The sequence below is a fragment of the Amblyomma mixtum genome, chromosome 3 (assembly GCF_055824585.1).
Source record: "Amblyomma mixtum isolate Tamu chromosome 3, ASM5582458v1, whole genome shotgun sequence".
Lineage (NCBI taxonomy): Eukaryota > Metazoa > Arthropoda > Arachnida > Ixodida > Ixodidae > Amblyomma > Amblyomma mixtum.
Window position 1 is genome coordinate 196661384 of NC_143014.1, and position 71903 is coordinate 196733286.

The 71903-nt window shown below is 48.6% G+C and overlaps 1 protein-coding gene and 1 long non-coding RNA gene across 2 annotated transcripts; one reads left to right on the forward strand and one right to left on the reverse strand.

The window, feature by feature from the left end:
- Nucleotides 1-8395: 8395 nt before the first annotated feature.
- Nucleotides 8396-21551, reverse strand: LOC149353200 (uncharacterized). Its single transcript, XM_089575763.1, has 4 exons — nucleotides 21070-21551; nucleotides 14547-14637; nucleotides 10685-10831; nucleotides 8396-8563 (listed from the first exon to the last, which is right to left on the reverse strand). Exons 1-4 carry the CDS (start codon nucleotides 21549-21551, stop codon nucleotides 8396-8398), a joined length of 888 nt encoding a protein of 295 aa, XP_089431889.1.
- A 25708-nt stretch (nucleotides 21552-47259) lies between these two features.
- On the forward strand, nucleotides 47260-50257 carry LOC149353201 (uncharacterized). The gene is made up of 2 exons (XR_016289574.1): nucleotides 47260-48307; nucleotides 49851-50257. It is a non-coding gene; the product is annotated as an uncharacterized LOC149353201 (long non-coding RNA).
- The last annotated feature ends 21646 nt before the right edge of the window (nucleotides 50258-71903 follow it).

Genomic DNA, 71903 nt, shown 5'->3' on the forward strand with positions numbered 1-71903 from the left:
GAGTTTTTATTGTCGAAAGACATGAATACCTGACTTCGTGGTGACTTTCTAATGTGTCACAAGGAGTGCATGAACATGACATCAGAAACTCAACGCCAATTTTTGTGCATCTTGTAGTAAACCAGAAGGAAAAATGAGCACAAGTCAGGCACAATAGCTTGGGGTTGGTGAAAAAGTGCAATTAAGAAATCAAACTAAAGAATGGAACACATACGCGCTGCGTATATTGTATTGAAAACAAAAAAACAGCACTGGCAATTTTGTTAGATTTGCTGCCAATTAGGAAACCCTTTTCATTATATAAAAACATGGGGCATTGAGTAGCAATGTCACCGGGAATGTTAGTATACCTACATGTGCATATTCCGATCATCCATTTCCAGATCAAGGTAGTAATGGATACTACCAGGGTTATAATGAGGTAGTACAAGTGTAGTAACTGCAAAAAAACGTAGTAACAGCAGAAGTTACTACCTTGTTACTACTTAATTTTCTTTCGAGGTAGTAACAAGGTCGTAGCAACATAGTACATAGGTAGTAAGGGTTAAAAAAAGGTTGTAACAGCAGCCGTTACTACGTTTTCACTACCTTTTTTTCTAAGAGTGCGCGTCAGTAAAAAAAAAAAAACGCATGCAAGCAATGGGAGCGAGATGCTTTTGGAAGGTTCGTTTGGAAACGGTGTTTGAAAAACCTGGCGTTGACACAACTTCCGAAGGTCGTATATGCTTTCGTGGAGAAGTACGAAACTCATCCCATGCATGCTGGCTGCGAAAAAAAGGTATCCGCTATGCATTTCCCAGTATTTGCACAACGCCAGGTGAGTTCTTCTATACGTGATTATTTGAACTGTGTCCAGTGTTGGGAAGCGACCAATGCTGAAATTTATTGCCGTTTGTTAAGGTATTCAGTTATTCCGTTAAGACGTTCAGTCTCGATGCTGTGAATATGAACAGTCTAGTTAAATGTACAAAAGACCAGCCACGCATATTTAACACGCAAGTGAAGTCAGCATGAACAAACCTGTAATATGAAAAATTCGCTAAATAAGGTAGCATTTACTCACTATATGATCCACCCAAGCGCAGCCACACAGTTACAAAGTAAGTCTATGGGTATGCAACTTTCCTCTTGGATGTGATCAGGCGCGCTCCTTCTGCACCAGGTGTTTCCCGACCCGCCAATAATTTTTTTAAAAGTGTAAACATATGGTTCCTGTGCCATAGTAATACCAGTGTTACCAGCAGACATCACGGAGAAGAAGTAACCGCGCTTTTTGAAGACGGGACAGAGAACGAGACAGGCACGAATGTAATCCAAAAAGCGCTGTTACTTCTTTTCCGTCAACATGTACTAACCAGCCCGTATTATCCTATGTGAATCGTGTTAACCAGCAAGATGGTTACCCATTTATTATAACTTTTTAACTAACACAGGCGCCTGGTTGCAATTGGAGATTTGTAGCGGGTCATTAGTAATAGCCAATCAGTATTTAGAATTTCGAAAACGAGATTACCTTCGGCGCTCTGTCTCAACCAAGTTTGGCCATCTCGCGCCAAAAGAAGCGCGCTTTCGTAAAGCGCGCCTGTCTGCAAGCTCAACACAATGACCCCAACGTTGCTAATTCACGTCACTCCGTTTCGCATGTGCCTGTGCCGCCCGCGCTTCTGCCGCTGCCCCCTGCTCCGGCACACACGAGAGAGAGGAGGTTACGTCACATGTGCGCACGGAGTGACTTGCACGTGGAGGCGCTGTTGCGCTCGCCCAAGAGGCGCACTTTTCGAAACCGCGCTCTCTTCGCCTGCGATGGCCAAAATTTGTTGAGCCACAGCGCGGAGGGTAAATGCGTTTTCGAAAGTCTAAAAACTGATATGACCGTTTCTTAACGGCCGGTTACAAACCTGCACCTGCAACAAGGCGCCTAACTGTAATAGTCAGAAAGCTAATTATCACACAATTAGCTAACCATCTTGCTGGTTAACATGATCCACTTTTTTCTGATGTCTGCCAACACTGATATTGCTATGCATCAGACGCCATCTTTATACCCCAAAAAGTCTATCTTTATAAATTAGTGGCGGGCCTTTTTGAAACACCTCGTATATTCGCACTCTCTTCTGTCCACATCGTCACCCATTATTAAACTCTTCTTTCCTTCGCCTTCCCCAATGCAGAGTGGAAGGCCAGCTGATGATTCCTCAGGCCAGCCTGTCTGCCTTTCCCTCTGAAGAAACCTCTCTTTCTCATAGTCGAAGAAAAAAATTGCCCTGGTCCTGGGATTGAACCCAGGAGCCTGCCCAATCGTTCTGCCCTCTAAGCTAACCAAGACGGCCAGCAAATGGCAGGGTGAGGCCCAATTGGCTGAACTCGAAGTGGGAACGGGGTTACTCCAATGTGTTAGGGTAATCCTTGCTGCTGTGTACTGTTGTAGAACATATAAATACCTTGAAAACAGAGAACGATGAATATAAAACCCGGGAGGTTAACTATAAGAGGACTCCGGCTGGTTAGGGATGTATCGGCCACACCGATGGCGAAGGAACGTTATTTCGAATAACGGACGACACAGCTACGTTGTCTTACTTTGCAGTAGACCATGTCGAAGAGATAGCAGCGGTAGGTAGGGGCCGGAGTCCAGTGCCCGTATATGGTAGTCTGTGAAGTCGCCCTAAGTCTGTGAGAACAGAATTATTTCACGTACAGGCGTGAGGAGGCACATACCCCTCGCATTAGTTCTGAACAGCAGAACAACCAGGACCTCCGATGCGTCTGGTGCGGTGGTCAGGACTCAGAAGGATGTAGTTGTTACGAAAAACGCTAGCTTGCTCGAGCATCCGACCAGACGGAGAAGCTATAGCTGGAAAATATGAAGGTACACTACCTTCCTCGATGCCTTGCAAGGAACTTGAAGCCTACGAACAAAAGAGGGGGTAGCTTTACCGCTGTACGCCTCATGTGTAGGACATGGCAATGGGTTAAGGACGACTTTTTGTACATTTTGCGCAGTGAAACCTTGGCCACATTCGTGTGGCCGAGTGCCTTGATGCAACTGACTCGCAGTACATCTCCTCTCTGCGGCTCTGTGGCTGCACCTGTCGCTGCGACTGTCGCAGCCAGCCATGTAAAGATGAAGTACAGAGGGCAAAGCGCATGTCTAGAACACGCACTGAGCGTGTTCCGGGCGTAACACGCGATAACTAGCCATAAGATTTGTTTAAAAATGGTCTGAATGTAAACATGGGCTGTTAAACGCATAGAATTTCATCGTCATTTTTTGCTTTCTTGGTCGCAGCGGCTTTGGGAGCTCCGGAACACACAGTTTGGTTGTTCTAGGCATGCGTTTTGTCCTCTACAGCACATCTTCCTTCTGTGCGGGCTCCCCCAGGTCCGTCGTAAAAGAGGCGAAATATTGAGCACAGAGCAAAGAACTTCCGCTGCGGAACCGTATGCTGCATGGAGGCGCAGTCACTGTATTCTTGAAATGCAGGTGGTTATAGCTTTGGACAAATATAATGCCAGTAATACACGCCCACTTTCCTCAAACCCTGTTAGCAATGGCGTCTTATATTGCATCAAAAGCTTAAGGACGCAGTGAGCGATTGCAGTCACGTGAAAAGCGGCTGTAACGTGTGAGATAGTGAAAACTGTAATTATTTTTCTATTTGTTCCTTTGTAACTATTCCTTTCGTTTTGCGCCTCTTTACTGGGCGACTTCTGCACCTCTTGCGGAAATACCAGTACAGAAAACAAACCCCGGCAATTCATTTCCCGGGAGAAAATACGGTCACGGCGCCGAAGCAGCAGAAAAAAAAACAAAAACCTCGCTCAGTTACGTATAGCCGGCGTCCATCACAAAGGTGCGCAGGAAGCCCGAGGAAAAACGGCGGACAGGCGCGGATACACATGTCACGCGTTGCGCGCGTATAAATAGAACACCTGCCGAAGTTCCTGCGGGCCCGCCACGGACGTGCGATACGCGGCTGCCACTGCCCAGTTGCGAGTTGTACGGCGAAGCGTTCTACGTCAGCCCGCCGCGCAGCGCAGGAGCTCTGGGTGCGCGCGGTCGAGAGGCTTCCACTTCCGGTCTCCCACGCGTCCCCCCCCCCCCCCCCCCCCGCCCCCTCTTCTTTTTTATTTTTTCCACGCGTGCAGGCGTTTCCACTGGCCCAGTGGCGCAGCCAAGTCGCTCTCGGAAGGGCCGGGATCCCTGGTGCAAGGGGGGGTCCGCACCGTCCTCTTCGTCGCGGCTTGTGCACCCGCACATCCGGTCCGCAAACAGCCGCGTGTCCTGCGGTCGCGCCGGTCGGTGGCGGCCGTCTGAGACGCAGCTCTGCTCGCGTGACGTGCGCCTCGAGCACCATAGCTCCGCGACTGTGACGCACTTTACGCTCAACGGTTCCAGCATTCGGTCGTGCTACACCACCCTCAGCTTGCCTTCCGTTCGCCACGCATTTTCTTTTTTAATACAAGCATTTCCTTTTTTTTTTGTTTAAAAGCATGCACTAGCTGCAAGAAGGTGTACCGGGAGTGAAGTGGGAGCTCTGGTCGGTAACTACGTCTACAGTCGTAAGCTTTGCTTTCTTTTTAGCGAGGAGCAATGCAAACAGAAGGCGAATGTTTACAGTTCGTGCTGCGACGCGCGCGAAAGAACGAAGCCTAACCGCGTCGCGCGTCCATTTCCGTCGGAAGTATACGACGCTGTTTGCTGGCTTGTGTGGTTTTAACGTCCCAAAGCGACTCAGGCTATGAGGGACGCCGTAGTGGAGGGCTCCGGAAATTTGACCTCCTGGGGTTCCTTAACGTGCACTGACATCGCATAGTACAATGCATCTAGGGTTTCGCCTCCATCGAAATGCGACCGCCGCAGCCGGTATCGAACCCGCGTATTGCGTCCCAGCAGCCGAACACCGTAACCACTGAACCACAGCGGCGGCCGGACGCTATTCGTTTCCGACCGTGTGACGGTTGAGTGTAGGTGAATGTCGCAGAAATTAGTTCACAGGATATTACGCAGGGATTTTTTTTTTCATTTCCAGCACGTCAAAGATCCCCGGGTCTTGATGCGGTCACTCTGGAGCCGAACCGGTTACAACACACCGACGTTTTTTACGCGGCGCCGGGCTCAGAAGCCAAGCCCAGTATGATCCTTTGATGTCATATACATAGGCCACAGATGAGTCTTCCGCAAGGATATCTGCTCTTATTGGGATTTTAGAAAAGTAAAAAAAAAAACGAAAATAAAAATTTGTAGGTCGATTTATTACCATTACCCCTCGACACTGCGATAGCACTGGGTCTTTTAACTGAATTTCAGTGCTTCTAACCTCCTACCGTTTGGTGTGGCTTGCTGTATGCTTCTCTGATGGCGCTTCCACGTGCACGGATGGAAGGCGATGAAGACGACGGCTCCCAAACCACAGCGCGAGAGATTAGCAGTGAGGGGAAAGCCAGAAAGGATAGGGGGAGAGATGTACTGTATACAAGTATACATCTGCGTTGGTTCGGGCTTCCACACATGGCACGCTCAAAGGGCCACGACAGCCTATTTTCGCGCATACTCTGCTTATTGCATTTAATTCCCAACACGTTAAATATAATTCCCCGAAGTTTCAGTTGATTCTGTGCGGTAGATATTTTTGAAACGAATTTTTATCGCTCCTTTTTCGAACTGCTTGCTTTTTCGAACGGCGCTTCCCGCTAATTGTAGCTTTTTCCTTTGTCACCAGTAATTGATTTTAAATCGATTTACCTAAAAATACGTTCGGACACCACTTGCATTAATGAAAACAGCCAGATTTGTTGTCCACAGTCGACGCCGGCGATTGCTGCCGGCTGCATGCCTCAGCTCATGCTCTGCAGACCGGGTCACATCGGCAGTCGTCGCTTTGAGGTCACTGTAGCCAAAACTGCACTCGAGAGCTATTTTCATGCGCTAAAACTTGTGAATCGCTCTTCGCAATCGACGAAATTGCACACTCGAATCTTGCGGACTCGCTAGGCCTCGTCACAATTGGGGTCGGCGGTCCACCGCCGACTGAAATCGAAGATCTGGCAAAAGTTCATCGCTTATTACTAATAAAGTGTTAGCCTATGAAATAAGGTACACACAAGCGCAGTTTTTCAGGTCGTCGCCTCACCGGTCCTGAAGCTTTGGCTCGGCCGCACAAGCCCAGGCGACGGCGGCCAGCGACAAGCGACAGCAGCATCGTGCGGTGTTTTTTGCCTCTGTCGCTTGCCTCGCCTTTCGGTTTTATGCGCAGGCACTAATTGAAAACACATCTTCGCTGGTGCACCCACGTCGCGTACATGCCACCGTGGCTAACATGAGGTCCAATAAGTTTTAACAATTTGAAGTTTATAACATCTGGTACCAACTAGCCCCCCACACACTCTTCTGGTTCTAACTAAGCTCACTGTTACACTACTCCGATGACGGTCGTTGGTCATGCTGGCGTCTTCGTCTGTCTATAGCGTGACAGACCGGTGCATCAGCGATGGCATCTGCATATACCGACCAGCCCACCGACTGTCGATCGGCGTCGCATCGGCCTAGTGTGACTGGACCCTAATTATACCGAAGAAAAACTGCGTTTCTGTTATCGCTTTTTCGGTACCAGTTACTCATATATGAGGGACGACGGCTACTGCGATCGCCCGCGAAAGTACACGGGACAAGAGAACTCGCGATAGCAGACGATGTTCCTCCGTGTATGCCCTAGTGACGCCACGAGAGCATTCAATATGGCGGTCGTTGCCGGTGAGAGGAGTTTCATGGTGTCAATTTCGATCGCATTTTTTTTTTGATATACAGTGCGTCCTGGGCACCCAAATTCGGGAAATTGAATCACAGGCTCTTAAATTAGTTGCTGAAGTACAGAACTGAAATATGAAGAATGACCATGTCATGGCCACTTTGAACAGCCCAGTTGCTCTGCCGAGGCAGTGAGTGGCGAATTTTCGCGCATTAAAAAGAAATGCACACCAGGCACAATCTGAATTTTTCCTATGCTAAGAAATGGTATACTGCGCATAGTGTTTTGCTCCTAAAGGCGTGAGGAAATTTTCGTGGCGTTTACGTACAGAAAATATTCTTTTCTACGAGACAGAATGCGATTATACGCGTCGGCTTCGCCAGTTCGAACCGCACAATCATCGACAAAAGTTCACAGGATTCGGATCCGCGGTAAAATATATATATATATATATATATATATATATATATATATATATATATATATATATATATATATATATATATATATATATATATATATTTTGCGTTGCCTCGACAGCCAGTAAGGTGGTATCTGTTCCTAGGGAAGGAACACGCGTGCGTCCGCATGTGCTTTTCACTGACCTACTTTGCTTGAGCACGCAGGAATAATTTAATTTTCGCGAATCCGCATCCCGCAAACTTTTGTCCATGACTGTACACGCTGTCAGCGAAGGATTGGAAAGAAGTTCTATGCAGATTTTATTTGGATCCTGCATGCAAGGAAGAAAAGAGAAACAATATTCTTTGCATGTTTTCCTAGCGTTTATTCATATCCGGTGCGCCTCACACAAAGCTGCCGAGGTACCACCATGCCGACTTGTCAAGGTGCAATACCTTGCTTTCCACACATCGTTTATTTACACTAAGCGCTGGTTTCTCGGTCTGCGCAAATTTGGTGTGCGCACAGGCACTCCATGCCAGGGACGGCACCGCTGGTGTTCCTATACAGGAACACTAGGCACTGCCACTGCACTGGCAAGACTTCGAGTATCCACGAGAACCATGTGAAATCAGCATTCTTCTAAACACTAGCATCCCCCGCGCGGGAAAAAAATTGCTGCTGGTTTAGCATTGCTACGCACGGAATATTGTGCGAAAGCAGGTTTTTGCAGGTGGACACCACCAACGCCACGTACATGAAAGCGAGATTTAGGGGTCCACTGACCCAGGGAGCCAGTTGTACGCCTTTCCTTTCGTCAATATCAACGGAATGTACAACGCTGTCAAGGCCAACGCCAATGAGCCCAATGAACGCCGGCGGCCCACTTGTTTTGTTTAGTTTGGTTTTTGCTGGACACCCTAACCGCGCCATAAGGGAAGGGATAAAGAGAGGAGTGAAAGAAGAAAGAGGAAATTGAATATTGAAAATTGGTTTTTGAGGAAAGGAAATATCGCAGTATACATATGTCTCACATCTCAGTGGACACCTGAACCGTGCATCAAGGGAAGGGATAAGGGAGGGAATGAGAGAAGATATGTCACATGGCTGCCGCACCTCTATTGCTCCTCCACTTCAAGGACAAATTGCGGCGCCGATGACCTTGGCTTGACTAGACAGTAAAGCTTTCACTTTAAAAACTTGTAATAACGCGATTGCACAGTACAGCCAACGGCTGCTCCCAATCAGTCAAACGCTGCGGCGGCTTCCGAAGCCAGCATGGCGTTCATGGCCGGACCAGTAGCTAGATAGCGCGACTTCTCCATTATGGCAGCGCCCACGAGAAAAAGGTCTTGCAGCACTTCTGGCGCTCCTAAGCTCGGGGCGTGGGAGGACGATAGTTCCTCATCACACTACAGGTATTCATAGCGTTGCATGAGGTGCAAAACGAGCCACACTGGCCGACCCAGAAACAACTACAGTCTCAAACAGATAGTGGTGGCCCTCAACAACATCTATAGATGTAATGTATGGTGCTAAGTGCGACCCTGTGACAGAGGGTGGGGTGGAGAGTGATCTCAAACATTTGACTGGAGGCTTAGCAGCAGGGCTCGATGGCATACCCGCCTCTATACTCAAGACAGCAGGGAAGCGCATACCATGATCGCAGGCAATGTTCCTGCAGGGTGGCGGCGCTCCCGAATCAGGCTAGCCCCGACGAAGGGCAATGTCAGGGCTCTGCTGAACAGCTACAGACCAACTCTATATCGCCTGTTCTGACACATATTGCCGGCTCGCATACAGAGGTGGGGTGAAGAGGCGGTCATCCTTGGAGAACTACAAAATGGGTTTAGGCCCCGTTGAAGGCTGAAGGACAACCTCTTTGTGGTAACGTCCTCCATATAAATAGCAGTAAAAGAGAAAAGGGAGCTGGTCCGGGGCTTCCTGGACATAGCCCAGGCATACGACTCTGTGCAGCATGCCAGACTGTATGTTCTTGAGGCGCTCGATATCTCGGAGGCAAGTATAACTGCTGAAGGCCTTCTATGCCAACGCCCACTGGGGGACCATGACCTGCGGACCAGTTGCTGTCTGCAGGGGCCTGCGCCAAGGCTGCCCGATGTCACCACTCCTTTTTATGCTCTTTCTCTCGGGGCTGGAACGGCGACTGTTGGAAAGTGGTGCTGAGTTCGACCTCAGCTACATGTAGGAGGACACCCTCCGCGTACGACGACTGCCGGCTCTGTTGTACGCACATGACATAGCTTTGCTCGCGGATAACGTAGGGGAGCTCCAAACGCTACTAGATGTTTGCTCCGTGGAGGGAGATGTCGATCCTCTGGCTCCGGTTCAACGCCTTGAGGTCCGCGGCAGTCTGGTTCCGCCCAGAGGCTTCACTGTAGAGCAAAGAAGTGGAGCCCCCCCCCCCCCCCCCCCCTCCTCCTGCGGGACGACTACGTTCTATGGAGGTCTTCCTGCAAAAATCTGGGCAAGAATTGTCCACCGACCGAAATTGCATACAAGTCTTCGAGAAGAGACTCCAGACAAAAGCGAACAGATGCCAGGCGTTCCTGAGCTCAGAGGTGTTGTGGTCATTTAACCACTTTGAAGTGGCCCGAACATTGTGGAAGGCGGTTGCAGTACCGGGTTCTACCTTCGGAAACTCCGTCATCTGTCTGTCGGCGGCGACACGTGTGCCCCTATAGAGACACGTCAGAGGGAGGCAGGATGATCGGCAGTAGGCACCCAGAGTAGTGTCCCGAATGAGGTGGTACAAGGTGGCCTGAGCTGGTCCTTCGAAGCACGGGAGGCCGTGGCCAAACTATTCTATGAACGTCGCCTCAGCCAAATGCAGGAGGGGCGCGTTGGGGGCAGGAAGTCTTCAAGTACGTCCATTTGAGATGTGTCAGTACCAAATGGACGCTACGAACGAAGCGTCTATCGGAGAAATACGACGTCCAAGCTGCCCCCCTCACAACGCCATCTCCACCCAACAAGCGATAGATTATCCGCGAACAAGTACAACTTATAGAGCAGCGGAATTGACAGCGAACGGCCTGCGAGAAGCTAGCCTTGGTAGTTTACCAGCAAAGGAAGACCAGGATAGAAAAGGAACCCCTATATGACAACTCCAGGAGCAGCAGACTGTTGTACGAAGCTAGGAGCTGTGTGCTTAGCACCCGTTGTCTTCGGGCAAGGTATGCACATGGAAGGTATGAGCATTACATGCCAACTTTGCGGAGGGGCTGAGGAAACTGTCAAGCACACTGTGCTGGCATGTGCAGGCCTTTTTCGGATACACAGGTCAATCCCGTACCCGACCCCATACCTGACGTGACCGACGGATCCAGCAGCCTCGGGACACTAGTGATGGCTCTCGGTTTCCGCCGACCCGACGAGCCACCGCAATGGAAGCTGATTGAAAGAACCAAGCGACATCTTGAACACTGGTGGCGCACACGAAACGGACACCCTCCTTGAGGGCTCACGTGCCACGGAAGCATAGTCGGAGTCTTTTTTTAATTTTTAGTTACCTTTTTCGCCTGATCAGGTTTTGTGCCGTTGATCTTCAGATCTAAATGATAGCCGCCAGCAGAATCATCCTCAATCATCACCACCGCCCGGTGCCTGTATTTTCGACAAAAGCCGTGCGCCTTTCGGCGGAACGGCTGCTCCTGCGCCTGGTGGTGAGGGCGAAATGAGGAAAAAGGACGGTCAGAGAAACATCGGGTTTTTGCGCACCATTCGTCGCCACATTTCAATTTAGGGGGCTGATAAAGCGGCCAGTGCTCATCATCACGCGCGTATAACGCGACGATAACGCAGTTATCGCATGGATAACGCATTTATTATGGGCACACGTGCGCGTCCTGTATATGCAGCTAGACTGCTCGCGCGTTTCACTGGTTTTACTCAGATATTAAAACCCGCATTTCGAGTCTATGTAGGTACAGCCTTTGTCAAAAGTTTAGAGCCCAGAGGGCTTGCAACCGAACCACACTCTGCGGCTCGTAATGCATCCCCAGCGTTCCAAATCATCTGAAGGTATAAGGAGATTTCTGGCCTTGCACCTTCCGATGTGTAGAAATCCCATAAATGCTACAGGAGCCCCACTACACGGCTTAGAAGGAAACACCCTGGGTTCTAATCTTCCGACAGAGGCTGTACATAAGGTCGTGCAGCAAGAGAGATATGTTTGATTAATTATGCATAACACGTTGACCAAGACATTTCGATTCAAAAGGCACAAGTGTTAACGAAAGTCAAGGACGGTGATTGGCATGGGTGACCAGTGAAGGTGTGGAGTTGACCAGACACTATCAAACGAAGAAAAAAAAGTGTCACAAGTGCTAAAAAATATTGTGCACAGTATAATTTTCCAGATACTATTCGCCATTTCTGTATACTTCTCTCCAGTGCTTCTCTAAAATGCGGATTCGAAGAGTTATGCCGTATGCCGTGCATTTCTTCTTTTCCATTCAGAGACTTCAAGTTTCTTGCGAGGTCAACTGCGGCCTTGTAATGAAAAAGAATTCCGTGCGCGGCTAAGAAATGGAACCTGTCATACGTCATAGAGGCACCATCGATAGCCATGTTTGTTCAGGCGCGCCAACACACTGACTCAGAACGGCACGAAATCGTAAATGGGCTGCAAGGGACGTCGCAGTGGAGGGCTCCTTTACCAGTGCTTTGTCGGCGCGTTCAGACGTTGTTGTCATAGCTTCCCTTAAAAATATTGGCAATTTTAACGACATATATGCCACACACAGTGGCCGCGCTGCGATTCCGCCTACGGAGAACTCGCCTATACAGATTCGCGCTGCATGCTGCTGGTGCTGCGTAGCAAGCATATTCGAATGTCGCCTCCGGAGCGTCGTGGCAAAAACAAAGCTCGGCAGCACTGCTGCATGCCTTTTCGTACGTCAACGAGGTGGAAAAGCCAGGCGGTATCATTCCATTGATTAACCCCTGCTACCAGGCCGGGGCGGCTTTGGGTGCAGAAACTACGGATGCAAGCCAATCAGAGCGTCGATGCCCGTGTGTTCGCGACATTTTCAGGGAGATGATGACTTCTTTCTTCCATGTAAGGACTCAGTGCCATTACAGCTTTATTTGGTTGATTGAATGACTAGGCTGATAATCGTGGCTGATCGTTGTAGTTGCTGCCTCGATGCCACTGCAATGCTCCCAATTTGTACCTCGACGAAATCCAAGCTGCAATTAAAGCGCCGTGTTAAGATTGGGGAACGCGGTCCTGGGAGACGGATGTGACTCATCGCGAAGCAAGGGATACGACGAGGCCTGGCGCCGGCGGCAGAAGCATAGACGACGATGGACGGGGTGGTTCCACTCCGAACCACCGAACCTCCGAACCGATCGAAGGACGCTGCGACCCACGGGCCTGGGAGAAATTACTACCAGACGTGGGTCGTCGTTAAGCAAAGATGCGGCGAGAGCTTGCGACAGCAGCAGCAATGGGTGATGCTACGCAAGGTCACGCTGAGCGAGGCTGCTAATTGAAAGATGCTGTGTACTCGAAGAGATCTCGTGCTTCGGCCATCCGGCGGGGGAGTTCGAGGGGGTTCATTCACCTGCGGGGAGACTGCGGGATACTCCTTTCCCGCGGCGGCAACGCACAGAAGACTAGCGGCAGTGGACAAGGCGACTACTCAGTGTTTGTTGATCTACCCCTTCCCATCCCCCGAGCTGTGAGAGAGCGAGAGAGCATCAGCACCGCCCCTGCCGTGGGTGGTACCGCTAGCGTCATCAACTGCCCATCCGATTGGACAACGTTCTTCAAACTAAATTCCCCAGTCAGGGATCTGGGGAATACGAACCGTATTTAACGGGATGTTGTTTTGTGATGAGAGCACTCCCTTCTCGACTGTAAATATGTAGAATAAACCCTTCTGTACAGTTACCTCGATAACGCAGTCCGACACCGTCCTTCGGAGCCGGGACCTGCGGGGCTGAACGAGTCAGCCATCTCCAGGACCCCTCCGTCTCCAACAGCCGGTATAACATTAGTTCTAGCTCTCTGCGACATATATTTTCGCATTTGTGTCTGTTCATCGTAAAAACGCCCGTGTTTCACGGTCCGCAAAATAAAACCTCAAAGCGAAGAAACCGAAACGGCGAGAGACAAGCGCATTTGAGAAATTATGAGCCAGCGGGAAAGAAAAAAAAAATAAAGCTGCGAGGCAGATCGAGTCAACTGGCCGGCAAGGGAAAAGTTTACGCGCTAGAACCGATCGGTAAATTGCGCTTCGTCCGTTTCACGCCAGGGAATTGAATTAACCGCATGTAAAGCAGGAAAAGAAGCCTGCACATGCTATACATAGCTTGCACCGACGTCACATCCGGTGGCCGTCGGCTGCTAGTCGGCCATGCTGCCGAATCACCGCCTCTAGCTTACCGCTGCCTATGTTAGCTCGCATCGTGTTGGTTCCCGTCCATCCGTAGATACATTATGGTTTCGTGTGCCACCCTTGGCTGCTCCAACCGTATACCGACAGGTCCAGGTGAAACAAGAAGCCGATTAACACGAACTTCATCTGCATTCTTAAGATAATCGCAGACATGCAAGTACGAGCGCTCCATGACTCAGTACGAATCGGCGTGAGCAGTGGCTGGCTCGCATTAAGCGCGACAATTTGGACCCCGATAAACCAAATTTACATGTGTGCGGAGCGCACTTTGTGACAGGTAAGAGGCATGTGTCGTCAACTAAATGTTTACGAAAACGTGGGAAGCAATGGTTACACCCCGAAGTGAATGTTGCTATTTTGATTGACCCCATCCGATTTGTCTGACAACACAAACCCAGACTGGGTCGCGCGTCGCTGCACTAGGCAAGCCGGTTCGGATCGCCACTACCGCAGCGAGCAATGACGGCAGAGAAAGCGGCGTGCCTTGGCCGAGCTTTTCGTCTCGTATGCGCATCGCAGACAGGCTTCTCACCCACCTGCTGTAGAAATCGTTGTGTGCCTCCATTGATTAGAAGGCTTTCATTTCTTCCAATTTCACAAAGCTGGAAAGAGTACACGATATCCCCCTGGATCACTTCAGGGAACACATCTACGCCCATCACCGCGTCGACTCCCGGTCGCAGCGTGTACGGATCTGTATCGTCGCAAATTTTCACTTTGTGTGCGTAGCGTACGCGCGCCGATCGAATAAGTTCAGAGCAGTAGCCTGCACTGAATGGTTCACTCATCTGTGGAGTAGGCATCGCGCCCGAAAGCTGAGAAAATAATCCAAAGCGTCCGAGTTGTGGTCAGGCGTCGCAGGATGGACGGGCGGAGACGGCCGAATGGTTCGGCAGCATGGCCGCCAGTGCTTGATGGGGGCGGAAGTGACGTCACGTGCAAGCTATGTATACCCACGCCACCGCACCTTAGGGTGCGAGCTCCCACTCGATGGTATCGTGTTCACGTCGCAACGTACAGGCGTGGGCAGGTTTACATCGGAGCGCTCGAGCGGTACTCTGCAGAGCAAATGAAACCAAATTTTACAGCAGGTACTGGCTTTCACGGTTGGTGTTTGCGTTGAAGCGAAGCTGCATAAAAATATAAGCAAGGAACGAGCGCATTGCCTTTAAAGAGGCTCTGAAACGAGTTCAAGGACTACTCAAGAATGTACATTCATGGCCGTTGCTATTGACTGTATTGATGGCCGCACGTAGGTGCTATTGTGGTCCAGCTGGCTGAATTGGAGTTCAAGCTCACGACGGTTGAAAGCAAAATCATCGCGAACTGTTTTAGCTTTCAGCGTTATGCAATGATTTCGCCAAGTCTTACTTACCTCTAACAACGCACCAGCAGACCTGAGGCATTTTTTGACTTTCCCGCAGTACAGGAGCTCAACGCTGGCGGTCTTGACATCGGTAAAAACGTCCGGGAGGCAGGCGACGATCGTGTGTGGTTCTGCCTGCATGGCGGACGTTTGCAGACACAGGTCGACAACCTCTAGTTTGTAATTAGTTCTGTGCTTTACGCTGATTAATACAAAGTGTTTAGCTAATACCAGGCGCTCACCTTCAATGAAAGCGTGACTGTAACGTGCAGTCAAACTTGTTAATGCACCCAGGCAGATCAGAGAGTCCTCTTTACTGTTACTATCTGGCTCGACTGCGGCGCCGCCAATAGTTCGCGAAAATCGCCAGCACACACGCTTTTTTGTATTTCGCATCCATCAAAGTGCGGCCGCCGCGGCCGGAATTGAACACACGACCTTGTAATCACACCTGAATGACAAAGCCGCTGAGCCAACGTGGCGGGTAGAGCGGCAAGAACTATAGTGAAATGATACGATATTAGGCTTGCAACCATTTCCGGCGCATTTCTGCGGAATTTATCAATTAAAGTAATCATCGAGGCAATATTATCCTTAAGATTCGCCTTGCACTTTTCCTCCAGCAGTCCTTCTGCGCAACCTGAAGTATCAGATGTTTAGGGAAACCCACCACTAATTTTTAAAAATAGGGTTTTGGTTTGGTTTGGTTTATGGGGTTTAACGTCCCAAAGCGACTAAGGCTATGAGAGACGCCGTAGTGAAGGGCTCCGGAAATTTCGACCACCTGGGGTTCTTTAACGTGCACTGACATCGCACAGTACACGGGCCTCTAGAATTTCTCCTCCAAAGAAATTCTAGCCGCCGCGGCCGGGATCGAACCCGCGTCTTTTGGGTCAGCAGCCGAGCACCATAGCCGCTGAGCCACCGCGGCGGCAAAAATAGGGTTTTGAGGTAAACAGAAGCTTTTTGCGGCATAGTAATAACAGTGTTGGCGGACGTCAAAAAATAAGCGAATCATGTTAACTGGTATAGCGGTTAACTAAATTTTTAACTTTTTAACTGTTACAGTTAGGCGTCTGATCGCAATTTATAGCCGGCCGTTAGTAATAGACGTATCGTTTTTTTTTTTTTTAGAATTACGAAAACGCCGTTACCCTCGCGTCTCTGGCTGAAAAAATTAGGGCTATTTCTGAAGGGGTCGGAAAGTTTGTCTAGCACTATAATGCTTCAGAAATTGCGATGTATGTCAGATTACCCTTCTTTGTAATCTGTGCCATACGCTTTGCGGCAGAGAAAGCAAAGTACTTTCTTACTCACCGATAACTATCCTTTTAGTTAGAAGCTATTTCCCACTCTACCGCGTATTTTTCGTCCTATATACTGCAGTGGTTTTCGTGTTTAGTTCAACTTGCTCACAATCTGCCGTTCCAGAAGTCACCATTTATTTGCGGACGCCTGCAGCACGCAAGGAAGTATCGGCAGGTTGAAAGTATGGAATGTGCGCTAAATTAAGTTGTGGAGGGCTCAGTGTTTCGCATTTCCTTTCACACCGCAGCAGCCGCCATGTACGTGACGCTAAGAAGTCACCTCTCGCAAAGCAGCAACCGTCACCCGAGTTTTCTAAGAGGAACGCCAAGATCAGCAGTCAGCGATGTTATTTCCACTTTTACTCTTAAGAGACAAGCGGTTACACGTGTATTCAGCATCTTTCGTTCGGCTCTACAGCCACACAAGATTGCAGCTCTCCTAAAATCTCCAATTTCCTTTTTAAAAAAACCCGCTAAATCTTGAAACGACTAAGAAGCATCACTGCGTCCCGTGGGGGCCGCTTTTGCGGCCGTCATCGTCGCCGCGATCAACTCACTCGATCTCCTACATGGCAGCGCCGCTTTTCGAGAGTAACAGTTTGTTCATTTGCGGCTTCATTGCACCCGCTCGCAACCAGATGGCGTCGAAGGAGCGCGCGCGTTCCTTGCCTGACAAAGAGGCATGTTTTGCGTGTGATACTGATCTTCGTTTTCTTGTTTGAATCAGCCAATGCGATGTGATTCAGTTCGCTAATGACTCAAATGATGCAACTCTTCCTCTTATCATAAACGATGGCGAATTTGCCATTCCGAGACATTTCCACCGTCTTAATCACCTCTCTTAATCACGCAAACCCGTCGCTTGTGCTCATCCAACACGTTGCATGTTGTTGTTCGTAGACTAGCAAATCATCATGCACAGCTTAAACATTTCGTTTCTTTTTATTTCTTGTGGATCTTTCGTCATTTCTTCTACGTGTGCATGTGTTCACGTCCGCAAAACGAATTTTTGATAGTCGCTTCTACGCTCGTATGACTGAGTGCCCTTGGTGGAAGTATCTAGGATTTATCTATAGTTCATTTCTATATACAGTGAGTCCTTTTTAAAGAGGCTCTTAATTATAAATTCATATTTCGTTTCATTCCTCGTTGAGCAGAAAGGAGACAACGGTAGAGACGCAGCAGTAAGATAATCTTGGGATTTATTCGGCATACACTGACCATTCCGAATGTCTAAATCTGCCCTCGCTCCTTGCGAAGGACGCAGTCAGCAGGGGAAACTTAGCAGATGGTCCCCAGACCCGGTTGGTAACGTCCAGCACTTCTTGACTGCATATGCCTATCTCCTGTTTCACTGTTGCGTATTGGCTCGCACGAAGGACGGGACGGCTGTGGTGCTCGTCTCGAATGTCCGGAGTCCGAAGGGCGTCCATGGGTGGAGGCCGAGACGGCATCGCACGCGTGGCAGGTTGCCGCTTCGAGATCCATCCAGAGCTCAGGCGTAAGTTTGCTCCTGCCGTAACTGGCACACTGACCGGATGCTTTCGGAGCAAGAAATTCCTTTAGCTGTCAATGTCGGGCTGCTTCGATATTTGCGTCGAAACACGAGTTGGGGCTTCTTGCGAAGGCCGGGTCGAAACTTGGTAAGAAACCCGTCGGTCTGCGCCAAAGCGTTTTCTTGGGAAGGTATTTAGTTAATAATTTGTTCTGGTGCACACGTGAGCATGTGGCCCGTGACAGGAATGCGCAAAGCCTAGAGCATACATGCTACTGTAAATTTTGCCACTATGCCGCACTTGTTGCAAAGTCCATGCCCAGCTTACCTTACTAGTGTTCTACCTTATCGTTCACTGACTTTAATATGCATTTGTCTTTGACCAGAAGTTGCTATCCAGCCGTTTTATTATTATTCAGACCTACTGCAGAATGCGATTAGTTGTAGAAAGTGGTGGCTAATAACGCATACCGCTTCCTGAATTAATTAGCACCTCTACCCTCCCATTTGAAAAGGAGATTTATAGAATACAAAGCAAACTTTCACCTATGAACGCTATTGGAAGACCATCAAAGCACTGCAGTTAACGCGCTACATCTTCGGTGCGTTAACAACAACCCCAGCTTTTGTTATTACAATAAAAGACCTCTTACTGCACGTAAAAACACTGCAGCTATCTGCTGCTGCGATAACAGGTACCGGTACTGACTGATTATTGTGAGGTCAGGGACTTCGACCTCAACCTCATGGTTTGAGTTGCGGTGCGGGTCATTGTAAGCGGTGGCTGGATGTTGAGATGAGGCCGCCCGAATAGACCTCGGCCTCAAATGATGAGGTTGAGCGAGGTCAACGTAACCGGCCCGAGGTCGTCGTTGGGAGGATGAGTATTGCGAATTCATTTTGCCATTTCTACATGCAGGTTATATCAGCTGTTGGAATGCTGAAATAATGCAAGTTTTGAAACACGAGCACTTGTGATAGAAATAGGTAGGCGAACCAAAAGTCGTCTATATAAAAGAAACCAGTGCTTCATATAAGTTTAGTATGACATTGCCGTGACTATTCGCACATAAAGAATAGGCCGTATTGGTGCGGCTGCAAGTTACTTTTGAAAAGTTCACATCAACGAAGTGACGTTTACAATGCCCGAAACGACCTCGTTTTTTACCTCCGCTGTAATGATGCTTCAGTTATAAGCCTTGAGCGTACCCTGAATCTGCAAGCGTAACGATACTTCGCGCGCGCTTTCTAATCACGCCTGTGCGGACTCGAACGACCCCCCAGATGCCGCATGGGACACAAGAGACTGGTCGTTTCGCGCCTTAGAGTTTTTCAACAACAACAACAAAAAAAGCTTCAGAAACTGAGGCAGACAGTACAGCTTCGTTGCGCACGGCGCGGGCTGGCAGCATTCCGATGTCTCGCCACAGTGAATCGACCTTTGGAGCAGAAAAGAACCCAACGCAAGGGGACCAAGCACGGAGGGAGGTGGGGGCGGGGGATGTGGGGAAAGGAGGCCATCCCGCTCCCTATCGCGAGTGAGCGGTGAGCAATATAAGGCGCCGGGGGGCCTCCACGAGGAACCCCGGGAAGCGCGCAGCCCGCAGATGGCGCAGTCAGGACTACGGTAGCTATGGACGGGGCGACAATGGCAGCCGCCGCATTCCACGTCGGGGTCGCGGCAGAGACCGCGCTCGGCGCCCTTTGAGGATGGGAAGCAGGGAATGCATTGTGCGCGCTCCCGGATTTCCCACCGCTCCATCTCGGACCCCAGCACCGTGTATGGTCGCCGCGAACAGCACCCAGACAGGCTAAATGCCACACGCGCGTGGTGCACAGGAAGAGGAAGAAAAACGGAAAAGCCTACGTGGCGTAACAAGGGGACACGTCGGGGCACGCTTTTATCCCCGCGGAACGTTGCTGCAACGAACATCTTTCGCACCACCCCCCTTCCCGCTCTCTTTCAGGTGAACTTGAGGCAGCTCCTTGCAGGTCGTATCAAATCCCAGTGCATAGCATATTCGTTGTTTTATTTATTTATTTTTTTGGAGGGGAAGGGGAAAGGGGGGAATTCCAAAAATGCGTTTTTCCTGTGAAGGCGGTTTCGAAGTGAAGATTAAGAACCCTATACTTCGTCGGCTGAACTTACCTTGAGACCTACGAGGAAAAAGGGCCCCTATTTTGGCAATAGCCTGGTGCCGCGAGATAGCGTGTAGCACTTCGGAACAATTCGCTGATTGCAGTTATATCCTATATTGGTTTGGTTTGGTTTTTGTGGGGTTTAACGTCCCAAAGCGACTAAGGCTATGAGAGACGCCGTAGTGGAGGGCTCCGGAAATTTCGACCACCTGGGGTTCCTTAACGTGTTATATCCTATGTTGTTCCACCGAATGTCGTGCCACCTAAAGAAATATGCGGATTCGATCGAATATTCAAGCTTATCTACTGCCTTACCTACCCTATAGCTTGTCATTGCCGCGCTTTATTCAGACAAATATCACCGATAACGTAGCCTGTCTAATCATAGCTTTATTTACTTGGCCTGCTATGCTACTATAGGGGGTCTAACGTCCCGAAGCGACCCGTAGGTTGTGAGGGAGTGCCGTTTCGAGCTTTCTATTAAATGACACCTGCAGAATTGATGCGTGCAGCTATGACTGCGATTTGCGCCTCCCTAATGTGGTAATTAAGTGTTTTATTTCAGCTTAAGTGATGCGTCTTTCACGGTGCAGAAGCACCGTGAAAGACGCATCTGGTTATTATAATTATAGCTGGGGATGCCGTGACTGTAGTGCAAAGTTAGGTTGTTGGTAGCTTTCGTACGGTATGTTTAGCTTCCCACCAAAAGTAAACAAAAAAAGATAAGCGCCTTTTAAAGCAATCAAACCTATGAAACTGTAAAGCAGCCGCAAAAAAGGTGCAACTGTAACGACCCCACCCTTAGTATGGGTGTGACAAGCATAGTTTTCACGTTTTTGGGAGGGTGTAAGGGTGCGAGTTATAGATGCGGAAATGTACCCTTAAGGGTGTAAATTTTGAAGCGAAAGCTTCACTACGGGACCTCTGGCTTCAATTGCGGACTGTGTAAATACGACCTTCAGCTGAGTTAGAGGTCACACAATGAAAAAGAGAAAAAGAAATTTAATCAATACCCATGACCGGGAGTCGAACCCGCGGAACAGATCTCCTTTAAGGACTGCTCAGTGAGACCACTATAGGCTATCGCCGCATTTTTTTATTGCATGGAAATAGTGCCAAAAGGAAAATTTAAGCATGCTTACTCCACAAAACACCAGGCCATCATACCCCTGCATTACCCCACCTTCCAGAGCATGAAAAGTCTGGGAAGTACACACATGCATCCAGATAGGGGAGCCAGCTAGGCGGCTCTTGCAGGGCAGCATATACTTCCCGCACCAAAGCGCATTGTTCACGAAACAAAGATTTCGGCGACCATGGTGATTCGGCGTGGCGGTCCATCGTGCGGCTCTTCCAGAGTCTAAATAGTCCCAGCAACATAAATAGATCATATGGCACAACACAGTCTTTCTCCACACGCAAAAAACGGATGCTGTAGGGTGTGATGTCAATGCCCTTCTTAACTGTTCGTTGTAATATGTCCCAGAAGAACACAGCATCAATGCACAGAATAAAACAATAGTCAATTGTCTCTGGTGTACTGCACAGGCGGCAATTCACCGTCCATGGCGCAAGCATCTGCTTAGCATGAAGCCATGCCTTCACAGGCAGCGCAGATGTGTGCAGTTTAAAGAAGAATGTTTTTGCAGCAGAAGAAATGCACATTCGCCTAACACTTTTAAAAAACTGGAGCCAAGGAACTTCAGAAAAGGTTGCCGATACAATGGTACAGGAAACAAATACTCTGTAAGTGCTTGAGTCATCTGCCTTCTGGAGAGGCTATACAGGTAGTCTAAAGAAAAGCACACAGTGACGAAATTGAAGATGTCAGCAACTTCTTTAAGGAATCCCCATAAAGGCCCCTCACGATAGTGTACAGTCGGTGCGAACAGGAAAGGCAAATAAGCACTGAGACGCCTAATAAGCACAGCTACTAAAAAAAGGGGGTTTGCCGATTTGAAAAAGAAAAAACGCGAAACAAGCTTATGCACGAATAAGTGAACAAGGCCTATTCCACCAGACTCTAGATTAAGAAATAGGTTGTCGCGACACATGAGTTCCCGTTGGGAACGCCATACGAAGGTAGCAAATATTGTGTGCATCACCTGCACTTTCTTCCTCGTACAGTGGAGAACCTGCAGCACATAGACAAGTTTTGCAAATAAAGAAAATGATGCAGACTTGAGCTGGAGCAGACACTGATAGTTCCCTACCCAACCAAGGCTGGGTTTGTCGCCTCATGGAGATGATCTGTGAATCCCAGTAGGCTCCACTGTTGCGAATTTGGTGAAGAGGAACCCATAGGGAGCGAAGGGCCCCGCAGTCCTAGCTTATGCCACCATAATGACGGCGTTGTACCCCAATGGCCCAACCAAAATCCCTTGGATTTATCTAAATTAAGAGCCGCACCTGATACTTCGCAAAACTGTTCAGTCGAATGTAATGCCTCAAGTACACTCGTTTTGTCAGAACAAAAGAGGACGACATCATCTGCATATAGGCTAATGTTAAGCTAGACGCCTATGGCGCCAGTAGCTAATTTCCCCCTACCGTGTCCATCTGGAGGGGTTAGGAATGGCGACAGTGCGTCGCGCGCTTCGGACGCTTCGGACGCTGTCCAAGCCGCGGGAAGCGGGGAGCAAGACCGCGAACAACCCTGTCGGGGCCGCAGGGGGCCGACGACCGTGCCCCATTGAAAAGAGATTAGCGGTCAAGTGGGCAGCGCTGGATTAAGGGGGGGGGGGGGGGGGTCTAAGGGGGCTGCAGCCCAGGGCCTCACCTCGGACAGCAGGAGAAGGGGCCCATTTATTCTAATTTGCTTAGTATATGGAACCGCAAGCAATGGAACTTTGAGCGACAGGTATGAAGTGAGAAAACCAGAACAAGATGGGCCCCCAACTTATGTAACTTCATTTAGCTTAATCTGTTGGGGAGAGCTTGTCGAGCTGCAAAAACAGGAATTCCCCTCCACTCCGGAGGGGGGCCTCCTTTCTTACGAAGCGATATATGCGTTTGTGTACAGATTGCGGAAGGGTTTTCGTGGTTTTCTGTCAATCCCTAAGTACAGTGGCGTCTGAAGGTGCAGTATGTTTGAGAATCCTGGCGTCGGCATAACAGGTGGGACTCCTGCCTCCCCACCAAGAATTCTGCTGGGACTGCTTTCATAATCCACTAAAAATCCACTAATTAATTTTTAAACCCACACATACATCCGATGTAAAAAATACTTGCTTTGCGCCCTCTGCATGGCTTACAAATATAAGGATATGCAACGCATTAGTGTCACAAGTATGATTAGAGCAGGGTAAGCAAAAACGAAACTAGAATGCGCAGCAGAATTTGAAGCGGCGTCAACTTATGCGAGTATCATTTACAGACTGTTGAGAAAACAAATGCGCTCAGTAGAATGCGTCCCTCAGCCACACGGGCGTATTGTTCGAGTTTCGCAATTTCGCACAGATACGACATTTGGTTGTCAGAATTATACAACACCGGGTTTTCTTCTTTAGCTTTACCAAACTGAAAAATTAATCAGGCTGTGCTAGCTTCTTGGAACTTCCACAGTTTCACTTTTGCTCCGGTGGCCACTAGGAAAGTGAAACACTCGTTTATGGTTTTATGTTTAGGTTTATGGGCTTCAACGTCCCAAATCAAGTCTGGCTATGCGGAGCTCCGTAGTGGAAGGCTCCGGACGGGCCTCTAGCATTTCGCCTCCAGCGAAATGTGACCTCCGCGGCCGGGGCAGTACATTTCGTTCTTTCTTTTTTCTTGGGATTGGTTTTGTAGAGCCAGGTGAAATTTAATTTTTGAGGAAATAAAAGGCGCAGTAACAGCTTCACTTCTAGGTGGACACCTGAACTGTGTCTTGAGGGAAGGGAGGAAGGTGTGAATTAAACGAGAGAAAGAGATGCCGTTGGCTTATTGCATTATGGGGGTTTAATGTCCCAAAGCAACTCAGGCTATGAGAAACGCCTTTGAAGGGCTCCGGAAATTTCGACCGCCTGGGTTTCTTTACCGTGCACTGACATCACACAGTACCCAGGCCTCTAGAATTTCGCCTCCATCGAAATTCGACCGCCGTGGCCGGGATCGAACCCGCATCTTTCGGGTCAGCAAACCGAGCGCCATAACTACTGATCCATCGCGGCAGCAAAAAAAAAAAAAAAAAAAAGGTGCCGTTGTGGAGCGCTCAGGAATGATTTCGACAATCTGGGGATCTTTAACGTGCTCTGAAATCGCAGAGCACACGGGCGCCTTTTCGCATTTCGCCTCCATCAAAACGCGGCCGCCGTGCGGCTGGGTTTGAACCCGGGTACGCGACTCAGCGCCGAGCACGTGCACTGATTCAGGACTTAAATTCTGCTATTCAAATCTGCCCCATGAGGGTAGTAGTAAACGTTCGTCGCGTAATCAGATTAATTTTAATAACTTTTAATAATACCCTCTCAGGGCACTAATTAATGTGTGTTTCTATTTCCTAGTCGCTGCCGGCAGCCGGAGCACCCAGCTTAACTGTAGGAAGCTAGCTCAGCCTGCTTTTCTTTAATGCGTGAGCATTGAAACAGTGCTGTGAACAAAAACCCGTCTGTCGGCTCATGTACGGTGTCATTGAAAGAGGAGAGTAGGCGGCGCGCGCAGCGCACTGCAATGCAGCCCCGCAAGTTGTCGGTAGGCTCACGTGGCTCTTCCGTGGAGTTCGGCGCTCGGCCACAGATGTGCAGGATCAATCAAACTTAGAGGGAACACGGCTCCGCGTGGCCAGGTACCTGCGGAGTGCCATTACATCTAACCCATTCATGAATCAATGCAGAGTGGCGCACGAGATAGGGACCTTTACGTGGTGCTTCGTATCATCTGTCCATTTGCATGGGTTTGCTACCGGCTTGGTCGCAATAGTGCTCCGCTTGCGCGCCGCCACACGGAGCCGTGTTCCCTCTAAGTGTGATTGACCCTGTACACGTGTCGCGCGTTCCAAGAGTCGCGTTGTGTTTTGTGCGCTGTAAATCTAATTCTACTGCATTACTGTTGCATGAATCCTATTGTTCTTACTTCGTTCTTTTTAATTAGGTGAAATTACAATGAAACATGGGATACATTCCAGTAGTGTAGCAGAGGGCAGGGGGGTGAGTGGAGGGAAAGGGAGAGGGGGCCTACATTTCCATTAGCCCAGGGTCCCCATTTTTCTTAATCCGGCCCTGCAAGTGGGTGGGGGACAGTAAGGTCGGCGACTTCTTAAACCCCCGACTGTCTAGCTAAGCAGTGGACGTTACTGGCGCCTCTAGAGTCGGGCTCTGGCGAGCACTGGGCTCCGCCCACTTGTATCTACGACGCCATCGCAGCAGTATTGGTTGAAATTGGGCGAGAGCGGATTTAATAAAGCTCCGCCCAATTATCAAAGGTATTAAAACCCGCTGCAACAAAGAGGGACGAGCGCGCCGAGTCCCAGTCTCGGCCGCTTTCTTACAGCCCTTCTTTTTAAAAGCCTTTTTCTAAACCGCCTTTTTCTCCAAGTTCTTGTATTGTCTTCAATAAATAAGTGTTTTGCTTCTCAAGAAGTTTGGAGTTGCTGCCCCAACCGGCAACGTGTCGCCGGACGAGTGGACGAAGACGTGAAGTGCCCAGCATGCAATCGGACCAACCGGCCATATCGACCTTTTTTTTTAACTGCTAAAATCTTAAAGGGACCCTGAAAAGCTCTTTGCCAAGGTTAGCAAAAGCCCACGAGAGATCGGTATTCCATCACTTGTCACCGCACCGCAAAAATTGTTAAGCGAACTCCATCAACACCGAAGATATCGCGGATTAAAAATGGTGTTCCTCCTCTCCCCCACATACCACCCTCAACTCATACACGCGGGGCTCGCTCCGAAAAAAAAAAGAAAAGACGGGCCGATGCTCCGCCCATGCATACGTCAAGCAAAGGCGCTCTGCTTGTTTACTTCCGGTGGTCGTAGACACATGTGCGAAAGTGAGTGCGATTCACTGCGGTGCGCTGTTGCGAACGGCGTCGCAACGTCCGATCGCAGCTCGTCGCCTGCGTGCAACTTGCTAGATGTCAACGACGAGCCGCGCGCGGCAGACGCAACGACGGGAAGCGGAAGCCAAAGCGAGCACGGAGAGCGGCAGCGTCGTGATGACGTACAGCGCGCTCCTCAGGGCGCTCGCGGCCGAGCCACGCCGGGCCGGCCTGCCAGCCTTGATGCCGGCCGCCGGCGAGTGAAAAACGCGCTAGTATTGTTTGTTCACGTTTATAGCAAGCCCTGGGATAGATGCATGTCAAAAATGCATCACTTCTGACGGTCGTTGGCCAATACCGAGCTGATCGTAAAAGTGATGAATGCGATACTAGCAAATTTCATCCCATAGTCGCTTTGGCGCTGCTGCGGCGCTTCGCCTGCCGCCTGCTAGCTCCGTTGCTGAAGGCGTCGTGGAAATCGAATATATATTCTATTATGGGACGAGTTCGCAGTAAAGCGATGTGAAGAGTAGGCCTTTTGATATAGCGCAAGCGACTTCCGAAGCGCCGTCAGCGATACGAAACCATTAGGCCTAGCGACGACTAGGGCAGCCTGGGACCAGCGCGCAGTTCGTCGCCCGGCGTTGCCGCAGTTGGCGTCGTTGCCGAAAGATCCACTTTTGAACAGACATGTTGTCGTTGCTCGAATCTAGGAAGCATCATCTCTGGTAGAATGGCTGTTTTGTATTTCCTTGTGCGAACGTAAAGTACGCCGAGAATGCCGGCCGGCCGACCGGCCTGGATCAGGTCTGCCGGCGTCATAAAAAATGAGCTAAAGAGTGTTCTTGAGTTAAATAATAAACCCTAGGCCAAGAAATGTGAAAAATGTGTCATTTTTGAGGATCGCTGACCAATACTGAGCTGCTGGTAAAGGTAACAACTGTGATACGAGCAAATTTCTGGCCACAACTGCCTTGCAGCAGCCGCTGGCCTGACGTTGGGGTCCGGCTCGCCTGGCGCCCGCTCGCTTCGCGGCTGAAGGCGTCGCGGAAAGTGACCATACTATTACTTTATTGTGAGATGATGCTGTTGACTGTAAAGCGATGTGTAGAGTAAGCCTTTTATTATAGCTCAGGCGACTTCCGAAGCGCCGGCCGCTGCGGCTTCGACGCGAACCGAGCTATAGGCCTAGCGACGACCACGACAGCCAGGCAGCAGCAGAGCTCGTCGCTCGGAGAGCCCGCGAGCGGTGCCGTTGCCGAAAGCTCCCAACATAAGCAGGCATGCTTTGTCGCGGCTCGAGTATAGCTGGCAGTCTTTCTGATGACGATCGGTGCGGCGCGCCGTCCAAGTTTTCGCACATCAGTCTCCTGATTGCTGCTCGAACAGCATGGATCCGGAGCTGGAAGCGCGGCTGCGTGCAGCCACCGCTGAGATGGGCTTCGAGCCTTTCAGTACACGCCATACCGAGACCCACAGGGCGACGACAGCAGCGATATATATAATTCTAGCGACTCGTCGGCGCAGCTAGGAAACTCGCAAAGGCGGGCGCCAAGATTTGACGAGAACACATGCTTTTGTGAGCAGACGGTTTTCTTCTTTACCGGAAATACCACATTAATTTCAAGAAATGCGCTGGATTCTTACCTCTGTATACGTATGTTTTAAAAAATAATAAGCAATCAATAAAATAGTATTTCAAGGAGCATCAGTGCTCAGTTTCAAATGAAATATTGCAAAAATTGCGCGTGACGTCAAGTGGCAGAGCCAATGAGAAGGGTCGCCCAGTCCATGGCCAAGGCTGCCCAGTTTACGTCAAGTGGTAGGGGCGGGTAAAAACGCGCGGTGAGGTGTCGCCCTAATCGGCTGTGAGCGGCAAGTTTGAAAAATTGTTTGTAAATTATTGGTTCCACGCGCAGCTTTCTGAATCAGACTAGAATACTCGCAGAGACTACCTCTACAGAGTTGCTGCAATAAAATATGATTAAAGAAACCATTTCAGGGTCCCTTTAATTTCACTTTGCGCCAGGTAGAAACCACGGATAGTTGCGCTGTTAATAATACAGAGGCGAAGCAGTTCAAGATATAGGGCAAACAACAAAGGCCATAATGGACAGCCTTGCCTCCGTTAAGAGGTTCGTTCCTGGGTGGCATCCGGCTACATAGCAGTCCCAACGTCGCAAGATCGCGAAGTTCGCTTTATGCGCACCTTCGCGTATGCTGGCATTGAGGAAGAAGGGATGAGTGATTGGCGCTTAAAGTGCAAATAGATTGCACCTTCACTATCTCGTTTTCGCTTATTATTCAATGCCGCGAGTAATAGAAGAGGAAGCATGAGGCCAAGAGTTTCGCAGAAGCTCGTATGACGGAGGTGGATAGTTTGAAACATAAAAAGAAGAGATCTTGACCACACAAGGAAAAAGAGGCCACCGATATTAGTTCCCACGCCTATACGGGGGCCTTGCTCTCCATGGGAAACGAAGGGCAAGGGAAAGTTGTTTAAGCATGGCGAGATGGTAAACGATGGTGCAAGAGCGAGGGTAAACCAATGGAAGATTGCGAGCCGTAGTTTGGAGAAGCAACGGAAGGCGCGAGGTTAGGTTGCACTTAGTGATAAACACGTGTTCTCGTCCCCCCGCCCCCCTCCCCCCAGATATTGTGGGCGATAGATACGGAGTGCCTGTACGCCTTGATGTTGTCGACACGCCACTCTTCTCACATTGAGCAGGCCGGAGACTGATATTTCACTTAGAGTTTTAACCATGCCGATATACTGTTGAGACTGTCACCAGTAGTAGCTTTTGGCGCACGCTGAACGCAACTACTTTTGCAAGCCCAGACGTCGAAGGCAGGTTTATCATCCACGTATTCTCCGCATTTTTGTTTTCGCTTATTCTGGCATAGCCAACGTCACGGCAGAAAATAACGAGCGAAACAAAATAATATACATAATATTTAACGAATATTGTGAAGCTTTCCTCTGCGCCCACAGAAACCCTCGGCCCTTTGTTGATCGTTCCTGCGTGTTCTGTGTTGTATCTTCACTTCACTGTTGTTGACCTTGGCGAGTCCCCGAAACTTGCTGCAGTGCAATCAAGGGTTCGACGGAATACAGATGTATCCTGTTGCCACAGTGCAAGCAGGAAAAAAAAAAAAAACCTGCTGTCAGAACCCACCGGTAAAAACCATCCAGTTCCGTCCGCTCACAGACCGAAGCACTGCGGTAAGGCGGCAAGGCTTACGGGCATCACGGTTTCCGCAGAAACGATACTAACGTTCAGTGAGCGTATAAAACAAAACAAAAAAAAAACAGTCGCTTAGGAAGCGCACACCAGCCGACTTTTCTGAGTGGGCAGCTCGTAACGAGGGTAAAGCAACACGTAAAAAATGTTACTCCCTTGTAGTCTTTGTCGTGAAAAAGCTTTTAAGGAACTTGAGCGAGTGCACTTAGGGAACGCCGCATTGTGTTACCAAGACTTCGCGAATGAGTCTTTGTCCGGCGATGACTGACTTCGCACTTCCGTTCTTATCGCGGAGGGAAGAAATATGTCTTTATTTATCACATATTTGCCTTACAACCCACGCTTGACAAGCGCGTAATCAGGAACGGCGGTCTTTTTTTTTTTTTCAGCACAAATTCCGACCGTTCAGACCAGTTGCATCAGAGAAGTCGACGTCCGACGTTGTGGCGGATGCAGTGAGACTGCGCCGATGCAGTACGACTCACCTTATGCCAGCAGGAAAAGGTGACTGCGCTCTTCAAGGGCTGTCTTCTCGTATAATTCGCTATAACGAGTACTCAGAACCACGTGCAAGTATAGTCGAAGAATAAAGTTGTGGAGAGGATCGAGGAAAATAAAATGGGGCAGCCGCAATAAGATATGGCAGGTGATGCGAACTGCGCACCTTTTTACGCCAGAGTTTGGCTTCACGCTGACAACGCGAATGATGATGTGTCAGGAACAGCGAAATCAGAAAGGGAATGCCTGGTTGGATAATGGATATTTTTAGTGCCAGAGCAACACTGCGGACTATGAGACACATAAAAGTGGAAAACTCCAGATTAGTTTCGAACACGCGTAAGGTTCGTCAACGTGCGCCGAAATATCAGCACACGACGTTTCTGCATTTCGCCTCCATCTTTACCTGGCCGCCCCGGCCAGGACCTGAATCTAGAACCTGTGCGCAGCAGCCGAGTGGTATGAACAGTGAAGTACCGCTAGGGTTGGAAGGGAACGTTTTGTGACCAGACAACTGTCCTGGTGACAGTGACGAAATGTGAAGCAAACGTGACTGATCCTACATGTTAGGGACGAAAGAGAGAAGGGTCTTGAGCCCAAAGCGATGGCGACACCGCACCCAAAGACCAAGAGGTTGGTTTCAGGTAAGATGAACCAAAGGGTGGCTGGACGACCTCTTAAATTTACTGGATATTTCTATATGTCGTTGCTTGAAGACTAGATTAACGAAAGATTTTTTTTTTATCACAGAGAGGTGGAGTGCCATGCTTAAGCGCTCTGCTCTTTTGGCCAACTTTGGCTATATATTAATAGCTGAAATTTGTTTAGAGTGAAAGTACGGATACTTTAGTCTGCGCCTGTTATTTTTATCTGTTTCAAGAGACCAGTCTTTTTTCTAAAATTTTGCAAACTTTGCCCAAGTAACGTATTTCTGTACACTTTGATGGTCTTTATCTCACGAAAGAAGTGTGCCAGAGCTGCCATAATTAAACACTGTGTTCTAAACAAGCATTTCTATCGAAGTAAGCAAGGTAATGTTAGTATGATTTGTGAATCACAAGATATGGTCGCGCAAATTTCGAAAAAAAGTACAAAAACTTCCGAAGACAATGAAAAAAACATTTTGATATTTTTTCCACGTATTCTTCTGTATACCAACGTTCATAATCGCAAAAAAACATGTTGCATGATGTTGACAATGTAGCAGTTTCAGCCCCTGCAATGAGACATAGACCCTTGCGCAAGGATCAGCACACCATGTGGCTCTGAGGAGATTCCTTATGTGTGACTATTGTAGAATGCGGGAAAAACTGAATAAGAAAATAGGATCAAACGCTCCCAATACGTGTTGTGGCGCAGACCACAGTGAACATGCAGACTTTCCCTTTTTCTCTTTCGCCTGGGGTGAAGCCTCCCTGTCAGTTGTCGACATTTATTTTTTATTTATTTACTTAATTATTTATTAATAATTTTAACCCTCTTATGAGGGTCACTGCAAGGAGGGAAAATATTTATATACAAATACAATTCGAAATACAGCTCTCATGGCAAAAAATACATTTACAGAAACAGAATTACAAATTTCCACCCCGTTCCCGCAAAAACGTCTCTACACCCAAGACAAAATTTTCAACATCAGTCTGTTCAACAATATCATTTGGCAACTGATCCCACATTTCAATCACATCCGGAAAAAATTAATACCGTACACATCGGTACGTGCAATCATGCGTTGTATTGCTATACTGTGGTATTCCCTATTAATTTTTAATTTGCCTTGCATTATCTGAAAAAAAAAATAATCTGTGCTTTTGTCTTCTCATTCCTATTAATTCTAACCCACATTCTTTTAACATTTCTCGACCGAGTCAGTGCGGCGATATTTAGAGCATATAAAACGCGCTGCAATCCGTTGTATTCTTTCCAGTTTAAGTTTTAAACCCTTTTGATGTGGGCTCCATACTGCATTCACATATTCTATAATTGGCCTTGTAAACGTCTTGTGGGCAATCAACTTAATTTCTCTGGTCGCATTAGGCAGCTTTCCCCTGCGAAGGCAAACCTTCTGGTAAGCTTTTGAATATGTATTTTCATCGTGGCTGCGCCGATCAAGATTATATGTTAATGTTGCTGCCAAGTACCAAGAACTCTGAGCCTCCTCTAAAGCATTTTTACTGATATTATATTGAAACGTCATAGCACCCTGCTTTCTTTTTACATGTGTGCACGTGTTTCTTTTTGGTTTATTTCCATGCCCCATTTAAGGCACCATGAGTTTAACGACTGACGAAACCTATTTATTTTAACCTGATCTTCCTGGCAACCTACGGGACAATAAATTAAACAATCATCGGCAAAAAGTTTGATCTTAACAGGCGGTTAAACGATAGCAGGAATATCATTTATATACAACAAAAACAAAAGTGGGCCCAAAACAGAGCCCTGCGGCATCCCTGACACCACTTCACGCTTTTCTGGTATGCTCTTTCCCATTCTGACAACTTGATAAAGATTTTCTAGATATGCCTGAATCCGCAGTACGATAGCCTCACTAATACCTAGTCTGCGCAATTTAAAAAGAAGTTTAGTATGCGGAACTTTCTCAAAAGCGCCTTCGCAAAGTCTACACATACAACATCTACCTGCTCACGTTCATCTATGGCCTTACAAAAGTCATGAACAGTTTCGACCCACTGTGTCACTGTCGAAAGACCCGACCGGAAACCATGTTGTAATGGACACAACAAATTGTTTTCTTCCAAAAAATGTACAATGTGTTTTGATATTATATGTTCAAAGACCTCTCAACATACAGAAGTGAGACCGGTCAATAGTTATTTGCAAGTAGTCGATTGCCGCCTTTAAAAACTGGAATAACAGTAGCACTGCACCAGTCTTGAGGTAAAGAATGCTCACGCAAAGACTCTTCAAATAAAGCTTGCTAATAATATGACGTCCATTCAGCATAAAGTTTAAGGAATTCTGTCGGTATTTCATTGGGGCCGCAAGATTTCTTCGGGTCCAAATTTAGCAGCTGCTGAAAAACGTCCTCCCTATTGACGCGACATTCACTTCCGTCGCAGATCAACGAGACAGCATAGACTCTGTAGCGGCATTTTGCTCTTCTGCACTGTTCCCGTGCGCCTAATGGAGACGACGCATAGCTCTGAGCGAGTGTTTTGTGCAGATTGTCCTTTTATGCACAAAATGCGCCTTCCAGAGAAGCGAAGTCGACCGAGACGTCAACGTTTTGAGGCAGGTTCTCAAAATCTGGCAGCTATGTGAAAGTCAGTGAGACGAATTACTCGTGCTACCCGTTCGGTACTTCTCCAGTGAAATAGGTTGCACCGAAAGTAATGCAAAGGTTGGTTTAACTTTTTTATTAGCTGATATACGTCGTTCATCTTGTACAGCCGCTCTTTCTCTATACGAAGACATTACTCAGTGTAGTGTCCAGGTGACACATTTGGGCCAGCATGAATTCGTCTACTCCGCTGACAATTCGTGTCATCGGTCGCAGTTGATAATCTGCCGCTTGTTTAAACTTCTTAATCCAGCCATAAGCACAGTGCTCTTGTCAATGGCCTCATCTCGGTAAACTGTGGATGTCGGACAGCCTGCATCCCTCCTTCGTCAAAAAACTTCACAGCGGCCCGTTGCTTCTCTTTGGAATCCATTAGTTGCACAGAGTGAAAAAGATCCATAAGTTACCTGCAAAAAAAACAACAAAAAAAACGGATGGCTACTACAGAAGAACAGTTACGCTTCAAACATGTAGAATTTGAACGATATATATCCTGATAATAAAAACGTTATGTCAACTTTTGCATTACTTTCGGTACACGGAAATTAGAGCTGAGTGGTACCATTTATATCCCCTCTGAAGAAGTAATTAATCGGCGATATCAACCGAAACATTGTGAACACAGATATGCTGAAATAACCATGTGTTGTAACATTTACTTTCCCTTTGTGTAATCAAAATTGCGGGAGCCGAATCCCGGCTGCCTTTCGATGGAAGCGAAAAGTCAAAAACGCCCTTGCGCTGTGCGAGGTCAGTGCACGTAAAAGAACCCGAAGTGGTCAAAGTTACTCCTGAGTCCTCCACTGAGGCGTACCTCATAGCCCATGCGCAGCTTCAGGACATTAAGCACACGTGCCATGTTGTACCAAAAATAAAAATCTATAGGCTACACATTTCACGCACGTCGCACACTGTTCAGAGCTACATTGTGTGCTCAGCCCTGCGCAAGGGTCTCATTGAAGAGGCAGAAACTGCTATATTGTCAACATTATGCAACATGTTTTTGGCGATTATGAGCGTCAGTATGCATTAGAATACGTGAACAAAGTTTTAAAAATATCAAAAATGTTTCTTTTATTTCTCAGAAGTTTTTGTTGTTGTTTTTTTTTCGAAATTTGTGCGACAGTATCTCGGGATCCATAAACCATCAAACATTACCTTGTTTACTTCGATAGGCATGCTGGTGTAGAACACAATGTATAATTCATGGCCAACATTCTTGGAAAAATTTTGAAAATTGAAAAATTATAAGACACTGGTATGGAAATATTGAAGGCAACGGTCCATTCTTCTGATAAGTAGCAAAATCTATATTTTTAAAGTGTTTCCATCGATAGCATCGAAAAGTTAAGACTGCCATGAAAACCCAATGGGGAACGCTTTTGACGATAGAAAAAACGTTAATAGAAAAAAAGTACAAGACTTCCGTCGGGGGATCTGCGAATATATTGGTCGCTATATTGAAATCTTACTATGTGAAAAAATTGCGTTTGTTGGGTATGACCATCAAAGTATACAAAATAATGTTACTTGGGCCAAGTTTGACAAATTTTAGAAAAAAAATGCCGGGTTCTTAATACTTATAAAAGTGCCACCGCGGTGGCTCAGTGGTTATGGTGCTCGGCTGCTGACCCGAAAGACGCGGGTTCGATCCCGGCCGCGGCGGTTGAATTTCTTTGGAGGAGAAATTCTAGAGGCCCGTGTACTGTGCGATGTCAGTGCACGTTAAAGAACCCGGGTGGTCGAAATTTCCGGAGCCCTCCACTACGGCGTCTCTCATAGCCTTAATCGCTTTGGGACGTTAAACCCCATAAACCAAACCACTAATACTTATGAAAATAACAAGGCGCAGACCAAGGTGTCCATAGTTTCTCTCTAAAAAATTCTAGCTACCTATTGTTGTTATATTCTAATTTATTCATAACCAAAGTTGGTCAAAACAGCAGAGCGCATAAGCGCGGCACTCCAACTCTTCGTGAACATCTTGGGTTCGAAACCAATTGCAGACCTCTTTATTCTGGTAATCAGGCAACTACATATAAAGATATCAAGTAAATTTAAGAGGTAGGTCGTCCTGCCATGTTTTGGTTGATCTTATCCGTAACCACCCGAGAACATCCATCAGATAGGGACGCCAAGCGCAGTGTCAAACCATTCATTGAGTCCGAGGGGGCAGTACAAGGTACTTACACCCTCGAAGGAGGAGGGTGAATTCACATATCCCTCGTGAGCCGAGGGAGGAGGCCCTATATACTGTTGGCAGAATGGGAGTTCGGGGTCGTTGCTAGCTCGCTGCGGCTGCTGCTCGCTGCTTGACGGAACCGCGGTCAAGCTTCGAACCCGTTCCCACCACTACCAGGACAAGAGTGCCGTCTAGTCAATGAGTTGGGTGATGGGAGGAAGATTACAAGTGGGTTTATTTACATTTTTTACAACATGGTGGTTAGAAGTAAGACGATTCTGCCGCATTCGTTGTCGAGTTTTATACGGTTCTCGTTCCCTAAATTCCCTAGGTTGAGGACGCCCACGCCGGGGTGGGAGGGGCCTAGAGCACAAACTTGTGCGCACAAACACACCACTGCACTCATGGTCACGCCCCCTTCACATGTGGAGTCTGAGGGAAAGAAGGTTGTCGTCGAGGTAGCGTCGACTGTGGTAGGTGATGGCCCCCGGCCAGCCGAAGGTTTCTGCGGGTCACCGACATCTGTTGATCATCAAATGTCACCTGCCGCTCGAGGCCGGACGCGAGGTCACGAAAAGGCCGAAAGTGGTTCCTCGTGCTTGGGTCAGAGATGATGCCCGCCAGCTTGTCGCGGTGCTTGGCACAACAAAGAGCAGCCGGAGACGAGGCCCCTTGTTCCCTGGCACGGTCACGGCAAATGGGGAAGATAACGTTCGTCTCCCCAAGGCGGCGGCGGCGTTCTACACGTGCAGGCACTTTGTGAAGGGGGTCTGGTTTTGGTTCTGCACTCCAACCGTGCAAACTCCGTAATTGAAGCCAGCTGTCACCTGGGTCCTCTCAGTGCGTGCGGTCGGGGAATTAATTTATATTTTTACTCCTGCGCATTCGCATTGTTCCTTGCGGATTTATAGCCGCGTAGATGTCGTTCTCTAGTTTCATAAACGAGATCGCCCATGTCACCGCGTCTGAAACGAGACTATACTGTCGATCAACTACGTTATTGAGCATCTTCAACGGCTTTATAAATACATCCCTAGCTGGACAAAAGCCGACAGATAATGCGGGAAGAAAAGGCCGTGGGCACAACATGCCATGTTACAGAACGATAAAGACATCGAAAGATAGCGAGGAGAGATTTAGCAAGAGAGAGAACAGAGGAAACACATTATTCAAGCAATACCGTGTTTATTGGTGGGTTAGTAAAAGGCAATAATGAAACGCACAACGCGTAATACAGGCGGTCACTGAAACCTGTATGGCCTTTAATTATCAAAGCAGAGCTTTGGTGGCCTTCTGCTCAGATGACCGGTGATGCCGAAGTCCCAGAATCTTGGCTTTCGAGGAGGCAAGCGTGTAGGGCACGCAGCTCGAGGCTATATAGGAGGCAGTCTTTGGTTTGCTGAAGCGGCGACTGTGGCGAAGGTGGCGCTCGATGGTACATCGCACTCGCCTATGTGACATGGGAAATCAGTCGTTCAAGTTAGTGAAAAATAACAGGCATCTTTAAAGGTCGCTCCCAACCACAGGTGGTTCAACATTCATGAATTCAATAGAAGGAACGGCGACCAAAAGGTTGTTGTTTAATATGAAGACGAAGACGTTTCATGAATCTTCTTCCCGTCCAGACGAGTTTTCGTCGAACGTTAGATTTCGTGGTTCAACATTGTTACTGCGCAGCGGGAGAGGCCGCGAGGTAGCTGAAGTCGAAAGGAGCGGTGAAGGTATAACTTAATCATGCCCGAGTTCAGGGAATTGTTTTGTGAGCAAACGAAATGTTTCATTCGCACTAAAAAAGCTCCCTAGGAGCGCACGCTCGTGCTAATGCAGTCCGCGATCTCTTGGAGGCAATCAGAGCAGCTGCATCGGCGGGTTCATTAATTACGAGGCCGCAGTGACCCGACTGCCATAGGAAAGTTAGACCGCTAAATACGATGGTCAGCTTATAGCTGTTAATTACAGGAATAAAGCAGCAATGGCATCAACACGTAAAGAGAACGGCTACCTGACGTTCTCATATCATATACCTATACTCACTCTTTACAGATTCAAGCGTTGCTCGCATCAGTGCGACCGACCATACATTCACATAGACTGCTATTACGCGCAACTTCTTGCTCGTCCTACCTTGCTACGGGGCGCATGTTTTACTGACGCGCCAAAAGAAACAGGCCCATTTTTCCACTTATCGCTAATGCGCAACAAATTATTTATTTTTTTCGAAATATTCCTTCAAAATAACATCTCAATAACACGTAGAAGCCCAAAATGACAGTGGACCTTCAAAATGAGCTGGTTGCATAGGCATGTAATAGAGACGTCTACAGTAGCAGCAGCGTGAAAATTCACCAAGCTGGGTCCCGCGCAGCGCGCGATCCGTCCCTTGTTTTCAGCCGAAAATGGACGACGTGAATCGACACAAGCCGGGGCGCAGACCGGCTCTTGTAAACAGTCCCGACCACGTGGCGTGCTTTGGATGTACCCGCACGGACTGCGCGGACATGACACGGGCCATTTTTCTCAGCCGAGGCAGCATCAGTTTGCTGTCGATGGCGCGACGCATGGCGACAGTTGTCTGTCTGCCAGTGTACACTATGCGGACGAACCCCAGGGGTCTGTCTGGGGTTTGTTTTCACCCTCGGCGCTGTCCAACGTCTTGCGCCTGACCGCTTTGATGCGCAGATGGCTTCGAGCGCATGCAACTTTTTATTGTTGTTGTTGATGAATGGTGGTACGTTCATCGTAAAACCAAGCGCCAGGAAATCGCGCGAAAAGAAGCAAATAAGAGGGAGCAGCGCATATCCTTCGTTGCGTTTAGCTGAACGCCACTGTCTCCAGGAATGAGGCGGGAAACAATTTATGCTCGACAGGGAACTACTGCTTTGCGTCCGGGACGTGCTCCAGGCACTGCTACTTCCCGGAGAACCTACCCGCCGCTGTGACAACGCCCTTTTATTTAGCAGCCAGGCCACGTAACGACGTAGTTAGCAAGAACATTGGGGACAGTTTGCAAGAACGAAGATGCAAGTGGATTGAGTATCTGGCGCGAGGGGATAGCATGGCCGCTACCGCCAGCATAACGTATGCATGGATCACGTGCCGTCTATGCCGGTATTTCGCAGTCTTTCTTATTGGCAGGCATTTATCGGCGTTTGCTGGCGTCGCGTCTGCACAATCGCGGATTTTTTGCAGCGTCGTCAAGCGGCTTTCTGCAGAGTCAGAGCGGTAATGATTCCGCCGGAGAAATCCTCTTCTGAGTACTCATCTGTCAAGGTTCCTACGGCAGATATAAATTGTTCGGATACGGTCTCCTGCACAAAATTGAATGGTGACCGTGTGGTCCTGGTGGTGCAGGAGATGATACACGCGAATATACATAAACTCACGTCATGGGTGTCAGCAGAATGATATGGGCACGGGAATAGCGCAAGCAAACAATGGACCGTAGAGAAACAAATGGGCCGGACACAGCATCGGCTAACAACTGAGCTGTAATACAACGCTGCTTCGCATCCACTTCTTTCTCCAGTCCGTTTTTTTTTTCTTTGCGCTCTACCTGTCATGCATGTATGAGTGAGTGAAGAAACTTTATTTCCGCCAGAAGAAGACCCGTGCCCCTCCGGGTCCGCACGCAGGCGTCCGGGGAGGGGCAGCGTCGCAGCTGGAAGACTAGCAACGATATAGTCACGCAGCTTCTGCTGCCAGGCGGGTAGCGTATCGTTGTATGCTAAGGTCGGAACTTCTGAGCATGGTCTCCCATTCCTCTGCATGTATGCGCCAACCAGCCTGCCATAAAGATCCTGACAGAATGAAACGCAGTCGTAAGGGCGAAGCTATCAGGTTTTGCACTTGCTAGTACGGAACGGCTGTCGAACTGAAGTGCCCTCCCGCCTCCATTCCTTCGATATGGTGTCGGCTCCATAAAATGACACAATTTTCAACTATCGATCACCGGCGTTACCTACTGCCTCAAGAGGTGAGCACACTTCAGCTCGCTCTTTCTCACCGTTTTTCCACGAAGGCTGTATGCCGATAATCATGCAGCCTATACGCTAATTACGCTTGGCGTGAAAGCACGTTTGTAATCAGTGCCTTTACGCTGCACCCGTCAGAAGTCAAGAAACTGTTCTTGTAACAGTTTGAACATGGTCCATGACGGAAGCCAGACAGTTAAAGTAACTTGTAGTAGCGAATGAGCCGGCCAAGCTACTTCTGCCCTAACTAGTACTGGTACAGGTTTTACTGGTAGTAAAAAGAGGGACCGTTAACTAGGGATGCGTAACTAAAATCCTGTCCTGACAGGTGACAACCACAACCGACACCTCACTTGAGCACCGCCTATCCCCCTACTCCGGCAAGAACTGGCCTGCACGCCAGTCGTTATTGGACCTTTGTCAACTGGTCCAGCGCTCGGTAGTGATAAGCGGTAATATTCATGGGGGTTTTAACTACGGCCGTTACGTCATCCTTCAGATTTTTGTTTTTCGTTACGATCACTCCCCACATCGCACCATCGGCTATAGTGTTGTCGAGTCACGACGTGAATTTCTTCATTTGACCGAAACCGGCAAGAAGTCATCACATGGCGCAGCACGTGCTCGCAGACGCCAGAGGGCGCTGCAGCGCATGTGCGCACGCCAGGCCTAACGCGATGGCGCGCTCCTTTTCCAACATGGTTGTTGTCCCCGTTGTCTACCAGCGGTGAGGCCGGTGTCGTCGCCGGCGCTCACTCTTTCGTCACCGCCGCGGCGACAGCGGCGGCGTGGCTTCCGCTCGTCAGATATGTTTACGCTTCTGAGAAAGCCCGGCGAACTGGTTTCCCAGCGTGACGCGATCCGCGCGCGGGCCTGCGGCTTGGCTTATGGCTCAGATGTCGGCGCAAGCGAGCATCCGCGGCGCTGTGCCGCGGCCTGGGAAACCGCCGAGGAAGAGCGAAGTTGAGACGCGCGGCCGGAGGCTGTTCCGCATGCACGCGGAGGAGCTCGGCGACGACTGCTGCTCATGACAACACGTCGCGGTCCGTGCCACGTGCATGTGCGCAGTCACGCCAGGGGACGTCCTCTGGACGTTTTCGCGGCTCTTCAGCGTTGTACATGCCATGGGCGGTTCCGAGCGCGCGGCCTTGGGTCTATTTGGCGCTACTTGGCGCCGCCTGTGAGAGCCCTTTTCTTCTTTCTTTTTTTATATCGTCTCTCAAAAGCAGGTGACAAAATTCTTTAGGGCCCATAGTAATTTTCTTAGTTCGCGCCTGTCCAGTGCGTACCCGCAAATACCGTGCAGGCGCGAGTGACAAGGTATTGTAGCAAACTTGTATGCTAAGGTTTGTATATCCGGAACAAGATACATAGAAAAATTGGCATGGAATGGAATAAACAATGGTTTGGTTGGTCGTGACATTAGATTGTACTCTGATCGGGTTGACAAGAGCACATGACGTGGATGGAAGCAACTAATTTAATGTAATGATCAACCACACAGCAATCAATCAGCTGATTGTAAATTTTGATAAGTACGTGCAATTAATTTTTGTTTCCTTTGTCCCACAATGAACAAGAACCGTTGCTGTATCTTTTTGCTGGTACTGCGAGAGTACACACATATGCCAAAATCTGGATGCTGTGTAAATTGTGAACAGACCGAATGTTGAAATTTAGCCATTGGCACGTGCTCTCATTTGGGAGGCTATATAAAAAGGATAGTGGAAGGAAGCGGGTTAGTTAATTGAAAGACCCACTTTGGTGGTTCAGTGGCTCTGGCGTTCGGCTGCCGAGGACAAAGTCGCGGGATTGACACCCAGCGGCAGCGGCCACATTTCGATGGAGGTGAGATGCAACAACACCTGTGTTCTGTGCGATGTCAGTGCACGTTAAAGCACCCCGGGACGTCGAAATTAATGCCGCAGCTCACCATGCACTATACGGTGTCCCTCACTCATAGCCCCTGTTCACCTTCGGGCCATTAAACCCCTTTGATATAATTGTATGTATAAGATACATGTAGTTTTCTAATCGCTAGTGACTATATGCAGTCAGCATGAAGCTCCTTGAGAGCGTTCTCTGCATTCTGGGGATTTTGAAGGCGCACTAAGGACAAATTAGAGTTGTCCCGTGAATCGAAGAGGTGCCAGATTTTGAAGGTAAAGACGCTGCTATCACTGGAAAAAAAGCTTTTATACAGGCTTCTAGTAGAAAAAAAGCAATGAAATAGATTACACGGCTCGCCATTCTAGGCCGATTTCTCAACTAAACTGTGGTGTGCGTCGACACAATTTTTTTGACACGGATTCCAGAGGCTAGGCTACTACACCATTCGCTTCAGAATGATATATGATCCGTATATCGCTGTGTCTTTTTTTGTTTTCGTGTAGAAGTCACGAGTTTGAATAGAGCGGCGGGAAAATATTTTAATGAGATTTTCTCGGCAAAAAAAAAAAAGTGTCTTTCGCTGCAGAACAGACTAAAAGTACCTAGAAAGAGTCGTATATAATCGATTTTTACTGCAGACAAAAGTTGTGTGTAGTCCTCCTCAGTGTGCTTTTAAAGTGCGCCGCGCATTTCTTCGTGATGTGATGGCTGGTTCAAGATATATTATGGAGAAATACAACCCCACGATTCGAAGTAGTACACTGTATACGTAAGATGGTAGTGCAAGGTGGTAAAGTATATTATATTTAGAGTTTTGCAAAAAATTCTTACGCGACTTATAAAGTACGAAACATGCGTGGCTTACTTTCTTGGCGACATTAGTGATGTATTTCTTGACATGTAATAATATGTCCAGCGTGACGGCAAGGTGCACGCATGATTCCATTTGGCCGCTTTCCGTTGGTGCCTATATTCTTAAAGTTGCAGAGCCTTTCTTCTTGTTTGTCAGGTGAAGGCGAATTTGTTAATATTCATACTGCATAGTAATGTTAATTTCAGAGAAACATATTTAGTGGTCTTGAACCATTCTAATTCTTCATTTTTATTGACATATGGTGTTCAAGCCACTTTCTCGCTGCCAGAAAACGCGTTCATCCGACTGATATATTGCTTAGCTTGAGGCGTTATTCATAGGGAGGACACACTCCTACGGGAGTACTCCTCGCTTAGGGCAATCCTTTCGGGTGCTCCTGTAGAAACCGAAAATCAGAGTGCGTGTGACGAAGTCCCCAGCATCCTTCAGAACCAACTTGCGATGAGCTTCGCTGTCTCCGAGGTGTCGGCAGCGTCGGCTCCTTTGGAAAGGTGCAGCCTCGTGCAGTACTGTACAATCTGCAGGTGCCCCATAATAAAACTGAGCACAAGTCTGTCTAAACATCTCACTGCTTCGCCCGGGGCGCTATTAAGGCACACTTAAAAAGTACAACACCGGTCAGCGGGGTACGTCACGTCCCCAAATGCTCCATACATGCGCGTCCGCCACTAGAGCGCGCTACAGCGCAAGTTTTCCTCCACGTGACGTCAGGCACGTCAGACTCTCAGGCGAGCGACTAGTTGAGGCATTCTCGTCACAGTGAAGTGCAATGAAAGGAGCACTAGCAGCCACCGGAGCAGTGTACCCTAGCAGTTTACTCGCAGGCAAATTTCATTTCATTTATTTCGTCCTTAAAGGCCCGAGGGCATTACATAAGGAGGGGGTTACAAATTGTTTTGTGTGAACGCACTCATGATGAAAACATAGACAATAAAAGAAACACTGCAACTGCAAACACTAAAAATAAAGATAAAGAGTATCAAGTGGTTATATATAAAAAAAAAAACGAGAGAAGCCAAGAAAGCACAGAAAAATACAAGAAAAACTCAGGGAAAATACAGAAAAAAAGTAAAGGCCAACAAATGGTTCACGTGTTCTGAAAATGACTGGTGAGCTTCGCGCGAAATGATTTGCGATCGTTGCATGATACTATGTCGTTGGGCAGGGCATTCCAATGGCTTATTGCGTCAGGAAAAAAGGAACTGCTCATTGCTAAAGTACGACTCTTGATGCTGGCTATGGGGTGGCTGTGGCTGAGGCGACTGGAAGTTCGGATCGGTGGTTTCAGCAGGGGATGTTTTGATATCGGATGGTAGAAAAAGCTGTGTAGTAGGCAAAGGCGTGAGATGATGCGGCGTGATTCAAGTGTGGGGAGGGAGATAGAATGTTTGAGTGCAGTGATGCTACTTTCTTTTGAGTATTCAGAGGTGATAAAACGGGTCGCGCGGTTTTGGATGGCCTCAAGTTCGGTGCTAAGGTACGCTTGAGAGGGATGCCAGATGGATGATGCAAATTCAAGTTTGGGACGAACAAATGTTAGGTAAGCAAGTTTTTTTACTTCGGGAGATGCTGAGTTGAGGTTACGTCGGAGATAACCCAAGACACGGGAGGCATCAGAACATATTCTTTGGACATGGTTCACCCAAGATAGTGAAGATGTCAGATGTAATCCAAGATACTTATATGACGTTGTTGAGGCAATCGGGACTGAGTTAATATTGTATGAATGATGAATAACTGCGCGTTTGCGAGAGAATGACAACAGTTGGCATTTATCTAGGTTTAAAGGCATGAGCCATCGGTCGCACCATGTGGCTATTATGTCAATATCTTTTTGTAGTAGGTGACTATCGGTGGGATCACGAATGGGGCTGTATATTACGCAGTCGTCCGCGAACAGTCTTAATTTGGCGTTTGTGTTTACTGAAAGATCGTTGATGTAAATGAGGAATAGTAGTGGTGATAATCCAGCGCCCTGGGGGACACCTGATGATACATCGGTAAGGGGTGAGCGGTAACCATTGCATGAAGTGAATTGCATGCGCCCATTTAAGAAATGATCAATCCAGGTTATTAGGTTACCAGGAATGCCTAGGGAGGAGAGTTTTGCGAGCAGGTGCGAGTGAGGAACACGGTCGAATGCTTTCGAAAAATCTAAAAAAACGGCGTCTATTTGAAGGTTATTGTCCATAAAGTGTAGGATGTCATGAGTGAATTCGGCCAATTGGGTTTCACAGGAATAGTGTTTTCGAAAACCGTGTTGGTGGGGATAAAAGAAGTTAATTGAGTCTAGATGGCTCATTAAGTTAGACGATATAACATGTTCGAGTAATTTTGAAGGAATGCTGGTCAACGAAATGGGGCGATAGTTGGACGGATTTGTGCGGTCACCTTTCTTGAATATCGGGATGATTTCAGCTATCTTCCAGTCGTCGGGGACTTCGCCGGATTCCAATGATTGGGTAAAAATTAGATGCAGGATTAAGCTTGAGACTGAACTAGTATTTTTCAGGAGTTTGCTGTTTATATTGTCACAGCCAGCCGATGATGAAGTTTTGAGAGAACTGATTAAGGTTGCTATTCCTGCCGGTGTGATTGTGATTTGGGACATGGGTATTGCTGAGGTGGCTGGCAAAAAACTTGGACTGCTAGTTGCTGAGGAGAACACTGAACAGAAGTATTTATTTAGAATTTCCGCGCACTCATTGCTGTCTATGGGCTCACGGTCAGCGTCAAGAAGCTCAATTCTAGAGGATCGGAGTTTAGGGGAGAGAATACGCCAGAATTTATTAGGGTTTGTTTGAAGGATAGAATGTAAGTCGGAAGAAAAAAACTTCAGTTTAGCGGAGACCAATTTTTCATTATATTCTTTTGCGCATAGATGGTATCGTTCCCATGTTTCGGGCAGGTTATGCAAGTTAGCCTTACGGTAAAGACGCTTTTTCCGATTAAGAATTCTTTTCAAGTCTCTCTTGAACCATTCGTTGTTACAATCGGATTTTACAAGGAAGGACGGAATGTGTAGGTTTTTCAGTGTTAGCATTGTAGATTTAAAAAGTTCCCAGTTGGCACTGACCGAGCGAGCATTATAAGATTTCACAAAAGAGTTATAAAATTCTGATAGTGCGTGGTTGATGGCATTGAAATTAGCCCTTTTGTAGTCGGTTATTATCTTTTTCGTTGGGGACCGCTTTGTGATGGGCAATGATAGGCGGATGTGAATTAGCTTGTGATCGCTAATGGCTGGTAACATGGTGATGCCTTTAACGTCATCGGGGGAGGTTGTCAGAAGTAGGTCAAGAATGTTACTTCCTCTTGTGGGGCAGGTAATGACTTGGTGTAGGTTGAAGTCAAGTGTTAGATCAAGGAAGCGTTTTGATTCGTGGGAAGGTGATCTATTAAGCACTGAGAGTAAGGGCCAGCTAATGTTAGGGAAGTTGAAATCGCCGAATAAATAGATGGGAGAATTTGGAAATTTATCTTTGATGTTGTTCAAAGCAAGGCACAGCGCGTCGCAGAAGGATGAATCACTATCAGGTGGTCGATAGCAAATACCAAAAACGACTTTCTTTGCCCTGTCATTCACGGATGCCCACGTGAGTTCAAGAGTGTCGTCATTAGAGATGTGAGAAGATGAAAAGGTGTTCTTGATAGCTATGAGGACGCCTCCGCCTTTTTTGTTTTTCCTTCGTTTTTGGTCGTTTTTGGTATTTGCTATCGACCACCTGATAGTGATGACGTAAGGCCAAAACTCGCTGCGCAGAAACGTCACGTCAACAAGAGGAGCATAGTTGTGTTCCCTACCATAATTTCCCTCAGACTGCCGGCACATAGAAGGAACTTCCCAGACAAGCGTCAGGTAGAATATAAAGGTTTAATTACATGAAGAAAGTAAGACAAGAAGGTAAAGTAGGGAGACAAGGTTACAAGGTTGAAGAAAAAGCCTCTTTCCATGCCGAACAGTGTCCTGTCCCCAGGTCCCTAGTTGGGGAATTTGGTTAATCAAAAATGCGTCCAATCACTGTGAACTGGGTCACGTGTTCATTCGTAGTGGTCCGCCCACAAGGACGTCCCCCAGTTCACCCTCGCCACTTCCTCGAAGATGCTGTCCGGCCGATCCCTCGCAGCAACGATGACAAGCCGCTAAGTTCGAGCCATTCGTCAGCCGAAACACAAGTCTGACACCTGCACTTCACAGCGAGCCGCGGGGACGGAGGGCCGGCGTCGCACTTGCGCCGAAAGGCTCCAGGAAGACCGGAAGTCGTTACCGAAGCGCGAGCACGCCAGCACCCGCGCTGGCCACAAACAACACAGAACAGCCGCCGACACACCATGCCGTTGCGTTTCGTTTGGGTTTGGCACCGCTAATGGGAGTTGAGCCGCGGACCGTTCCCGCGCAGCGGATGTCCACCCCATAAACCACTTTGGGGCACACTTGTTGACGCCGCCCCCCTGTTTTTGGGGTGCCGGGGCCGCCACGCCGATGCCTCTTTGAAGTCGTGTCTCTTGACAGTTTCCAGATGTCGGGAGATCCTTTGTAGGCTGGCGTTACCCGTCTGTAACACATACAGCACCAAGGCGCCGTCCCGATGCTTCAGCGCTTTAGCGGAAGGAGTCGAGCGTAACAAGCATGAACTAACTATTATGTTAAACTCAGTCTTTTCGGTCTTTCCTTGGGATCTTCGCCGCCACGTAATAGTAATAGTGCAAATCAGTTCATCTGGATTTGCTGTATGCAAAAAGTACAACTTCGTTTTGTAAGCGCTAATATTAAGCAAGCGCACAATAATTTTACGTGTCTTGCGTACATCCTTCTTTTTGGCAGCTCTTGGTATCTAGTTTCCAGTACGAATCGACCACCGAGTTTCAACTGGAACTTGTGGGCAATCGACTTCCTGATTTGTTGACACATGTAATTAGAGAATATATTGATATTTTAATGGACGGACCCCGCTGCCCGGTTGTATCAGCTACTACATAGCTCAGCAGCCCCAAAAGTGGGCATGGCGTGCAGTTCGTGAGCCCTCTTGGGAAATGTGTGGCCTGGTTTTAGTTCAGGTGACATTAGTTTGAGTGAATAAAGCTAGCTTCACCTGCACTAGGAGAAAATTTCTCCAGGGCTGAGCAACACTAAAAGGTTTTTCAAAGAGACCACAGTGCTGCCACAGATTCGCCGAGGGGATGCAAGATCGACCCGCGACGAAGGCAAACATTTTTCTCCATGGTCTGAGCCATTCGCTACTGACAGCCGAGCCGAATTCAGCCGGCCGCCTGTTGTAGTTGGGCCTCCCTGCCGCCTGTTGTTGTTATGTCTACCGGCACATGCGCCGGTCCTTCTCGACTTCTCCCTTGTTCCCTCTCTTTGGTTATTTATTCTCAAGGCAACAAAAAACGTTGCTCTTTTGTCTGGCAACGCTGTCTCATGTCGTCACTGCCAGCGCTGTGGCTTACGGCCACGAACAGTGTGAACGAGAGCAGACCTGAAGCAAGGACATCGTGCGCACGCCGAGAGCAGCAGCGGCAGCAGTACGAGCCCGGCGCCAGCGATGATCCTCAGGTCACGGGACTTTGACTGCGAGAAAGATAAGGGGCAAGCTCACATTGTGAAAGTGAAAGCGTACTTTGAGCAAAATGACAGCACAGAAGACGCACAGAAAACGGCCTTGCTCATAGCCTCTCCTGGCACAAGGACAGTGGCGGTCCTGTGCGGAAGAGTATCGCCGTTAAAGCGCAGTTCACTGAGCTACGAGGACGCAGTGAATACATTAAACAGCTACTGAAATCCAACGACCAATGAAATCGCAGAAAGCTTCAAGTTCTTCCATCGCTGTCAGAAGGAAAAGGAGCATCCGCTTCGCATTCGGGAGATGCGCGGTTCGATCCTAAGTGCCGCAAGCTACCCACCGGTGATACAATGGGTACAAGCTTACCCCTGGCCAGGTGCTCAGCTTACCCGGGGTAAAATTCTTGGGAAATGGGTCTTTGACCTCACCTTGTGTAGGCGAACATACCTTGTGCTATGGCGCTCTTTGATCAGAGCTGGCCACGCAGTATCTTCTTCTTCTTCACCTCTTTATAATGGCACATACCCACGTGGGGGGATAGGCCCACGCAGTATAAAAATTCTTCTTCGTCGTCATCCTCATCAGAAGGAAGAGAAGTCCGTGCAGGCATTTTTTTTTTAGCTATACGAAAAATAGCGCAGAACTGCAATTTCTCATCTAGGCTGGACAGAAGGATTAGAAATCGTATCGCGTGTGGCGTGAGGTCGAAAAACTTGCAACAGCAACGGCTGACGAAGAAACACCACAAGTTAAAAGAATCAGAGGCTCTTTCATTAGCTGCAGGAAGTGCGGAGCTTGGCGCACGAGGGAAACGGAAACCGAGACTGAAGAAGTCGCACAGTTTGTCCTAGTCATCGACCACTGGGACCCGTGTGCGATCTCCCGGAAAGGATTTCCAGGTGATCACAGCAGTGGACGAGGTGCTCTCCCGTGTCTGCAGGTAAGTCGTCCAGCGCCAGCCTTCGGAGTCTCGCGTTGGAAGCCCGGAAATGGGCCAGTGTTATAAAAGGCGGCTGGAGTTTTTTTTGAGGAGCTCTTGATGCTGCGGGGTCATCGAGTAGGGGTCCTCCAAAAATTCAGGGGGCGCTTTGTTGACCTAAAGTGCGGTGAGGCGAAAGCCTTAAGCGCGGTGTTGCTGCTTGTGTCACTGAGGTGTGGTTAAGATGTCAAGCTTCGCCTCTAAGAGCGGAACGCGACAGCGTCTTTCAATGCTGCCAAGGAGTCCACAGAACGCCATCGCCCGTCCGGCTCTACGCCTTGCTCGTCGGTAAATTGGTTTTTGAGGAAAGTAAATGTATATGTCTCGCATATCTCGGTGGACACCTGAACCTCGCCGTAAGGGAAGGGAGGAAGATGGGAGTGAACGAAGACACCAAATTCACTAGACGCGCCTTCGTTCATTTAAAACCATCGAGCTGGCATAACCATGTAGAATAAATACCATGAAAGGAAAAAAAAAAAGAGCTTGCATGGCGGAGTGGTTAGCGTGCTCGTCTCGCACTCCAGAGAGCCTGGTTCGATTCCCGAACTCGACCAAATTCCTACTCGGTTTTATTTATTCATTTATTTTGCTTCGAGCATCACTATAGCGTCCCTTTAATTGGTTGCATGGTTACTAGCGAAAGTACAATTGGCCCCGTTTGAAAATCGCGCACTGTGACGTCACGACCATTTCGGCCAATTGAGAAGCGCGACATTTCTGTCGACAACTCCTGCTTACAACGATGAGGCATTAAAGGCTTCCGCCTTAATATAGGCACATGGCAGACTGCTAAGGTTATTGAATGAGGCCATCCAGGGTACCCTTATAGCTATGAAGAAAGTGGCGAGGTCGAAATTTTGGTGGCCGTATATTGACGCGAACATTCATCGTCAGCATTCATCGTGTTGCCTCAGAATGACAAAACTGTGTCCCCTGTAAGGGAGCCAGTTAGCTGGCCCACTAGTGGGGAAAACGGTCGCGACTGCACATAGACTTTGTCGGACCCGTAAACGACGAAATGTTGTTATTCGTTGTGGATGCGTACACCAAATTGGTTGAGGCCATTCCGTTCTCCCACGCCAGGTCTAGCAGCACAGCAGAGGCCTTGCGTACTTTGTTCAGCCAGTTCGGTCTGTCTAGCACCGTTGTTTCAGATAACGGCACGCCATTCGCAGGTTCAGAATTTTTCCGATTCGTGCACCAAAACGGCATTGTGCATATTCGAACGCCGCCCTACCCTGTAAGCAAAGAACTCGCAGAACTCCCAGTCTGAACAATAAAGGACGGCTTAAAGAAGATACCTGGCGTGGATCTCGCAACTGCGCTCGCTAGAATTTTGACCGCAACAGTGCCTGCTGTCGCTTTCAGGAGTGCTTTATCGGCTATACATGAAGCTTAACACGTCTTTTCTTCCCAGGAAGTAGCCAGCACAGAGCGATCTGCCGACGACGCCGGTTTGAGTTTCACCCCTGGGGACGCCTTTTTCTTTCGAAATATACAGTGTGGCTGACAAATGGAACCTGGCAAGGTGACGTCCACTCCAAGGCTGCAGGTTGCTGCCGAAGCGGACGACCAGATGGTTCGCCGTCATGCCGGATCCCCAGTGGCTGAGCCATTGGAGCATTCGTCTGGACAGAGCAACGGCATGCTTAGGGCGAGGGTTCCTGCAGATAGCAAAAGCTCACGGCCTGTGCTGCGCCGGTCCACACGCCCGAAGAAGCCAGTGAACCGTTACGGCTATTAGGGGAAAGGGGATGGGACTGAGAGCCAAGCCAAAAGCGACCTGCCGCCTGTTGTCTCCCGGCCGCCTCTTGTTACCGGCGCATGCGCCGGTCCTTCTCGTCGTGATCCCTCCCTTTGGATATACTATATCCTCAAGCCGATAATAAATACGGCTCCTTTGCCTGACGATGTTGTCTCATGTGGTCACTGCCAGTGGTGTGGCCTGCAGCCACGAACTCGAAACAGCCACCTTTAGTTAAGTGTTCGTTCCATGAATTTGCAGGTGTTCATGTTTTCATTTGGCATATATTACATATATTTTGCACATAGGTACTTCTGGAATGGTCTGTCTCGGATAATATAATATGCTGGTTCTTTTATGCAATGGCATAAAAGCCTCGCTGGAGCAAAAACCAGGTATCAGCTATAGGCGTCTCATGTCACACTGTGTCGGGATGTGAAATAATAGAATTGATCGCGAGCGGGCTCCGTGCCCGCGGCGGCGCTAACAGATCAGCTTCGCTGGCCGCTGCATCAGGCCAATACGCCATCGCCGCAGCCTACCATCCTGCGTGTTTAACTTCCAATGTCTGGCGCTGTGCTTTGAACGTCGTTTTCCTCTTCAATTTACATCCTCAACGCAGAGTGCAAAAAAATGCGCAATGTCTTCATCAACTTCCATACGTGCCTCCCGCGCTCTGCTTGGGACATCGTCGTCTTCAACTTTCATCCGCTTCCAAACGTAATGTGCACAGAAGGTCTGGCATGCATGGAGCGGTACGGAACGGCGTGGGAGACTTGAACGTGCACCGCAACAGGGTCGCAGGAATTAACGCTCGAGGCGCTAAGTGCGTACTATCGCATTCTGACGTATCAATTACATTGATCGTCCCCATAATTTTCTTTTCATTTTGCGACTGCAGTTTTAACCGGCAGCCTTCGTCGTGCCGCGTACTGTGTGGCGAGAGAGGAGCACTTAATCTGCGGCCAGTGCTTACGCTAAGCCTTCTATCTCGTCGCTGGTTCGTTGCGGGTGTTCAGCCGTGCAGTTGACATTTCGACGTGACCTCCTTATTTGGTGGTTGCGCGAAGGATGAATGTGGAAGACGAATTCGCTCCTTCTGGAAATGAGGAAAACATATCAGTCAGCAGCATTCCTTACACGGTCGAAACACACAGAAGGGTCTGAAACGCCCTTGAGGAGCTGTTTGAGCACTCCGTATCAAAACTTCTGGTGGAAGTCCCGCGTCTTCGCGCGGGCAACATATGTTTGATCACTCTGCTGACTGGTGGTTGGTCAGGCTCGCTTTCTCAAGTCATAGCCGCTCAAACCTGCGTAGCTGGGCGTACGTCTTTTATAACAGCATAAGACAAGAAGTCACGTGTGATCAGCTAGCAAATGGACAGCAAAAAAAAAAATGGCTGAGGCTTAACTTGGTTAAGCCTGGAGAATGCGAAGCATCATCGTGTCGCGTAATTTGGAGGCGCACAACCACAGCGACGGCGCGAGGTGGGCCCCCGTTTCTCCACTGTAGTGACGTCACCGTGTCACGTGGTGTGACGTCATGTATCACGTGATTTGGAGGCGCACAACCACAGCGACGGCGCGAGGTGGGCCCCCGTTTCTCCACTGTCGTGACATCATCGTGTCACGTGGTGTGACGTCATGTATCACGTGATTTGGAGGCGCACAACCACAGCGACGGCGCGAGCTGGGCCCCCGTTTCTCCACTGCCGTGACGTCATCGTGTCACGTGGTGTGGCATCATCGTGTCACGTGATTTGGAGGAGCACAACCACAGCGACGGCGCGAGGTGGGCCCCCGTTTCTCCACTGTCGTGACGTCATCGTGTCACGTGGTGTGACGTCATGTATCACGTGATTTGGAGGCGCACAACCACAGCGACGGCGCGAGGTGGGCCCCCGTTTCTCTACTGTCGTGACGTCATCGTGTCACGTGGTGTGACGTCATGTATCACGTGATTTGGAGGCGCATAACCACGGTGAAGGGCTGAAGTGGTAGCTAAAGTAGCATGCTTCGCATAAAAACAAAAGCAAAACTCCATCAAAGCATGCTTGCCTGCTCTCCGCGACAGCACCGACAACACCGAGCCAGAGTAGTTGACGAAAGATGGAATTAATGAATAAGATGGCGCTGGGACCAAATCCCAGTTAAGGAAAAGGAGAAATTGGAAAATTACAACAGTGAATGAGGAGTCTTAAAATAGGGCTGGTACGAAAGCCTATATAGCTAAGGGAGTGGCAACATAGGCGCAGGGAATTTACAATAGACAGTCAACGCCTGCCTCGCGTGAAAATTTCCTGAGAGGCAGCAGCGTGATTCGGGCCGCGTCGTTACTCGATGCAGTCCATTTACGATGTGAGGCAACCTGTCCTGGAAGTGGATTTTTTTTTTTTTGCCATTGAAGTGAACAGCGCAACCTCAGACAAACACAGTAGGACGAAGAATGAGACGAACACAGCTTTCTGTTCGTCGCTCTGCTGCGTGTGTCTCAGATTTCTCTGTTCACTTCATGATGCTTTGTATATCCAACTAGCCCACCAAAACGTCTTAACAAAGATTTTTTGTCTCGTCGTGTAAGCCAGGCAGTCCCACAACGTGGATGCTCCACAGTTGAGCAGGCGTCCTTTTACACTTCGCAGACGTGGCTTGCCGCAGAGTCGTCGGCGTCTTCCTGAGGATCGTATTGCTTCAATGCAACACGGATGCAACTGAAATCGTATAAAGGCAAATAAAGGATGGCCGCTTGCGAAGCGCTGTCTTTCACCTGTTGCTTCTCAAATGACGCGTTCCGCCGCCAGCAACGGCGTCGTTTTCTCGGTGCGTTAATTCAGCCGCACATGCCCCAAATAAAAAAAAAACAAATACGATGTTCGATTTGCGTAGTTGGGCCAAATGCGAACTGGGTGCGCTAGCAGCTCGGTTTTGACTTCGGTTCCGACCGGTGTTCAGATCCAGTGTTCATGGGTGGCAGTTGTTCGGATAGCGATAATGGGTTAATGTCCACATATGAGGAATTGGTCATTCTCTACATTCACAGATCCCTGGGAGTCCTCACACTCCTCTGACGCAGTGGTGCTGCTGTCAAGCGACGCGCCATTGCCCTTCTATGGCAGGCGCTGCCATGGGGGGGTTCTTGTGTTGCGATCCAGATTGTTCTTTCCAAGCAGCCTCTCACGATTAATTGACAACTTGCCTAATTATGGGAAAGCTGACTTACAGGAAGATGTTTTCCAACCAAAAACCCTCGTTCACAGACATGTTTTCACTTCCTGCCCTGCTGCCTGAAGGGGTTAGCGCGAGGAGAGATGAGTCAGTAGCCCTGCACTGTGTCCTTCTTCGAAAAGGTGTGTGGGGCTGCCCCCAAATCTGCGTGAACCTGAAGCCCCGCCGAACATTTCCAGCTTTCGAGGTAGAGTGTAAAGGAAAGTTGTGAAAAGGTTACAATGATGCATTCCCTTGACGAGTACCTGTCACGACCCGCTCCTCTCGTTCCCGCCTCGGCTCTATTGTGCAGAAGAGAAATGCGTGACAATGCAATACAAGGCATGACAATACAATACAAAAATACTTAAAAACAAAAAAAAAATAAAAAATATATAGGAAAGGGAAAAAAAACACTAAATACGTGGCAATGCATGTGACATGAAAAAAAGAAGAAAGAAATGCTTGCTATGCTTTCTGACGCCCGTTCTGTCAGTTTCTGCCATCAACATGTCTTTGATAATTATTTGGTACTCTAGGGGTGTAAGCATGATAGCCGCGGCTTACTGTTTCGTTGATGCCGCTTGAGAATGTGTTAAATTTGTGAATCAGGTATGATTCACAGCTCTCGCGCTCATAATGCGTTTTGAACCCCGATATATATATATATATATATATATATATATATATATATATATATATGGGTGGCGCTGATGGACACTCTCAAGGTTAGGTTACTTGTAAACATAAATACCCCTGAAAGCAGAAGATTTAACAACCGTCGCCGTAGCTCAGAGGTAGAGCACCGGACGCGTAATTCGGAGGTCGTGGGTTCGGATCCCACCAGCGGCATGTGGTTGTTTTTTCTTCTGCTTTTCTAATCAATTAGCTTTAAGCGATAACATATTCAGTAATATTCTAAATTGATCAACACCACAGAATAAATACATTAATTAAAAAAATATCCCCTGTGCCCCTTGGTTTCTGTGGCTGTTGGCTTCTTTCATATTTATAACGAGCCCCTCATTCGCCTTCCCTTGTTTGCTTAATTGCTTAGCGAGGGCCTCGGTTCCGGCAGCCTTGACGCCATAGGAAGCATAAGAGGGTTCTCACGCAGCTTCCACCCTCTCCGTTCGATGACGTTCTACGTCACACCTGCGGTAACTCAGGACGTTCTACGTCCGCCGCTTATGAACGTGGGTGGCGCTGATGAACACTCTCAAGGTTAGGTTACTTGTAAACATAAATACCCCTGAAAGCAGAAGATTTAACAACCGTCGCCGTAGCTCAGAGGTAGAGCACCGGACGCGTAATTCGGAGGTCGTGGGTTCGGATCCCACCAGCGGCATGTGGTTGTTTTTTCTTCTGCTTTTCTAATCAATTAGCTTTAAGCGATAACATATTCAGTAATATTCTAAATTGATCAACACCACAGAATAAATACATTAATTAAAAAAAATCCCCTGTGCCCCTTGGTTTCTGTGGCTGTTGGCTTCTTTCATATTTATAACGAGCCCCTCATTCGCCTTCCCTTGTTTGCTTAATTGCTTAGCGAGGGCCTCGGTTCCGGCAGCCTTGACGCCATAGGAAGCATAAGAGGGTTCTCACGCAGCTTCCGCCCTCTCCGTTCGATGACGTTCTACGTCACACCTGCGGTAACTCAGGACGTTCTACGTCCGCCGCTTATGAACGTGGGTGGCGCTGATGAACACTCTCAAGGTTAGGTTACTTGTAAACATAAATACCCCTGAAAGCAGAAGATTTAACAACCGTCGCCGTAGCTCAGAGGTAGAGCACTGGACGCGTAATTCGGAGGTCGTGGGTTCGGATCCCACCAGCGGCATGTGGTTGTTTTTTCTTCTGCTTTTCTAATCAATTAGCTTTAAGCGATAACATATTCAGTAATATTCTAAATTGATCAACACCACAGAATAAATACATTAATTAAAAAAAAATCCCCTGTGCCCCTTGGTTTCTGTGGCTGTTGGCTTCTTTCATATATATATATATATATATATATATACATATATATATATATATATATATATATACATATATATATATATATATATATATATATATATATATATATATATATATATATATATATATATATATATATATATATATATACATGGGCAGGTTGCCCTCTAAAACGAACTTTGTGTTTGCATGGTGAGGGGGTGAAGGGTGGAAGCAGTCACGATGACTTGCACGCAACGTCGACGCTAAGTACGGCGGCACTGGCTCTCTACCCGGCGGCGTTCAACACCTGTGGATGTATAGGCGGTGCATGCCGTGATCTCAGCGGTTGTTCGTCGAATCCTATAGGCAGAAGATGGCGCAATATTCTGTCATCTTCTAACATTGCAAGAGCTGAGCTACCGTAGTGATGGCCTAGTGGCTTCAGCATCCGCCTCACATAACGGAGGTGCAGGGTTCGGTCCCCAGTGCCGCCGGGTACCTACCGGTCATAAAATGGGCATAAGCTTTCTCCTGGCCTTGTGCTCGGCTTATTTAGGTAAAAATGCTTGGTAAATGGGTATTTGACCCCACCTTGAGTAGACGGAAACACCTTGTGTCATGGCGCTTTTTGGTGCTCCAGCCCTTCCACATTTTCTAAAGGAAAATATTCATTTACTATTTCAATGGTAATAATCTATGCCCTATTTCTAGCCGGATATAACGTCACCTTACGGTTTGTGCAGAATTTGTGGAACAAATGTGCATTGTCGGAGCAGTATTGGTGCATGGCACATAGCTTCGATCGGTTAGACTTCATTGCCGTGCCGTTTCCCGGAAGCGACTGTCGAGACAGGCGGGAGGTAACCGCTTTTATTATAGGAATGCCAGTTTGCTTGTTTCTTTTCGTGGCGCTCCTGCTCGCTGCAAATGCCAAAAGGCGTCTATGAAAAGCAAGGTATGCACAACGTTTCTACCGACAGCGCATTTGTAATAAAAAAATAGTACGAAGATCGAACTGTTTGCTTTTCATTCATAGTTTTGCTCTGATTTCAGCAGAAACAAGGAGAAAAATTGACTCGGCCATCATGTGAGAGGACCGCAGGTCTTTTATACCAAGTTGTGGGAGAAGTAGAGAATTACGCAATTTAGAGAGAGAAATGGGAGGCTTACATACGTAAGGGGGCAGGAAATAAGTTTTGGCGATCAGTGGGAAAGGGCAGCCGGGGTCCTAGCGCAGCACGAAACTGTAGCGAGGCCACAGGAGAGGCCTTCTTGCAGTACACCTATACTCTGCCAGTATAATGGCAGTAACTCCTGACTGTCGCAGTTGTAACCAAAGCATTACGAGAGAACAATAGCCGCCGCGGTTGCTCAGCGGTTATGGCGCTCGGCTACTGACCCGAAAGATGCGGGTTCGATCCCGGCCGCGGCGGTCGAATTTCGATGGAGGCGAAATTCTAGAGGCCCGTGTAGTGTGCGATGTCGGTGCACGTTAAAGAACCCCAGGTGGTCGAAATTTCCGGAGCCCTTCACTACGGCGTCCCTCATAGCCTGAGTAGCTTTGTGACGCTAAACCCCTATAAACTAAAATAAATACGATAGAACATCATCACATTCTTGTTCACGATGTGCTATACAAACTGCATGAACTACGAAATACTGCTGCAGTCTGGAGCACAATGCCGTCGTGACTTGTGTGCCCCTTTCCCCGTCCCGGCTTTTCCTTAATATTATTCCTCCAGAATATATCGAGCGTGCTTATCATGATCAAGCCCTGAACAGGCAGCGCGCGTTCCATGTTTCGAGTAACTCGCTCTCGGTACTTCTTTAACCCCAGATACATAGACGCTATATGAATAGCGCTGCTAACGAAATGCATAATTTCCCGCTTTACAAAAAGACTGCCATTCTCCCCAAGAAAAAGAACATGCGTGGAATACTTCCTTGTATTACACGACACATTTGGTGACTATAGAATAATGGAAGAAAGCCCAGCTTTCACGTTCGTAGGTGTACCTTATCGCGCATTTCTGATGCTTGTACGAATGACTGGAATGGGACAGAAAAGGGAAGGCATCAGTATTTAGGCTGGACGAAACGGCTCCTGCGTTTGCGCACTAGCATTGCTTCTACAGAGGGTTGCAGTAATGGCGTAGCGCATCGTCCGTGTCTGCAGACAAGAAGACGCGCGCATTGCTGTTAATACATTGCATTTAAAATCGGAGACGTTGTCAATTATTTATTCTCGTGTAATAACAGGCCTTGAACAGCGTATACTTCAGGTGAGCACCAATAAAGCGGCATTTCAGAGCACAGAATAATCACGGTCAACAAAAGCGCTCGCAACTGGCGTGCGCGGCACACGTGACCTTTCCTATCGGCCCCTGATGCCTTCTACGGTATCATTCACTCTCCTTGAGGCTTAACAGCCCTTGGGAAAAGTAAAGGAGACACTTATCTCAAGGAAACATTCTTCTGAAAACAGGCGAAAGAGGCGAGGAAAAAAACTGGCAAAAATATGGAAAGAAACTCTGCATTTACCCATTCATTCTCAGTTCGGAGTCGGGACCTTTTTCTTGCCATCCAAATGGCCTGAGCCAAAATTTTGATATCCCAAGACCGCGCTGCATGAAGCAATGTACAAGTCCAGATTTCAGGATATGACTTTTAATTGTGAAGCAGCTGGGGAATATTGTAAGTCACTGTTATTAACACATCGATGGGACTGGTCTAATCTTCCGATGCGTGGTAAAATCAAGTTTGTCCTGCGCGCGCACCGAGTAGGCTGCCATATAAATCCAATGGGGTGCGGTTTTTGTCAGTAAATAGCAGTAAACTACAAGCGTTCCGGGGAGGGATTCGCGGATACACTATTGATTGGTAAGGTGCCATCTTACGATGTGCGAAAAAAGTGCTGTTATAAACAACTTCCTGTTAAAAAATGCTCTTGTCTAGAATTTCTCAGTACGGCTGGAGAAAGAGCTAGGCCTTGTTGTTCTAATCGAATAGACTGTTTCGGGCCTGAATATATCCACTGAGCGCTTTTTTTTCTTTTGCTTATCTCTGGTTTGATTACGAACGCTTCATTGTCTGTTGCCTACCCACCCCCCTGTCGGCCGCTTCGTTTGTCTCGCCCGGAATCTATGAATCTATTTCGCAGCAATTATACAGTGAGCAGCGTCTGTCGTTGCGTCGCGTGAATCAAGAAATAAGATATGGGCTCCCGGGCAATGGAAAGGTTCTGTCATCGTGAAATGAAACCCGAACAAGACATTTGAAACGGGAACAAACAAAATGAGAAGGTTGCTAGGTTAATTCCCTGTCAGATTAGCGTGACAGAGGATTAACCACGGATTAATCGCGACGTCATTAAAATCGGTCGAGGCCTTTGACTGCAGGACCTCCTTTGAGGGGCGTTGATTCTTGCTAAGCACGTATTACTGGGCGAGTAGGTTCGACATTATTACTAACAGGAGACAAAAAAATAAACGGCAGGCGGAGGAGACACGAGACACGCACAATTTTTTTTTTGAACCTTTTAGTAATAATCTTGGTTCTTGACTTGCATCCAACTATAACGAACTTTATTTCACTTCGATGACGCGAAAACTGCTGCGTGAAAATGTTAATGGATCCTGCCTTCCTTCCTTCATCAACGGGACGATATTTTGTTGTGTTCTTTTTTTCTTATCGCAGATATCCTGCTCACGTTTCATTTGACGCTGATAGTGCAATAGGAAACAAACATGCAAACGAAGGAAAGCCGTATATTTCACCGCATTATTTGTTTGCTATAGTCAGGCAGCAAGAACTCGCGGCGCTGATTTACGCTATCAGACCCAGTAAATTGGTCCCCGCCTTATCTCCCGAGCGCCCAATCGCTCGTAGCTGTTAGGTCCGCCGCTGCTGTACGGGCGACGCATCGTTACGAGTGGGCCATGTAGTCGTTGACCGAGCCCGTTGCTCAGCCGCTGCGCAAAGGGCCCGCTCCAAAGCGGCAACAGATGGCCCGTGGCAGCCGATGCGTTTGGCGTCGCAGGCCATCGATGCGGACCGAACAAGAGCAACCGCTGGTTTTCCCCGCTTGAGGGGGGGGGCATCGACGTCGACGCAGGGCTGCGCACGCTGGGCGCGCGCCCACCGGCCAAGTGGCCTCTTGACGCCGCGCTGGATGATCCACTCACCCCCCGCCGTTCTGCAGCAGCTCCCGAGCAATGAGAGCTGAACTGCGCGGGGCGCGCCCTGGGCTTTTGACGCTGTTGTTTAAACACTGGGGTCCTGAGCCGTCCCGCGAGACACCCATCGCGCGCGTGTGTGTGGGAAAGGTCACCGGCGAGCCGCTCTGCCTGTTCAAAGTATTATGTGCGCTATCCGCGTCGCGGGTGTCGCGAACTTTCCCCTTTGCATGCTACGATAATTACGCGAACCCATGGGCAGGGCGTTGTATTTCTTTGGGACGTCGACAGTTACTTATTTCTATAGGTTTCTGTATTGCAAAGGTGGGGATAGCTTCGCGTCAAAGATGTGGCCATATCTAAAATAACAGCACGAAGGACGACGCACCTAGAAAAATAAAAGCACAACACAGGCGCTGTCTCGAAAATGAAACTTTATTAGGCAACAAACGAAGAATGTGCTCTAATTAAAAACATGCTCAATCACTACGGCGTGGTGGAAAGATTAGCTATAGTCACTGGGCCATCGCTGTGGCGTGTTGTTGATCCTGTTGGCATAGTTCCTTAGTTCCTATCGCATGCATGTCACACGTATGCGTATATTTGACAACTAATAAATAAAAGACAGCACGCTGCGTGATCGTAAAGGTCTTCATAGCGCGTTGTATCACAAAGAAAAATGGCAGCCGAACCCGCAAGCTATATCAATGCAGCGACAGCCTCCCGGATGCGAAATGCTTGCGACTCATCTGAGCTTGAACGTATATATACGAACGGAGGTCACCACTATATATGTCATAAAAGTTTAAAACTTTGCTAGGCTGTCGCGTACATTACGCTGCGCAACTGCTGGTCTGCCTTGCGAACGGCGACGACACACCGCCAGTTAAGTTTTACCGCATCTGTACAAGGACTGAAACTGGAAATACAGGTGTACAGCCTTTGTCAAAAGTAGAGAGCCCAGGGGGTTTGCTTCAAAGCCTTGTAGGGGGGCTCCGCTAGCATTCATGAAAGCCCCATATATCAGAAGGGGTATGGCCAAGGATCTCCTTACTTTCGGGTGATTAACGATGGGATGCATTAAGAGCCACACAGTGTGGCTGGGAAGCAAATCCCCTGGGCTCCAAAGTTTTGACAAAGGGTGTATATACTTCGTTCGTAGACTGCCTTGTCAAACACGTTGTTCTCGTAGCATCTATTCATTTCCGCGCACATTTCACGCACATTTTGTGTCACATATTGTGATTCACATGTTGCGTGTGATGCCCGTGTGAACGCGATCGCAGCCACGACAGCCTTACATCATGCACGGTCAACGATGAGATGGTGCCCAGGCGTGCTCTTGGTCAACGCTCGACTTTCTCGAGCATCCGAGTGTAATTTTGTGGCAGACCGCGCTCGTCACTTTCGTTGGCGACGGCAGTGCCTCCACTTGTTTCGAAATGTCGTGTGCTCCATCAGCTTCGTGTTGCCGAGAAATGGAATCTGCTAAGAAAATGGGGAGGTGGTTAGCATCGAATGAAAGCCACGGGTAAACAAAAAAAAAAAAGAAGTACCGTCGCCGACATGAGATGCTTCCGCGCTTTTGGATTTGGCTACAATTCCGGAATTGCAAAACATTTTTTGCAGACATTGCAAGCTTATAGATTTCGATTGCACAAACTCTGAATTTCCTCGCTTAAAGCAGAGCTACGTCGTTTCATAACAATGGTCTGTGTTCTGTCAGCCCACACGTGTATAGTCTAAATTAACACCCATCGTATGAAAAGCATGCTGGCTATGGCGCTCGGCTCCTAACTCAAGGTCACTGGTTCGAATCCCAGCAGCAGCGCCTGCCTTTCAATGGGCGCGAAATGAGGAAACCTCCGTGTACTGGGATATCGGCGCCCGCTGAAGGACCCGAGGGGGCCAAAAGCCTCCACTGCGATGTGTCTTATAGCACAAATTGTTTCTTTGGAACAAAGAAATTTATCAGTACGTGTAAAACATACGAGTGTTTTTACACAAGAAAATGCAAAACGAGACACGCATGCGCTAAAGCACGTTATGTATTATATGTATTATTTTTCCGTTTCCTCGTTGCCAAGATGGTCCGGCATACCTCACAGCTTGCGTTCTTTCACGAAAGAGCTGTCTTGGATTTCCTGTGACGCCGTTTTTTTTTTCTTCGCAGTTCCGGCGGCACGCTGGAAACTTCCGACGATGCGTCACGTTTACGCGCATCCCGTTGGCTTGGAACACACAGCGGATGACATCAACTCTTTCGGGAAGGCGAGTTCGATAACCCCGAACACGCGGCCGCTCCGGTCTTGGTCGCCGGCGCCTCCTCTGTTTACCGACCTTGCCAACGGAACTGGCGCGCTTCAGCTGCGCGTACGTGTGAACAGACGTCTTTTGTGCATTTCTTGCGACCCCGTCTGCTGGGCTGTAGCTACGGCAGTCGCGTACCAATTCTCCCAACAATTTGGTTTATCCAAGTATTCCCACCGCGTCTATTGCATACTGCTGGCGCTCATGTATACTGGCCACAAAAACGCGCGTACCTATACTCAGAGTTACTTGGCATCCGACCTCCTGCCATACTTCTCTATGGCGCGTCCGAGTTTGCGCTGCCGATATCAGATGCTGATGCAACAACTCTAGCATGGGCAGGGAGAAGAGAGGCCTTTGGAAATATGTTTTCTCTGCTTAGTAGTGCCTCTGCAGTGTAATTGATTTGGTATCCGTACCCTTGGCATCCGTACCTTTGGTATCCTTACTTCCGAACGGCTGTTAATAGTTGGAACATTGAATGCGACCGGAGTGGTGCCGCAGCTTGGGCGAAATCGCCTCTAGAACCCAGTCGCTGAAAAGAAAACGCTTTGCAGTGGTGGCTTTCACAGCCGACCCATAGTTCCGTGGACGAAAAGTGCGAGAACATTAAAAAAGCTGATTTTCTTTTCTTTCAAAGACTGATAGAAAGTGCCGAGGCTTGTTGCAGGACTTGTGCTCCAGCCTACAGTAGAACTCAGTCCCTGAAAAGTACAGGAGTGGGTTCGAGATGCTCTAGCAGTTCGCTTGACAAATGCGAAACGTTAGCTAACGTCGGCAGTGTTTCGTGACACAAGCGCGCGAGAGGCAATATTTTATCTGAAGGCAGTTCTTTTCCAACAATAATATGCCCGTACACTATTGAGGTGCTCCAGGGAATAACAAAAAGTATTGTGCAATCTGCGCTAACAGTATACATAGAACCTGAATGCACTGCAACTTCTTTACTGCACACAATAAATGGCTCCATGTTCCTCAGGAATTAGGTACTCGAGTGAAGTCTCCTCACTTTGCCTTTCCTCCTTGTGGGCGGCGATCTTGGAGCCATGGAGCAACCTGGTAACATTTTATCTAGTATACAATTCGGTGCATTCGGGCCGTTAAAGCGCAGGTCTGTTCGGTTTGCTTGCTTCTGGGCGAATTCGACGGGATGGCTTTCATGACGGCCTTAAAGAGAGTCCTGGACGTCTTTTGTGTTGTTCCGCAACAGCACATATGTTCGATTCTTAATTCGTCAGCATTTGATGAAGGAGAAATGCAGAAATGCCCGTCTACTCAGGTACTGGTACACGGTATATGGAACGCGAAAACCAATCAATCGATCGATCCCTCAGTCAATCAAACAATCAGTCAGAAAAATCAATCAAGTAGCCTTTAGCGTTTCTTTGTTTACCGGTCAAACACCTTTAATCAACGCCGAAAGCTAACGGAATTGCCCTCTTACAATACACGGGTGACTCCGGTATGGCACCAGTCAGCAAACGCAAGCGTAGCCAAAGCTTTACGAGCGGGAGCACGCGAAGTATCGCCATAATCGCACTGTCAGCGGTATCTCAGGGGGTATTCATAGCTGGATATGCTCGAGATAAGAGCGTTGCCCGACCACTTATCGCAGACGGCGTGTTGACTTCGATCGACGGTTTTCACCTACCGAATGCGCTCCCCGCCGTGATTACATCGGAAGATTGCACTCACAGCGAAAATCGCTGGTCGTCGGCATGCTCTTGCTTATGCGACCGAAATCCTTGCTGCACATCTTCGTGCGGCACATCTCACGCAGGTGTACAGGCTAAGTGCTTGCTGCGAGATACAGCTACAGTTGTACATAGTAATGCGCAGAAACTGTGTGCAGTTGGTGCGCAGTAAATGCGTTGTGTTGTCAAATGATGACACGCTCATAATTGGAGCAAATGCCACAATGGTATAGCATACTAGTTACGAGAAGATCGCTAACCGCCGCTTGAATTTACCCAAGCTAGCACAGTTCGTTTTTTTTTTTTTTTTGCGAAAGCAACACTTCGACGACCAAAGCGAGACCTCGCGTGGCCACCGTAGCTACGCTCATCTTGTTTCAATTGGTCGAAATGGTCGTGACGTCACAGTGCGCGAATTTCAAACGGGGCCATTGTACTTTGGCTAGTAACCAAGCAACCAATTAAAGGGATCGTATAGTGATGCTCCAAATAAGTGGGACTGAGTTTAGTTAATTGCTGAATTAACCAATTAGCCTAATTACCCTTTCTAGTCAGACCAGATAAATAAATAAAACCGAGTTGGAAATTGGTCGAGTTGGGGAATCGAACCAGGGCCTCCGGAGTGCGAGACGAGCACGCTAACCACTCCGCCATGCCAGCTCGACGGTTTCGAACGAACAAAGGCGCGTCTAGTGAATACGGTGTCTTCGTTCACTCCCATCTTCCTCACTTCCCGTTACGGCGAGGTTCAGGTGTCCACCGAGGTATGCGAGACAGATACATTTCCTTTCCTCAAAAACCAATTTACCGACGAGCAAGGCGTAGAGCCGAACGGGCGATGGCGTTCTGTGGACTCCTTGGCAACGTTAAAAGACGTTGTCGCGTTCCACTCTTAGAGGCGAAGCTTAACATCTTAACGCCTCACAGCACATTAGGTCAATAAAGTGTCCCCCTGATTTTTTTCCTTTTGATGTGTTATCGGTCGTGCATACATCTTCCGCCATTCTATGTGCGGGACCAAGACCGCCACCATTCGGCATGTGCGCCGCATTAATTGTATCGACCGCGGTTGAAATTGAGTCGCACAGTGAGTCTTACAGTGCGCAGTTTTTGCTTAATTTCCGCTCACCTCGACCTAAGCAAGAAACCTTTTTGTGGTAGTACGATCGTTATGCAGCAAACCCTCATGGTGCGCTGCCTCTGAATCAAGATATGTAAGGGCATTGACCTCTGCTAGCGAGCGCCGCCACAATCTGCGTCCTGCTGTCCCGTGGCGCAGTGTAGCTGCAGAGCTGTAGCCCAGTATGCGTGCAGTTGTCTGCAGCAGCCAGCGTGTTTTTCACATTGTTTCTTTTTCCCCGGTGTTGTTGTACCACGGCGCGCTTTATCTGGCGATGACATTTATCGCATTTTTTATTTTATCACTTGATATATTTACTGTACCTCTACACTGTTAAAAAAGGTGGTAAAAAGGTGTTAAGTGCAGCAGTTACTAACTCTGACTGCGTTTTACTCTTTTTCTACTATTTACAACCCTGTTCGAGGAAGTTAAGTAAAAGTAAGCCCTTAAGTAAAAGGAAAGCGGATGCGAGTGTACCGTCGAAGCACATAATCGTGTTGAGCGATGCGAGCTTTCCAGCGTCGAAAATTATTCTTTTTAATTTTTCGTGCGTCTGTGCTCGGGAATGTTGAGGCAGAACCATATGCTTGCTTGACCTTTTTTTCGCTCTCTTCTCTGCATGACGCCATGCGTTGCTTCCTTTATTATTATTATTGGTTTATTTGGTTTATTGGGGTTTAACGTACCAAAGCGGCTCAGGCTATGAGGAACGCCGTAGTGAAGGGCTCCGGAAATTCCGACCACCTGGGGTTCTTTAACGTGCACTGACATCGCACAGCACACGGGCCTCTAGAATTTCTCCTCCAAAGAAATTCAACCGCCGAGGTCGGGATCGAAGCCTCGATCGTGTCAGCAGCCGAGCACTATAACCACTGAGCAACTGTGGCAGCAGAAATGGGAATTCTTCCCCTAGTTAGACTATTTCGCCTCCATCGGCCCGCGTCTTTCGGGCCAGCAGCCGAGCGCCATAACCACTGAGCCACCGCGGTGGGTTATTATTATTACTACTACTACTGCTACTACTACTACAGCGCAGCTGTTAAGTGTCCGTTCCAATTGGGTTGAGCGTCGCTTTGAGGGTTCTTGTGACCGGAGGGTGGTTACGGGTAGTTACCGTGGAACAGGGGCGTAGCCAGGGGTGTGTGGGGGGGTGTGCTCATGGGGCTTCAGCCCCCCCCCCCCCCCCCCCCCCACACACCCCTGGCTACGCCCCTGTTCCACGGTAACTACCCGTGGCCGAGTCGACCCTCGGGTCGCTGGACCGAGTGGTGATGTGCTAATTGAAAGACGGCTGTGTCCTCGACAAGTTATTAGGATCGGGGTGAACGTGGTCGGGCCAGAGAAGGGACGAGGAAGGCGGGAGACGGGGTTACGAAGATAAAACAAGGAAACGGAACTTTATACAGGAATATTTACGTTATTTACAACAAGAGCAACTGAGAATGACTCTCAGTGAAAGGGAACTTCTTCGTCAACGGGAGTGCACTGGAGACAACAAAACAAGTTCCCGTTAAAGGGCCACTGACCAGGGTCCGGACATTTTTGAAAAACAAGCCCACTGCATAGATGAGGCATCGAAGATAACCTCTGCAAAATACTAGAGCCATGCGCGCCCCGAAAAGCTGCGAAAATTCAAATCAAAGCCCGTTCGTTCTTTCCTTCCTTCAAAAACGGGCCCGGCCCACTACTCTGCACCCCGCTGACGTCAAGGGGGGCTACTTTCGCTAAAGGCACTCCATTGGTGCATCGTTCTGACTGACGGGAGAAGGTTGGGCGTAGCCTTGTCGTCGCGTCGTCTGCACAAGGCTTTCCGCAGCGCCTTCTGTTCTGGCTCATGCCTACAAACCCGCATGAAGGAACAAAAAAAAAAAAAAACTGCGGAGGGAGCGTGCGGCGACAGCCTTGAACCCTAGCCATAAAAAGTAAAAAAATAGTAAAACTGAGGGAGTTGGTTCGCCCCCCCCCCCCCTCCCCCCGCCGTGATCACGTCACGAGACGCTCTGCGTGCGCGCTCCCTTCTCAGTTTCTTTTCTTCTATGCGAGCCCCCCAAAACAAGGTTTTAATTAGTAGTGCAGCAGAGCCTTTCCCTCGCTCGCCTACTTGACCGCTCCGCACACACACCGCTTACCTTTCGTGCATCTTGCGTACGCCTTGACTCCAATGAATGACATATGCTTTGGAGCGGAGAAAAGACACAAACACACAGAACACAAACACGCATGGAGAAAAGCAAACGGGCGGTTGCCGGGTCCGCGCTTCGCCGTGTGTTTCGAACACAACCGACTTCCGCCCCTCCGCTCGTGAAACGGTGGGGAGGCCTAAAAGAAAATGAAAAGGTGGCTCGTTAACTGGGAATGACAAACAGATGTATGAAAGGATGCGCTCGCTAACAAGTCTAGGTGGTCGAGCCGATCGCGCCTCTCGATCGTTCAGTGTGCGGAGAAAATGCAAAAACCAAGAAAAGAATTCTATTGAAGGCGGGGCCATGACGTCGCCCTGTGACGCACTCCACAGACACCACGCCTCCTGCTTACACCGGAGAACGAAGGGGTGATTTTGCCTTGCCGAGCCTACTCGACGAGGAGCGGGAGAGAAGAATTTCGAGGAGGGAATGGAAGGAGAGGAGGCTCGTTCAAAGAGAGGCAGAGAGTGTCTGCTGCGCTGGGGTGGGCACGGGGCCTTTAAATAGTCTTCGTATTCCCCAGATCCCTGACTGGGGAATAAAGTTCGAAGAATGACGTCCAATCAGATGGACAGTTGTGGACACTGTTGATACCACCCACGGCAGGAGCGGTGCTGGCTGTTCCGCTCTCTCGCAGCTCGGTCTATGGGAAGGGGTAGATGCTGAGTAATCAAACCCTGCTGGAAATGAATCTCCCGCTGTCTACCAGCAGGTGAACGACCGTCCTCGTGCACATGTTTGACGCTGCCCCGCCGGATGTCCAAATCACGAGACCTCTGTCGAGGACACAGCCGTCTTTCAATTAGCACATCAACACTCTGTCCGGCGACCCGAGGGTCGACTCGGCCACCTGACGCCGCCATTGTCGCCACCACGTCGCCGCTGTTTCTGCCGCTGCTGCCGTCTTTGCAGCACCCGCCGCATCTTCGGCCTTCGCCGGTCAAGGATGTCCGCTGCCTTAATCCACTTAGGCAGGAGGGGGGCATCCCAAACACTACAGGGCATGGCGACCGCCAGTCGGCATGCATGGACAGCAACTCAACCAACGACGACGAGAAAGTAGCGCGCACGCTCTCTCCTCTCGTGCTCTGCGCGGTGGCTCGGACGGTGCCTGATTCACTCCTAAAAAAAAAGGGCAGTGAAAAGGTAGTAAATGCAGCAGTTACTAACTTTTTGAGTGTTTTACTACTTTTTTGCTAAATATTTACTACCCTCTTCAAGGTAGTAAAAGTCGGCCCTTCATATCCTAGTACTGCCTGTGTTCACTAGTTAGTACTTAGTTATGTTCCTTCAACCCTAAAATAAAGTCGTAGAATATGAATGACGCAAACTGTTTTGTGACTAAAATGGTTTTGTAATCAAACATTTCTGCAGTGGCATGCGGCTAGACAGACTAACCTGTTTCTGTAATCACAACTTCATAATTAAGGCTTAGCTCAACGGGTAAGACCCACTAGTCCTTAACTGAGAATCAGATTTACGGAGTATATATAAGACGGAGGAAGATTTACCTGTGCACGCGTAGTGCGCGTGTCACGCTTGGGTGCCCCTTTTTGATTTGAGAGTTTCTTGCATTCTATATCTTTGTGTGCGCCCGATAGGGTTGTTTGATGCCATCACCTCGCATAATCTGTACATGTAATGCGCGATATGACTAAGCCTGAGTGGTTTATTTACTGCTGGGAAAAAACAGCGCTGAGACGAGGGACAAAGAAAGAAGAATACTAACTAGCTCAACTCTCCGTTTTATTGGCTTAATTACGGCCAGCGCACTTCGGTAGCTATATTACTGGTGTCGGGAAATAGTCAAATTGAGCATCTAGTTTGTTTGTTTTTTTCCAGTGTGTACAAGTTTAACAATCCACGCCAGCACGTACACCGCACGAAGAACCTAACGTATGTGAAAACAGTTTCTACCGAATGTCTTAGTAAATACTACTAGTTTTTTTTGTTTGTGACTTTAGTGCTCTTCACTAGCTCCTTGAGGTAGTAACTTAAACGATTTCCACTTTCACTATTTCCATTTACTAGGAAGGCAATGATCTCTGTGGTAAGTAACTGGTTAGTACAGTATACGTTACTTAGGGAATCTCAGACCTTTTTCCTTACAAGGGTTCCCGTTCAGCTGTGGACGCTTTTTCAAGCTTCCATCTTTCTCGCACGGCAATATTGCGAGGTAGTTGCAAAATTAAAAAACGAAATTAAGAGCGAGAGACAGAAGCATCGAGGAACGCAGCAGCTGACATCAGCCATAGGCAAAGAACAAAGAGATTCGCATTCTCACTTCAGTTTAAAAAGCCCAAATAGGAAGTCACCCTATTGCCCCGATATCGCGAACAAAGAAAAAAACAAGCTTGCTTTCTCACGAGAGTTTTCGATTTCGCAGTGGTGACATAGGTATTCGCAGTTCAAATGGATAGTTGAGAAATTTTCGGCAGTCTGACGAACGCTTTTGAGGCGCAAGTCGAAAACTTGGTTCTCCGCTGTGTCCCATAACGCTGGCAGAGTTCTATGAACAATCGCGACGCTCGGCGACGTTAGGCGAGACTGTGCCTTATTTCGGAAGGGGACGGATAAAAGTCAGAGCACAGGTGTGCCTAAATTTGGCGCCGCGACTTTTGGCCGCACATTGCTGCCCCCAACTAGACCAAGCATCCCTGTCCTCTTCCGTTTGTTGGTCCCACCTCATTTTTATTTTTGAAGCGAAAAGCTTCACTAGGCTCGTCAACACCGCGCTTCGCGTGAGCCGGAGGCCTGGTTTGCCACTTCTGCGCATGCGCGAAACCGAGCGACGTCACGCGCAGCGCAGATGGCCGCCGACTCCGTAATAAAAAAAGAATAGAAGTAAGCACTGCAACGAGAATAAAAAAAAAATAAATGAAAGAAATGAAATATCAGAAATAAAAATAAAAATAAAAGACAAACAGTGCGCCAGGAAGCTATCATACACCCGAACCCCGAACCGCGTTGGGTGGAGCGGGGTGGATACCCGAACCGCGCCGTAAGGGAAGGAAAACGAAAAGAAATTTGGTTTTAAGGAACGGAAACGACGCCTGTCCCTCTCATATCTCGATGAATACCCGAACCGCGCCGAAAGGGAAGGAAAACGAAAAGAAAATTGGTTTTAAGGAACGGAAACGACGCCTGTCCCTCTCATATCTCGATGAATACCCGAACCGCGCCGAAAGGGAAGGAAAATGAAAAGAAAATTGGTTTTAAGGCAAGGAAATGCCTGTCTCTCATATTTTGGAGTACACCCGAAAGGAATGGACACCACAGTACATGTCTCTAAAGCAACCTTCTAAGAAAGCACCGTATTCACTACGCGCGCGTCTCCTACTCCGCCTCCGTACAGGCAGTGTGTGGACGGCCGAACGCCTCCGCCGTTATCGGGGTCCTCCCAGTGCATTGTGCGCGAACTGCGACAGCCATGACGTCAAGCCAAACGTAACTGAACCTTTTCGCTTGTATATCCAGGCTTAACCACAGCTAAGCCATTGCCAATTTTTTCACGCTGTTAGACTTCGGCGTGCAGCGTTCCTACAGAGCAACGTTCCCACGCAGTGCTCGCGCAAGTTTGCTCCTGGGCATCACAATGAATGCACTGCTGTGAAGCGCAGTGCAGTCAGTGCCCGGGCGCGAGTGTGCACTAGCTGACACCTCCGCGCGTTACTGCGCGGCGTCCTTGTTGCCTGCTTGGTTACTACACCATAAAGAAGGAATCCAAGACCGGCCCGCGCGTCCTGCTGATTAGTGTCAAAATTAATTAGAGAATGAAAATTCCGCCATTAATGCGAGAGCATTCGTTCTCTCAAAGTGGCCAGCCTCGGAGACACACGCGCACGCTTGCACCCGATAAGAAGAGCGGGCCACCGCCTGATAGTGGGCCGCGTCAACCTCGATCATCGACTCATCATGGAGAAACGGTCCCGCCTTTGGCCGGGCCCGGGTGCAGGCAAACACTGCGCTTATCGGACGATCTTTCCGCCTTCGCGCACATGTTTCTTACACCGTATCGGACGCTTGGGCAACGTGCATCGTGCTGCATCTCCAAGTCTGGGGGGAAGAGCGCTCACCGTGCTCGATAAGTAGTCGTGGGCTCGCCAGCCAGTGGGCATGGCACGATCGGCGCTCCGACCCGATCGCTTTAATGTGCGTCTTGCCCGCCTCGCCTATAGCTGCCCCGCGTCTTTTCGTGTGGAAAAGATAGCGCAAACGTGGCGGCCAATTTCTCCTCCTTGCAAAACCTGTCACTGGCAGGACAGCGTAGCGTAGTGGTGCAGTTATCTGTGAGCTGTTTGCTTTGTCCTTGGTTAGATGCGCGAGCATCAGGTGTGTATACAAGAAGCCGCTGTTTGACTGATCACCTCACAACGAAAGGTACTACATACCTAAGATGCTTCTATTGACTTCTTTTTGGGCTTATCTTAAGCACGAGTGTGCTTCAGTGGGCTTCGGAAAGGTAGTTTTGAACGTAACAAATTAGCGAAATAGTTTATCAGTTGTATTTTTCTCTCTTTCTCCTGTGAGTGTGTGTACACCAGGCGTCCCTGTGGTCTGCTGATCTGGCCGAGATATCAGACAAGCAAGGTACGCGAACCGCATTTCGCGCAACAAAGGAATTAGAAGAAAGAAAACGCTCCGAGGTGAGCGTGGAAAACTGGCTGTCGTGTCGTGCGCCATTATGCACTGCACTCACTCTTTCTTGCCCCTCACCACCTGCCCATCCAGCGCGCCCAGCCACGTTGGCGTTGCAACGCTGACTCCGAAATAACGAGAATAAAATCAGAGGAACAGGGCGTCTTTCATCGCCTGAGTAATTTCGCCATCGTCACCTTTCTCACCCCCTCCTTCCCCTCGATTCCTCTCTTAACAGCTCCTCAACAGTCCGCGTTCGAAGAATCAATTCGTATCCGCCGTCGTGAACTTGAACAGCGTCGTCATGCTCTTTAATTCTGCCCGTGGTTCGAAATCAACAGGCGCCAGGTGGAGAGGAGCGCACCGTGCAGAAGAGGGGGGACGTGGGGTTAGGGGACGAGGGCTGATGAAATAAAGGCTGCACGCGTCCTAGTCATTGCAAGCCTCGCCAAAGCAAATATAGGAGGATAATAATAATGACAACAGCAGCAGTGGAAACAAGAAAGTAGCTAAAAGCGAGT

What these genes read in the sequence shown, in the direction of transcription:
- LOC149353200 (XM_089575763.1), bottom strand. Translation starts at nt 21,551, where the DNA reads ATGTGCATTTCTTCTGCTGCAAAAACATTCTTCTTTAAACTGCACACA. An exon ending in GACTTTTCATGCTCTGGAAG is followed by an intron (nt 14,638 to 21,069) that starts GTGGGGTAATGC and finishes TTTGCTCTGCAG; the next exon opens with AGTACCGCTCGAGCGCTCCG. An exon ending in AACCTGATCAGGCGAAAAAG is followed by an intron (nt 8,564 to 10,684) that starts GTAACTAAAAAT and finishes GAATACCTGTAG; the next exon opens with TGTGATGAGGAACTATCGTC.